This window comes from Bos indicus x Bos taurus, chromosome 27 (assembly GCF_003369695.1).
Source record: "Bos indicus x Bos taurus breed Angus x Brahman F1 hybrid chromosome 27, Bos_hybrid_MaternalHap_v2.0, whole genome shotgun sequence".
Classification (NCBI taxonomy): Eukaryota; Metazoa; Chordata; class Mammalia; order Artiodactyla; family Bovidae; genus Bos; species Bos indicus x Bos taurus.
In genome coordinates this window covers 24,521,606-24,593,694 of record NC_040102.1, presented here as the reverse complement: position 1 = coordinate 24,593,694, position 72,089 = coordinate 24,521,606, and the positions used below count along the sequence as shown (strand labels likewise).

Genomic DNA, 72,089 nt, shown 5'->3' with positions numbered 1-72,089 from the left:
TTTAAATGCTGAGTAAAACCATTATTAGTGTCCTCTGCACTCCCATCTTGAGTATAACAAATCGTTATGATTGCATAATTTGGTTATACTCCTTAAAATGTTGTCAAACATGTTTGATCTTCATAACTGAGAGAAGCTATATAGTAATATTTAATTTACTCAGCATTCCCAGGGAAGATTAAATGAATTTTCTTGACCACTAAAGTTTATCCCTTTATATTACCATAATCAAGAAAAAAAAGCATAACCAGTTTGAACAAAAATCTCTCTAAAACACATTGAAACAAACAAATATAAACTAAAATGAGAATAATAAGAATTCTTTTTTAGTTTTTTGTCTAGGATATCATCAAGAGTTTTCCACTGAGTTACAAAACCCAAGTTCTGACAGGTTACAAGGAAAAGGATCCTACTGAACATCACTGATGAGTTGTGAACTTTGACATTTTAGGGGAGGTTATATGACAATATGGATCCAAATCTTGTGAATGTTCAACTCACTGACCCCACAATCCCTTTAGTCTTTTAATAATATTTGCTGCTGCTGCTAAGTCACTTCAGTCGTGTCCGACTCTGTGAGACCCCAGAGATGGCAGCCCACCAGGTTCCCCCTTCCCTGGGATTCTCCAGGCAAGGACACTGGAGTGGATTGCCATTTCCTTCTCCAATGCATGAAAGTGAAAAGTAAAAGTGAAGTCGCTCAGTCGTGTCCAACTCTTAGCAACCCCATGGACTGCAGCCCACCAGGCTCCTCCGTCCATGGGATTTTCCAAGCAAGAGTACTGGAGTGGGGTGCCATTGCCTTCTCCAATAATATTTGAGTGAATATTAAATACAACACAATTGAGGTACACTGATGACCAACATAGGTGAGCTCCCTGCTCTCAGGAAGCTTACATGTTCATGAAGAGAGAGCGAGACAATTTATAAGCACACAGATGGACAGAGGAAATAAATTCAGACTCTGGTAACTCCTGGCAAGAGAAGGATAAGCAAGGGAGGAACTTGCTTCTGTCGGTGCCAAGAAAGACCCTGCAGCAGAAGGACTGGTGTCCTGGCGATGCCCAGCCGCCCTCTCACCGTGAAGAAGACAGCCTTGGCACTTCCCTGGTAGTCCAGGGGTTAACACCCTGTGTTTCCAATGCAAGGGGTTCAGGGAGCTGAGATCCCACACGCTGCATGGCAATACATAAATAAATAAATCATCATCGCAGATCACAGAAAGCAAGGAAGGAAAAGAAAAAAGAAGAAGAGAGCCCTAACTCAAAAAGAAAACGTAAAACTAGACCCACATTTCCTGGCCATCCTGAAGAGCAGGCTGGCATGCGAGATGTAATGGAAGTCGTTTGCTGGAACTTCTAGAAATCCTTCTTCATAAGTAAGACAATGTCAGGTCAATCATGTAAAAAAAGACTTCAGAGATATCGGGGGTGGGGGTGGGGAGGGGGTTGGAAAACTGGATTTGGAAAGAAATACATGGATGGAAAGAGAAAAGCAATTTTGATTTCACTCCAGCTCTGAAAATACATGCCCTCTGCTTCTCCTCCTTATTTAGCTGTAAAGCTTTAAGTGAAATAGTTCAAGGTTTGGTAGAAAGTTCTTGCTTGGGGGAGGGATGTTATATCATGTAGAGGTGGTGTAACGCTGTGTGGTAACACATGTAGAAACATTACACAATACAGGAGAGAAGTAGACTGAGATGGAAAGAACACTGGACCAGGAGTCCATTGACCTGGCTTCCAGTCCTGGTTCTGCTCTAATAAGCTGTGTGATCTTGGCGATCAACCACAGCCAGCTTCCTCAACTGAAAATGAGGAAACTGGACTCACTCATCTATAAGGCCTGTGTAAGGCCTTGTCCACATATCTTTTTCACTTCCTTCTACTATTAATGTCACACCCACCCACCCACACACCCACACGTACATAAACACATAGGTTAAAGGTTAAATCTTACTATGATCTTTATCATGAATGGATCAACAGAGAGGAAAAATTACAATCACGAGGGAATTCTCTGGTGGTTCAGTGACAGGATTCTGTCCTTTCACTGCTGAGGCCCCAGGCTCAATCCTTGGCTGGGGAACTAATATATCACAAGCCATGAGATACGGCCAAAAAAAAAAAAAATTATAATCATGAAATGATGGTTACTTATGTCCAGAAAACTTAATTTAGATCTTAGGATGATGAAAAAATGTGTCCATGCTCTCTGATATAAATCATAGCAAGATCCTCTATGACCCACCTCCCAGAGTAATGGAAATAAAAGCAAAAATAAACAAATGGAAACTAATTAAACTTAAAAGTTTTTGCACAATGAAGGAAACTATAAGCAAGGTGAAAAGACAGCTTTCAGAATGGGAGAAAATAATAGCAAACGAAGCACTCACAAAGAGTTAATCTCAAAAATATACAAGCAGATCATGCAGCTCAATATCAGAAAAATAAACAACCCAATCAAAAAATGAGCCAAAGAAGTAGAGACATTTCTCCAAAGAAGACATACAGATGGCTAACAAGCACATGAAAAGATGCGCAACATCACTCATTATCAGAGAAATGCAAATCAAAACCACTATGAGGTACCATTTCACGCCAGTCAGAATGGCTGCTATCCAAAAGTCTACAAACAATAAATGCTGGAGAGAGTGTGGAGAAAAAGGAACCCTCTTACACTGTTGGTGGGAATGCAAACTAGTACAGCCAGGATGGAGAACAGTGTAGAGATTCCTTAGAAAACTGGAAATAGAACTGTCATACCACCCAGCAATCCCAATGCTGGGCATACACACCAAGGAAATCAGAATTGAAAGAGACACATATACCGTAATGTTCATCATAGCACTGTTTATAATAGCCAGGACATGGAAGCAACCTAGATGTCCATCAGCAGATGAATGGATAAGAAAGCTGTGGTACATATACACAATGAAATATTACTCAGCTACTAAAAAAAACACTTTTGAGTCAGTTCTAATGAGGTGGATGAAACTGGAGCCTATTATACAGAGTGAAGTAAGTCAGAAAGAAAAATGCCAATACAGTATATTAACGCATATATATGGAATTTAGAAAGATGGTAATGATGACCCTATATGTGAGACAGCGAAAGAGACACAGATATAAAGAACAGACTTTTGGACTCTGTGGGAGAAGCTGAGGGTGGGATGATTTGAGAGAATAGCATTGAAACATGTATATTACCATATGTGAAATAGATCACGTGTCCGAGTTCGATGTGTGAAACAGGGCACTCAAAGCCAGTGCACTGGGACAACTCAGAGGGATGGGGTGGGGAGGGAGGTGGGAGGGGGGTTTGGGACAGGGGGACACATGTACACCTGTGGCTGATTCATGTCAATGTATGGCAAAAACCACCACAATATTGTAAAGTAGTTAGCCTCCAATTATAATAATAAATTAATTTTTAAAATGTGTCCATGATCATTAGGTTAAACACGTCTCCTATGTACGAATGACACACCTTGGTGCTTGGTCAATAGTAGAAGCTTACATTTATTTGTACAATTAGTGTTTACAAAGCAATTTCGTGTAATATGTCCACTTTTGAACTTCAGAACTAATTTAAGAAATAGGAAGGAAATCCAAATTGTTTATTTTTTTACAAATAGACTAAGATGTGCACCTGTTAAATGATTTGCTTGAGTTTACACCACAAGGGGTCAACCTCAGGCCTTCTCCCAATTCACCAGCACTGATCTGTGCTGCCAGGCAGTTACGATGCCAAAGCCTGGTACTTCCCTTGCCTCCCACTTTGTCTTTTCTGTTCTGCCTCTTCTCATAACTCAGTGCTTGCCAATCCCTGATTCAACACTACTGGCCTCATTCTGTAATGAGAAGTTATGAAGGAAGAATGGTCTAGAGCTGGGCCAAATATATGAAAGAAATAAGTGGCTAAACCCACATGAGGAAAGAGTGTTTAACTTCAAGACTAATTGAAGAAATCTATATCAAAGCAATAAGTCCAATTTTCAACTATTGTGTTAACAAAGGTTTTGAAATATTATAATAATACTGACAAAGGAACAGAAAAAAATACACTTTAGACACCACCTTTTAGAAAATAGAGACGTTTGGGAACATTATTTGACTAATGTGTCTAAAGTCTTAAAATATTCAGGGATTAATTTGTACAGTTTTATCCTAAATGTGGAAAAAGCTTTATTGGGCAAAGATTTTTATCACAGCTGTATTTATGAAAGCCAAATTCGGGAGCCACCTAAATGTCCCACTATAAGAAAATGATAAAGCAAACTCTACATGGCTCATCAACTCCATTCCATTTTTAATGACTCATTAATAGCTTATCAGTGTGGGATAGTCCTAATGTGATGCTGTATAACCTCCACCCAAAAGATTAGGGGGAAAAGGTGGGAAGGAGGTTGGTCGGATGTAAACAGAGGTGACCCAGGATAGAGCAGGGCTTCTGGGGTCCAGGCTATTTGACCTCAACCAGCTTATCCCAAATCCCCAGACAGCATCTTCTGCTCTTTTGCACCTGAAGATGCCAATGAAGCTTACTGTGTCCAAACTCTTGGTCACCATCTCTCCTTGGGGCTCCAGGAACCCTAAGTACGTGGGCTCCCAGTGATCAGCTCTGAGATTGTTGTACTGTCCCCTCACATGGTTGCCAAATTACAGTGACCTCACTCCAAATACATGAAAATAAGTACGAACAAAAATGTAAGAACAGAGGTGTTCAATACACAACAAATTTATCTGTAGAAACGTAACACTGAATCCTTTAAAAGAGTGAATCAGAAAATCAGGACTAACTGGACACAGAATGGTATATTTTGTCCTCGGAAGTGTTTTCTCATGGGAGTCTGCCAGGCAGATAAGTTCCATCCCAGATACTTCTAAAATGCCATTATCTCTACAATTTATATTACCTTTGATGCATCTAATTACACGGCATTGTTTTTACACAGTAAGATAATTGGATTCACTCTGAAGAGCTTCAGCAGAAAAAAATCACAAATTGGATAAACTACATATATGAACATGGGCCTAGGCGGAAGTTCATTATCACACCAGATAGCATACAGAGTCTTAGAACTTGGTACGATGTTTATTCAGCTATCTTGGAAACATTTCTTTAGCTTCAAATGGATCTGCTGAATACTTTGCTCTATCTTTTAAGTGTTTAAATGTGCTCTCCTGGAGGCAACGGAGGAATGAGTGCTTGGCTGCTTTTCAGAAGAGAGTTCCTATAGGCCAGTTCCTCCAAAGTTCTTACCTGGTTCCAATAGTGAGTCACTGACACCAACCGGGGGTCCTACAATTCAATCCCGTTCTGACACTCACCACCCGGAGTAGGCATTAGACCCCCAAAATGAAGAATTCAGTCTCAGGAGATTGCCTGCCCTTCAGATGCCAGTGCAAGTGGACTTGTTAAGCAGATAAGGTGGAGGGTCCCTGGAGAAAGAGAACCAGGCATAATTTTCTTGACGTAAGAGAAGCCATTTTGGGCCTAAGCCATTTTGTGATCTAAACGCTTATCCTTGAACAGTTCTCCATAATTAATGATCTTAAGGTAACAAATGACCTTAAGGGAACAAAAGAATGCAGAAGCAGAGGAGAATCAGTCAAAAAACAACAGCTCAGCCAGTGAAACAGACTCCCAGTTCCTCCTCAAGGGATATACATTACAATTTGATACATATCTTTGAGTTCTGCAGGAACTAAGGCCCCCACCCGGGTGGAGGGTGGTACCTGCCTGTTGAGAGCCCAGACTGGTCTGAACCTTTCCCAACCCTCTGTATTCAACCATGGACAGAAAACCAAGGAGCTTCTGGGACTCCAGACGTGGGAATCCTGTCTCCAAAAGCATTCAGTCTCTGACTCTCAAGGTCTGCTTCTGTTTCTGTCTTTTTCCCCTCTCTCTGGTCTCCTCCTTTTAAATATTGCTTTTTTTGGTATGCTTTTTTTAATTTTAATTTTTGTTATCTTTTCTCCTTCTGCTGATTAGCTTCTTCCCTGATACAGCAGCAGCCACAGCTTTTGAACTAGAGGGCAAAAGAGTCTTCCTGCCATCCCATCTTAAGAATTTAGTTAGAAATAGCCAAGCCTTGCGCTCCAGGATTTTACTCCTTGATCAATCACTGTAGTTGGGGGATGGTGGGGAGGGGGATTGCATAAGGGGAAAATAATTAAAATATCTGACACATTGAAATTTACTGTATGGCAGGCATCATTCTAATCTTTAGTTGTTGTTGAGTCACTAAGTCATGTCCAACTCTTTTGTGACCCCATGGATTCTAGCCCGGCAGGCTCCTCTGTCCTTGGTATTTTCCAGACAAGAATACTGGAATGGGTTGCCATTTCCTTCTCCAGGGGATCTTCCCGACCCATGGATTGAATCCATGTCTCCTGCATTGTCAGGCAGATTCTTTACCACTGAGCCACCAGGGAAACCCCAATCTTTAGTTAGCAGACACTTATAAAGCACTCAGTAAATTAACTAATCCTCACAACAACCTTTAGGCAGGTGCTATATTATTCCTACTTTACAGGTGAGCCAACTGAGACATGAAGAGCTAAAAAACTTGTCCAAGTCCACATGGCTAGTAAAGGATAGAGCTGGGATGTGAACCCGGCAGTCTGGTTCCTAAGTTTATGCTTTCAACCGCAATGCTACACCATCTCCCCACCCTTCCTGTTTTAAACTACCTGTGAGGTAGATAGCCTAATTGTCTCCATTTTACAGAGGAAGAAGTGAGAGACAAACTTCGTCCATAAAGTGGTAGGGTCAGGATTTAAATGCACAGAATCTGAATCCAAAGCCTATGCTTTCACTGATTCTGCTGTGCTGCAGAGTCGGGGGCTGGGAGGCACAGTGCCTTGGAAAATGGGGCATCATAAGCAGGCACTGCATCTTTTGCATATATGGAGAGTGCAGAGCCAGTCACTCTTAGGAATTCTTAGCAGCCCCAACCCTAAGCTGGGGACTCAGACATGCTCAGCAGTAGAGGACCTGTAGTCAAGACCAAGTCAAGGTCAAGAAAGAGAGAGCCAAGAGAGCCTTGGGAGAAAACCATAGCTAGGATAAGGGTCGAGGAAACCCTCCACAGAGTGATTGACCTGGGATGCTGATGCATACAGCCAACTCTCTGTGAGTGTACATGCAAGAGTCCCTAAAGTTGCAGTAAAAAAAATTACTACTATTCTTTCTGAGCTCCTAGTGCACTGGTCTTCCCTTGCTCCAGAAAACCACAGGACTGGGTCAACTCAGAGTCCCTGAGAAATGCTTTCCCTGAGTTATAGCTGGATGTCATGCTCTCAGTTTCCATCAATAATTCACATAAGTAATGACCATTTAAGGAACAGCTTGTGTTCTTCAGAAAATATGCCACTGAATTCATTCTTTTTACTTCTTATACCATGAGCTTAATACCCCACCCTCAGTTTAGAGCAGAGAAATATTAATCTCTCCAGGCAAATGTGTGCTAATCAGACAATGTGAATGGCATGGTACATGTTTTCCTCTCTGCACTGGCCCCTGTGAACCGTAAGTTAAATTCAGTGCTGAATTGTTCACATATCATCCTAGGTTCTTGGATGTCTCCTAATAAATTTTGATTTTCCTTTTTGTCTTGAACCATCCTAGTGTTTTCTGGCTTCATTTTTGTTTAACTTTTTAATTGTAAGGGGAAACACTGACTGTTTCTGACTGACTGCCTATGCTGGCCAGATGAGATAGTAGCCACTTGCATGAGTAATCTTGGAACAGGAGGTCCTGGTAAGGAACTTGGAATTAACAAGCTACCACCAACCAGAAGAATTTAGGAAAAGTCAAAAGGATAGAGAAGTCCATATGCCCTACCAACCTCCCAGAATCCTTTTTGCTGGAATCCATTTTGGCTGAGTGATGCGTGCTCCACGAGGAAGAACCCTGAGTCAGAATGATCAGCCAGAGACAACTCAGAAACTAATCCCATCACCATAAAACTTGAGAGTGCAAACCACTTGGCAGAGAAGTCCTCCCAGGTCCCCTTACCCTCGTGCTCTCCACCTGAGTGCCCCTTCTCAATAAAGTCTCTTGCTTTGTCAACATGTGCGTCTCCTCAGACAATTCATTTCTGAATGTTAGACAAGAGCCCACTCTCGGGCCCTAGAAGGGGTCTCCCTTTCTGCAATAGAACATACATCCAAAGGAGTGTACAAAACAAAAGCATTCTGTACAATGGTTATCTCAAGATAAACACCCATACAACCACCAGCCAGGTCAATACTCAGGAATTGCCAGCACCCCAAAAGCCCTTTCTTTCTCCTCTTAAACACCACCTATCCCTGACACAGAGCAGGACCCTGTGGCACAAAAGCCTTTCTGTATCCTCTGGTTTTTGTTTGTAGGAGATGGGTTTCATCCAGCCTCCATGACCTTCCTTGAGTTCCAACCGGCGTTTAAACACTTACTAATCAGGGAAGAGAGGGGATGCAGAGACAAGGGAAGAGCAGTCAAGAAACAATATTGTAGCCCTGGGAAAGGGTTCTGGTTCCCCTTCAAAAGATACACACAACAATATCTTTGAGCTGCTTTGGGCAGATACTGAAACCCTCACCAGGTGGGAGAAGCTAACTGTTTGCCCACGAGCACATAGACACCAGACCAGCTGGAACCAGAAGGTTGATGATGCTGACTCCCATTTATCTCACCACCAACTGATTAGAAGAAAGTCCACGAGCTGATCATGCCCTCCTCTTTGAACCATTAGTCAAACTTTTCACCACCCCCTCCAGGTCAGGATGCCCAGTTCTGAGGGCATTGGCCCACTGTGGCCCACTTTGCCTGGAAAAGCAATAAAACTATTCTTTTCTACTTCACCCAAAACTCTGTCTCTGAGATTCAATTAGGCACTGGTGCACAGAGGCTGGTTTCAGCATCATCTTCTCTCCCCAGTATCCCTCCCTTATCATTCTGACTGCTTTGCTTGAATTTAGCCCCGTGAGGCCCATTTTGAAGTTCTGACCTCCAGAACTGAGAATTTATGTTGTTTTTAGCCGCTAAGTTGTAGTAATTTGTTATAGCAGCAACAGGAGGGAGAAAGACCTCCTGGAATCAGTCTTTCTATATAATCCTTCCCATTGCTACTGTGAAGAGAAGAAGAAAGCAAAGGAATAAAGACAAAACATTGCCACGAAGTGTAATAGGGAGCAGTAGTTGTAATTCGTAGCAACTGCCCCATAGAACAAGATTCAAGCTTCAGAATTGTGCAGACCAGTGTAATAGCGAACACAGCTAGGGTCAATACAATAATGGTTAACGTTTATTGAATGGTTGCTATTCACTAGACACTTTATGAACATCCACTCTGACATTTCTCACTGTAGTCCTATGAGACCAAGTCTACCATGCCCCATTTAACAGAGAAAGGCCCTTTGCTCGGTGGCACCACATAGCATCAGAGCCCAGCTCTCGATCAACACCCTGCACTCATTCTCTAATGATGGTTGGAAGGTGACTCTGCCATTCAAGTTCGAGTTTGAATTATGAGCACTTAGTGTCCAAATCACTGAAAATTCTCATGAATTAGTGCATGAGCTTTGGGAAAAAGAAGTGACCCTTCAAACACATTCACACAAAGAATATGTAACTACATGGGACATTTAAGGAGATCAAAATATACAGTCAGGACAACACAAGTGGCTGTACTTCTCAGGACTAGGAGGAAGGCACTTCCCCAGTTCCCTATGGAAAGTAACATGGTTAAGGCCAGAACTAATGTCTATTCTCTCAGAGAAAGAGTTGGGTAAGTAACATGTAGCTCATTCTAGAGTTCAAATTTTGTTACTCTCAATTAAACTTTTCTGCTATCATTTTAAAGTCCTGAATAAAGAATCTACTTCTAAGGATTATTGAAGTTCAGTGTCAGATCTGGGTGAGTCAGTCCAAAGAAATGAGCCCACTTCAAGAACTACAACTGTGAGTTACTTCTCCACCCTTTTTTCTTTGACCCCACAAGAGGAAAACAACAGGAAAGATACTAATATTTATATCTTCACTTCATAAAGCAGAAATAAAGAGGCCCAGAGATGTGAAGGGATATAGCTAAGCCTAGAATCCAGGCTTCTCCATCCCTTTTCTAATCCTGGTCCATTTTAGTGATAAATTCCCAGACTTATTTATAAGCAACAAAATTGACTGGTTTGGCCCACCCTCTGGTGAGTGATCAGTAAGCAGTGAGATGTTCCCCAAGTAGACTGAGATTAGGAAGGTAGAGCTTCTAGAACAGACTTAGAAATGGAACCGTCAGATGATAATAAATGCCATGTTTTTAGCGCTTAGAATATACCAGGCAGTGTGTGAAGTGATTTACATATATGATGTCACCTCTCCTTAAAACATCCCCATGAGGAATGTATATTATTGGCTCTTATCCTACAGATAAGGAGTGCTGAGGTTAACTTACCAAGGGAAAAGTCAGGAGCCTGTATGATGGACGTTGTGTTCAGGTCCTAAATACATCCCTACCTCAAGTTATCAGCAGACAGGACTCCAAGGCTGCCCCTAGTGACATGGACTGGTCCGGCACACAGCTCACCCTCTCCTTACCCTCTCTCTTTCTCACCTGCTGGTAATTTTTCTGTTGAAGTGTTCACTCTGAGGCAGGAAATTGCATCAGGTCCCTGGGAGGTTAATGTTGGAAGGCTTTTGTGATATTCCCATCACTTAATTCAGAAGGATCTGAACAAGCCATAAAGAAGTTATCTACTCCCCTTGAGTAAACGATGGGGCACAACATTTAAGAAAAATAATACTTTTAAAAATCAAAATTAACATCAAAAAAATCTATTTTAAATAAATATGGGAGATCAAAGCCTACACTTGCACCTCTCACCCCACTGCCCTCATCCCAGCCCCAACCCTGTCAGATTCAGTCTATAGTTAATGACATTTTGTTCACTGTGAGTCTTTTTTGCATTAAATTTGTATTTTTAAATATAGTACTAGTATTTATCTTGATGACTGAGTTTTAGGGGTTTTTTTTTGAGTCCCCTTAAATTCATCCCTGGGGTGAGCACCTCTCTTGCCAGTTGCAGTGGGTACATAGAAGACGGAATCCCAGACGCTGGACCCCAATCCCCAGTTTATAATTTTCCCATGTCCTTGCCGTCTCCTCTAGATGTCAGCTATTCTCCATGCAGCCTCACCAAATTAGTGACCGTCCCATGATCTCAAGTTAGTTCATGGCTGAGCCATGGGAGAGAAAGAGAGCAGCAAAAGTCTTGCAGCAGAGTTACAGGGAAAGTCTGTTGTGTTTCTCTTTCTTAAAGGACATTTTTTACACCGTCAGTTGAGTAATTTGCCATGAGGGAAATTCCTATCTTTGACACCCTCAAATCAGTGTTGACGTGTAATTTTAATTATTGAATTCCTATCACAGTTTCTCTAATGTAGTGGCTCTCAACCTTGAAAAAACAAATCCCTAAGCCTGGGCTGCTCCCTAGATCCAGGAAATCAGTATCTCCAGAGGCGTGAGCCTGGAGTCTGTAATCTTTAAAGCTTCCCAGAGGATTCCAACGGGCAGGCAAGGCTGACTTTCTGTTTTCCTCCCTCCTTTCTGTTTTTCCCCTTGTGGTTCTTTCTGGAGGCCATTAAGAGCCAGCATCCAGAGTCAGAAGGAGCAGCACCCAATTCCTGGCTTTCCCATACACTAGCTTTATGACCTTGGATAAGACAGGTGACTTCTGTTTTCTCAGTTGTGCTATGGAGACAATCAGAGAATTGTCTGAAGGCACAAGCTAAGGCATCTAAAGCACGGAGCACAGTGTCTGGTGTGCATGTGCCTGCATGCCCTCACATATCCACACATCCAGCATGAGCTATTAGTCTTTATCAGTTAGGAGTCCATTCATCCAACCCAATGATAGGAAGCCCAATGAGTAAATAGATGAAGGCCGGACTGCTTTTGGAAACCAGGGGTTAGGAGAGATTCAGATCCCACTCTCCTCTTCCAGGGGTCTGGAAACCTTCTGGGGTTCTGGGAAATAATTTGAAAACCACCAGAAGGGACATAATGACATTCCAGACTCAATTTACCCTGTTTGGGGTGGCCTTCCCAGTCTTAGAACTGGTGGGGTCCATTTCCAGTCTCTCCTCTTGAGGCAGGGTCTGGCTGGATGGATTCAGGATGGTTCTACGGCCACAGGAGCCAGCAGAGTAGAACTGATTGGCCAGAGTGGCCTCTGTAGCCTCAAACTCATTAGGGGAGTAAGCAGCCAATAAGTTAGACCACTGACCCACTCAAGAAACACGGCTTTAAACCCCCCCACCCCCTGACTGGCTTGATGTCTCTGGGTTTTAGGCGTGTGGTGGTGGCTTAGGAGGCTTGAACTTTTTCCTGTTCAAGAGTAGAAGAGTACTGAAGTGCTCTGTGCAGGAAGACCCTGCGGACATCCTGGCTTGGCAAGGATGCTCCCTTTGAAAAGAGTGGCTTGCCTGTTTTCCCATCTGAGAACAGCTGTGCTCTATTTGTTTCTTGGACGGTGTTGATTGTTTTCAACCCACCAGGGCAAACATGCCGGCCCGGTTCAGAGACCTCTGCCAGCCTCGGGCTGACTCAGAGAGGGCGAGGCAGAAGGAACAGATTGGGATCAGTATAACGGAGGCTGGCTCAGCCTCAGACATCATCTGAACCACAAAACCAGCTATAGTTCCTTTTCCCTTCTGGAGGCCCATCTGGGCCCCGTCAGTTCATGCGTGGCTTCCATCTCTTCCTGTCATCTTTCGTATAGATATAGCTAGATACAGCATCTTTTTTTTCTTTTTCCTTTTTTCAAAAAGGATTACTAAATAAATGACTCAATAGTTAGAATGATTTGGTTTTTTCCTCCCCTGAGCCCATTTCCAGACTTGTTTGAAAGAAAGTTATGTTGTACCAGAGCGTGTTCACAGTGTATGCCTGGGGGAGGGATAAAGTAGGAGTTTGAGATTAACAGATACTCACTACTATACATAAAACAGACAAACAAGGACCTACCTGCCATAGAGCATGAAAGAAGTGAAAGTGAAGTCACTCAGTCGTGTCCCAGTCTTTGCGACCCCATGGACTGTAGCCTACCAGGCTTCTCCATCCATGAGATTTTCCAGGCAAGAGCACTGGAGTGGGTTGCCATTTCCTTCTCCAGGGGATCTTCCCAACCCAGGGATTGAACTCAGGTATCTCACATTGTAGGCAGACGCTTTACCCTCTGAGCCACCAGGGGAAGCCCAACTATATTCAATGCCTTATAATAACCTATAATGGAAAAGAATCTGAAAAAGAATATATATATAGCTAAATAATATATAAATGGCTTTCCTGATGGCTCACGTAGTAAAGAATCTTTCTGCTGGAAAAGAGAATGATAACCCACTCCAGTCTTCTTGCCTGGAGAATTCCATGGACAGAGGAGCCTGGCGGACTACAATCCATGGGGTCACAAAGAGTCAGACACAACTGAGCAACTAGCACACACACACACATGTACATAACTGAATCATACTGTATACACCTGAAACTAACACAACATTGTAAATTCACTAAATACCAATAAAAATATATCCCTCAACTGTTCTTTAGAGAAACGATTTTAGTCAGACTCCTAGTCATTGGGCTCTTTAATTGTAACAAAAATGACTCATGTGGGCTTTAGCCACTGAGAATAATTTATTATAAGGATAAAGGAACATCTCCGGGAAGACAAGAAAGGAGTGTGGCCATGCTTCAGGAGGGGACGGGGGACTGGAAGGCTGCCAGGACACGCCTGCAATGTCTCGTCTGCAGAGCTCTGCATGTGAGTTGCTTCTGTATGTCTCTGCTCACTGGCTTTTCTTGCCTCTGCCTACAAGGAGAAACACTGCTACCACTCAGATGGCTGTACCTCCACTTCCAGACCAGAGCATGACTGGTATCTTTTGGTATCTCCTCTCAGGAAGCAGAACCTGACTGGTGAGATTCCATCAGCAGTGGTCAGTGAACAGACAGCCCAGTGACCCTCTCCTCAACCGAGGTTCCCTGATCTGGCTGATGATCGCAGTCACTTGTGGGAGACTCTTTTTTTTTCTTTAATACAGACCCAGGCTACATCCTAGAATCTCTGAGTAAGAGCTGGGACTCTGCATTAAAAATTCCTCAAGCAATTCTGATGATAAATTAGATTTGAGAGCCACTGAAATGCAAGACCTTGGTATCCATTAATCTTTCTACTGAGGTCTAACGAGAGACTGCCTTTTAAGCTGTCTACTCTTCATGGAGGCTATTACTGTAGGGCTTGAGTGAGCAATTCATTTCAGTGCAAATATACGTGAGTGGGCTGGGGAACTCCCTGAGCCACAGAACACTTGCTGTAGAACCAGTCTAGTGGAAATCTGAGACGCTGGCTCAGAGCTGAATCTAACGTCACTATTGTTGAAGAGTTCATGGTCAGGGCTTTCGGACAAGATGTCAAGAGCACTTCTTACCAAGTGAAATCTCCCTTAATGTTAGCCAAGGACATGAGGCAGGTAGTGTGGGTCAGTGTAAGAGACCAGAACCAAACCTAGGCTTAGAATCTAGGTCTTCGTAGTAAAGAAAAATGGAGCTCCACTGGGAAAATATCATCTTAAAGAATCAAACTGTGTTTTCTGTCCCCACGCTTTTCTTTCTTACACATGCCATTTGTGCTGCTTGGGGATATTACCTCTGCTAATGCCTAATGATTTGTTTTGTAAGACTTCACTTGTGTTCCACTTAGGGGAAGCGTTCTCTGAGTCCCTCATCTGGGAATCTCTGCTTCTGCTCTTACACTACTCTCTCTGCACCTCCACCACGTGGCTTGTAATCATTTTACGTCTCCATCACCTCCACTTGATGATGGGTAGTTGGCGCTTCAGTAAATGCTCTTATATGGGGGTTGGTGTGAACTGTCCTTCTACTGAATTGATGTATGATCTATCTGCTCATCTGGCCCCTGGCCTCCCTTCCGTCTTTCACAGCACCCTTATTCCCACAGTCTGAGCCATTTTGCTTTTGCCAACCATCTTGTGGGAGTTTTTTTTTTTTTTTTTTGCCCCAGGTTCTGGGATCATTCATCCTTGAATCATGAAAAATAAGGTGACCTGTAAGCCCTGCAACCCATTATGCCAGGCCAATTAGGACACCCTTTAACACCATGATGAATTTTGCAGATGTTTTATTTCTGTTTTACTGTACAATATTCCAGCTACCTCGGCCATCATTCACTAGGTATGATTCAGATATTACCTCATTTAACTCCTACAACAGGCCTACAAAGAAAGCTTTATAGGGAAAACTGGGAGTCAGAAAGCCTCAGTAACCTGCCTCAGTTACACCACCAGCAAGTGTCAGGACAAAGATCAAAACTCCAGATCCTTATGCTTTCAAATACCAGCTGCACTTGAGGCCCCTTGAGAAACCTCCTTTACAGTCAGCTACCTTTCCCTGTGTCTGTCTTATTTTTGGATGAATATAAGCAATTATGGATCTGAATGTCATTGATCTGAACAACAACAAAAATGTCTAGCCTGTTATTGGTTACCAAGCACAGAATGACTCTGAAAGTGTCTGTTTAAAAGTCTCCAACAGAATGGGAACCTAGGTGTACATGCATCCCAGCTGTGTACTATGGCTGATTTCTCCATGGCTGTCTTCACTTTTCGTAGACATTCCTAAACTCCAAGGAAGCCCTACTTTCATGGTGCTGTTTGTTTCAAGTGGGGCACCGCACAGTAGAGTCTGAAAGCACCTACGTGCTCTATGATGAATAGAGCACCTACGTGCTCAGATGAATCCTCTGAGATTCATCACTGAGTCACACAAGTGTCCCACATTCAGAAGGTCTGGAATTGGGCGTTAGGGGAAGGCACTACACTCACAGGTTTCCCAAATACACCATCTACATATCTGACAGCCCACACAAGAAAGCATTGACCACGTGTCTGAAAGGACAGATTTTTAAGAAGTTCTCAGGGATATCAGAAATGACTGTCATCAATTATAAATGAAGGACAAAGACAATTTAAAAAATACACTGGAATTATGCACCCCCTTCATGCCCAAGCATGGTTAAGGGTGAGAAACTTAAAGAGATGCACTTGGATGTAAAAGCAGAGTCAAACCCCACTTAATCCAACAGAAGAGATGAAAAGTAATCTGCAAAGGGGCAGGAGCCCAGCTGTTTCTTTGCAGGGACCACAGAGGCACCAGGCAGATACTCAGCACCACACGTTGAAGCAATGGAGGGAGTGTTGATTGGAGCAGGCTCAGGCATTGCCTCCTGAAAGCTCAGCACTGAAGCCTCTAGCTCATCAGCAAACTTTTTATTCTAGATGTAAAGGGTGAACACATCTAGGCTTCCTCCAAGAGCAGAGAGCCATGGCGTGCCTGCACTGCGATGAATTAAGCACCTCCTAAGCCCAAAGAACAGGCAACTGGCAGCTTTGCCACACATTCTGAAAGAGTGATGAGCAGGTGGCAGAAGTGGGTGGGGGCGGGGTGGGGAATAACCCTGCCTTTGTTTTTTAATGTATTACATTTAAGGTGCTGGTGATGCTCACAAAATATCCAGTAAGCTGGTAGAGAACTTCTAGAATTCATGAGAGGTCAGGGCACTAGATTTTAGGAATCTTTTGCAGAAAGGTGATAAAACCTTGTGCATCCAAGGCAGAAAATAAAGCAAATCGAGGACCAAGGATACAAGTTTAGGGAGACATACCCTGGGTGAGGCAGACTGGTTACCAGGTCCCAAGTCCTTTCTCTTCTTCGTACAAAGATTCCTCTTAGCCTTGGGAAATTCCTAACGCTTATCTTATTCTGTTTCCTTCTACCCTGAACAGAAGTTAAAATTTTCATCCCAAACCTGACAGTCACATAGAGCCTTGGAATAAATGACTTTATTCAGTAAGCCCATAAAAAACCTTGTAGTAGCATGCAGTCTTTGAATGGATAAATAACCTTTCTCAAAAAAAAAAAACAAAAAAACTATGGTATCTAAAACAGCATACTGCACACCATTATATTCATATATTGTGCAAAAAAATCCCTTATTTTTGAAACTGTAAGTCGGGTTTTTAATAGATCTGTTTTGTAAAGGTTCCCCCACCTATTCTCCTCCCCAGACACTACTGGTAGAACACAAGGAAGGTGACTATATAAAGAATGTAGGATTTAATGCAAGTTTTATGACTTAAGGTTTACTTATTTTCTTTTACCTGTCTTTCCTGAATTTCCTGAATCATCATTAGTTTACTATTTGCAGTTCCCACATTTTTCTCACTATACACACAAAATGAACAAAAGTCATGCTCATTGTTCCCAGCGGTGCTCTTTACACATTTTAAGCAAGCAAGTAAAGTGCGGTGCAATCACCACAACACTCAGCAGAGTGAGTGATTGGGTTTCAGCTGTCTGCACTGAAAACTGTTTCTTAACATTATACCTGGTATGTATGCAGTTTCAACACAGCTCAGGGCTGAATAAGCACTAGACGGAGGTGGAAAGAATGCTATAACCCAGGTGTTCCTGACATTATCTGATAAAGGGAACTCAAAGGCTTGGTGTTGGTTGGTTGACGGATAAGCTTCATGACATTAACGAGTCAGGGGCAGGTTAGTTTGTTTTACACTCCCCTACAAAAGAGTAACCCAGTTTTCTCTAGTGCTCACTAAGAAAGTCCTAAATAAGAACTTTAATCAAATGGGAACTTAAAAAAAAAAGTTCAAGGTCACTGATGAAAACGTTTCACAAACACATGAAAATGACAGAAATCTTCAACGCTCTGGAGAAGAGTGAGATGGGGTGTATCTAGCCCTAATGTGGGTGACCTCAAAACCTTTCAAGGGGTTCTTGAGAAAGGGTTATTTTATTTTTTTAATATTTATTTATTTGGCTGCACTGGGTCTTAGTTATGGCATGTGGGATCCAGTTCCTCGACCAGGAATCAAACCCAGGCCCCCTGCATTGAAAGCGTGAAGTCTTAGCCACTGGACCAACAGGAAATCCTTAAGGGGTAATTTTAAAGGAAATTTCCTCTACATCCTCACCTTTCATATATTAATATAACCTTCCCTCAAACTGAGCAATCAAAAAACAACAGAATACTGTATAGACAATAATTCTTGTCTTGTCCAAGATAAATTGTCTTGGACAATTCTTCCATTCTATAAATTGAAGGCACACTACTCCCCTACAAATCATGCTAGGCTGTACTTCCTTGAAGCATTCAAGTCTCCAGAGTCCTTGGGGCTGCCTGAAGCTCCCTGTTCTATAGTTCTGTTCAGGGAGATTTAGAGACAAGGTGTTTGGGGAATTGTTAAGATGTTTAAAATCTGAATATGTGGTAAAGTGGGATACAGTGGAAGTAATGCTGATTTTTATTTAACAAATAGGCTACTTCCATCTTCAGATTCATGCCCAGGAAGAAATAGATCACTCTTGATGGAAACCCTACCACCAGCAAAGCAGGAAGTACCTGAAAGAAATGTTGAATACTACAAACAGCTTTTCTCATGAGTACTTTTTATATTATTTAAAATATTCATCCTCAGAACAATCACTGAATCCTCATAAAAGTACCTTTGAACAGTTAAATAAGAATAGTTTAGTAGTGCTGATTATTTTAATTACTTTTCAGTGAATTATTTAAATTATTACCAGAATTTTCATGATGCATTGAATAAAACCTACATTAAAAAACTTTTCATGATATCATGAAATATTTATTTCAAATACAGTCAAATCTCAAATTTTATGAAATGATATTTCCCATCAGCTAGTAACAGAAAATTAGATTAGATTTTAGTTGCCACACCAGTTAGTTTTTAGCACCCTACAGAATATTCTACAGAAAAATCTGATCCTGATAATGTTATTGATTCCTAATTCTGCTGTTGCTAAGTCACTTCAGTCGTGTCCGATTCTGTGTGACCCCACAGACAGCAGCCCACCAGGCTCCCCCGTCCCTGGCATTCTCCAGGCAAGAACACTGGAGTGGGTTGCCATTTCCTTCTCCAATGCATGAAAGTGAAAAGTGAAAGTGAAGTTGCTCAGTCGTGTCCGACTCTCAGCGACCCCGTGGACTGCAGCACACCAGCCTCCTCCGTCCATGGGATTTTCCAGGCAAGAGTACTGGAGTGGGGTGCCATTGCCTTCTCTGGATTCCTAATTCTACTAAGCGTCAAATACACTAGTTCAATGTATGCCCACATGTTTAGTGAAAGATTACTTCTTGTTTTATCAACCTACATGCTTCCTAATAACTTACAATTTTAGCTTACAGAGACTGTGACTTATTAAAAGTTAAATACTGGGAAATTGTATATTGACTCATATTGTTTTTAAAAAATATACATTAAGTCTATGAATTTTATACTTTGAGTGCTTTTAGTAATCTCTTAAAAAATATTCTGTAATTTTAAAATAAATTTTATTCTTTAAAATTCATTACCACAATATTTGAATGGTCAGGTCAGACTTTCTGACAGAAAGGAAATATGATCTGGTTATCTGATTTAATGAGGAGATGGTGGATATCTGACTTGATTTCATTATATGGTAGACATTTACCATAAATTGAATGATTAAATCTGCAGCTCAAAGTTTTTGAATGAGTTATATATTTAATGAAATATATATTGTGATAAAAATATATACAAAGCACTAATTTTATCAAAAAATATCTGAAAAAATGTTTTTGAAAGTAACTGGTTGGATTTTCCAGCTGGATTAAATGAAGTTTTTCTAAGTGAAAGAGTGACGGGTACAGTTAATAACCATTTGATAGTCTTGGTAAAGCCATTTGGGTTTATATCCCCAAATTTGAGAATGAATCACTAAGTAACAAATATTTCTAAAAGTGAGAGCTACCAATTCTCTGTTTTCAACAACAAAAAGAACAATAAACTAATCATATTTTCAGTTGAAGGATGATATACAATCTTGGCATGGGATTTTAAAAATTGAGTAAAATTTTTTAATAAAATTACTTCCAAACCCATCTCTTTATTTAGGAGCTGTTCTTCAGCATTTACATAGATAGAAATGAAAGGCAGAAACAGAACTGACATTGAGACCTCTTTCATTCTAGCTGGCCACATTTATCCAGGGATAAACTAATTAGAAAATTACTCTCATTAAAAGAGGACTTTCAACAATTTCACATTTCATTTAACGTGTCAAAATCTTAAATGTATTTTGATTAGGTAAAATAAAAGATTTTCATTATGCTAAATAGAAATTTAGCACAATGCATAAATTTTAAAATGTTAATTTATATATTTTTGGCAAAGATGTATGATAGTGTAATCAATATTACTTTTGGACATAAAGATATCTAGTAAACTTTATGACAACAAGCTCCAAGAATATAAGAATCTGATCTAACAGAATTGGACCCTCCCTCCAGTCCAGCCCCTTATTCCCAAATGTGCAGGCTTCTCTGGGGAAGCCATGTGGTGGGGCCTTTCTCAGTTCAGTGAATGGTCAGTCTGTACAACAAATGTCACTACATTTACTTTTGTCCCTTGTGTGATAATACAAACTAAAATATCCTTTTTTCTTTCATTATAATAGCAATAACATGACCCTACATTTTCACAATTTGATTTTTTGGATTCTATCTAGGGATTATTGTAGTAATCTATAGGATAAAATCCTGTGGGGAAATTGGAATGAAATACAAATTCAAAGAGAGAATCACCAGTCCAGGTTCGATGCATGATACAGGATGCTTGGGGCTGGTGCACTGGGATGACCCAGAGGGATGGTACGGGGAGGGAGGTGGGAGGAGGGTTCAGGATGGGGAACACATGTACACCCGTGGTGGATTCATGTTGATGTATGGCAAAACCAATACAATATTGTAAAGTAATTAGCCTACAATTAAAATAAATAAATTTATATTAAAAAAAAACAAAGAATAAACAAAGATGTAAAATTTTCAATATCTTTATCTTTTATATGGCTGATGGCATTAAATTTCTAAGATATTTTGCCTGCATTGGATATATTTGAAAGAGCAATGTTTTGTTTTAAAATGTCAATATTTATACTATGCTGGAAATTCTATCTTTTGCCAATATTTATACTTAGGAACAGCTTTAAATGTAGAAAAGAACAATTTCCTTTTAAGATGATTTCTAAGAAACTATTAGGGAGTATTTGGGCAAATGAAGTTTGCAAATCACTGTTCTAGACAGAAGAAAGGTTAGCGATGACATTTTCAAGGCCAAGGGTGGTTGGAGCAAATGTTTATCAGCAGTGCGCAGACTCAGAAACTTTGCATTTGCTTGCTTTTCCTGGCACCTAGAGGGAAAGTCATGCATAGACAGGAATTAAACATTTCTTCTCTAAAAGCTGATTTATGGAACACTGTAAGAGGAACTCTGTAACTCTGCCCAAGCAATAACTCCTTTTTGATCAGAGACTAGTCAAGACAGGGAGGCCTGGCATGCAGCAGTCCAGGGGGTCGCAAAGAGTCGGACACGACTGAGTGACTGAACTGAACCGAGTTAAGACTTAAGCTCTTTACTCTGCAGTTTTAGGAAAAGGTACTCATTATCACCATTAATTATTTTTAATTGAGCATCCCTTATGAAACAGAAAAACACTGAGATAAATATGGATCCATGTAGCACAAATTAAGGATCCAGTGACTATGACAAAACTAAAGTGAACAAATAGAAGGAGTTATTGCCAAAGGTCAGGGTGGTCTGGGAAGAAAACTGAAATCAAATTGGGTCTTTAAAAAAACAAAACAAAAACAGAATCAAGAGAACAAAACTGATGGGTTAAGTTGTGGGGACAGAAATAGGATGCTGCTGGTGTGATGCAGCTATGACAGTGAGTGGCAGAATGATTAGCCCAGAGCAGGTAGCTACTATAAAAGCTGCAAGGTAGCTAAAAACCAGACTGTGGAGTGTCTTAAATGCCAACCAATAGCTAGCTCTTGCACCATGAGAAACGTGAAGGTTTCTGAGGTTAGTGAGAGACATTTTTTAATGACAGTAGAATGTAGGAAGAGAGAAGAGTCAGTTCAATTTTAGCAAAAGTCTGAGGAGCTAGGATGGAAATGGAGACTGCAGTAAGGATACTGTGACTGGAAAATAATCAAAGGACAATTTGATAAAAGGGGAGAGGGAACCACAAGTAATTCCAAAGTTTTAAGCCTATGTGACTGTGATAATCATGGTCCTACTGACAAAAACAATCCAAAGGGAAAGTAGGCTGATATTGGAAGGAGCAGGGTCAGCAAGAATGGACACATGCAGGAGAAGGTCCAACCTCTAACCCATCTGCCATCACCACCTAGATGGGAAATCAAATGCTTTCTCCTACGCCTTCTTATTCAACGTGGGGAGAAAGGATTGGCATCCTCCACTTGATCATACTACATGACACCCTAAAAAATCATACTGCATGACTTAATGACCCTAAAGAATCATACTATATGATATAAGGATTTACTAGTATTCACTCTAAAGAAATCTAAGGAAATTTTCCTTGAGAATACTCACTCAGAAGTCCAGAAGCAGATCTAGCTTAAAGCCTCAGAATCATCAGCCTTTTACGCAAGTCTTGATACAGAATCCATAAAACAACCACCTCCACCTTCAGTCCCCTCATCAGCCAAGCTTAAGCCCTTTAACCATTATGTCTCATTACAGACTCATCATACACTCTGCCTTGAGAACAAAAGGAAAAATGGTCAACATAAATCTTTACCCTTCCTCACTGACCCCCGTCCCTGACAAGCCTTGAAAGCTGTCATCTGTGAGATTGACAATATTTTGTATGTTTGTTCCATCCAAAGAATGAACATCAAATGCTTTCCTGATATGTAATATTTAGTACAATCAGATACTGGAAATATCTAATTTAAACTGCAGCAGGGGGATTTCCCCAGGGGTCCAGTGGTTAAGACTGCACTTCTCCTACAGGGCACATAGGTTCCATCCCTGGTTGGGGAACTAAGATTCCACATGCCCACACAGTACAGCCAAAAAAGAAGAAAAACTGTAACAGGAAGATGTTCGTGCAATGTAGGACAACCTAGTTGTTCTCAGAACATCAAAGGAGCTGAAATATGTAAGGGGAGGTGGCATAGCAAAAGGGTACAGTGCAAAGGCTCAAGGCAGACTCCCCAAGTCTGAAACTCTTACTATCTAAACTTTGGCAGGTCAACCTCTCTGAACCTCAATTTTTCCATCTGTAAAATGGAGGTGATACTGTGCAGCCTATAGGCTTCATGCTGAACAATGGATTAACATGCTTTCAGTGTTCAAAATCAGGATTCTTATTATATCTGAACACTCAGCTCTAGGCTATCATTCAGCACAGCTGACTCCTCATTTATTGATGGAGCTTACATATTGCTCCAGATCAAGGGGTAGGAGTAAGTAAACTTTTTCTGCAAAGGGCTAGACAGTAATAGTCTCATTCTGGCTGGTCAGGTGGTCTCTGCTGCAACTACTCAATCCCACTATTGTAGGACAAAAGGAGTTGCAGGTAATATGTAACAAATGAGCATTGTAGCTGAGTTCCAATAAACCAATAAAGCTTTAAAGAAACTGAAACCTAATTCCATATAATTTGGGGCTACCAAACACTCTTATCCTTTTGATTTTTTTCAACCATTTAAAAATGTAAAAACCACGATTAGTTTGAAGGCCGTGGGCCACATTTGTCCCAGGGATTGGTAGTTTGCTGACACCTGCTCCATAATACACTTTACAAGTTTATGGGCTTTGGAAATTTGTAGGAGCAGGGAAGTCTGAAATACAGGTTCAGTTTGTGGTGCAGAAGAAAGAGGAAGCTTCTACATATTATGGGAAAAAGCTTATTTAATGCTATCATTCACTTATTAACACTGGACTCAGTTATATGTGGAACATTTCTTAACTCACACACTGTTGTAGATGTCACTGTGCAATTAAAGATGTGGAAATCATAGTCCCTCTTCTCAAGGAGCTTATACTCCTTCACTGTAACTTAGAAACTGAAAGGCTTCCTTCAAAATACAGTACATCCTATCAGGCTTTCCCAGCACACACAGGCACGCTTATACAAGAGGCCTGGAGTTTCTCTGGTGACCCTACCCACAGCCCATGCCAAACACACATTTTATCGTGACCACCTGTTTCTTTCTCTCCTCAGTAATTTTATGACCAGTTCTCTCGTGTGCCTTTATATTATTGTGTTTTGCATGATCATTTTGGATGTAATATTTATGAACATGTACTAAAGACAGCAGGTCAACTGGTCCGAGCTTTAAAAAAAAATGACCATTTAAACTAGTCTTCAAAGATACCGTCTCCCTTCTAATAGGTAGCAGTTTAGTGATTCCCATAGTTTTTCACTTCAACCCACGTAGAAACGTGCCCCTGGGAGGCAGGTTAAACAGGTCTATCTTTTAACTTCAGAAAACAGACTTTTTCCACAGCAACTGTTTTGAAGTATTTTATCTAAAGAACACAAAACAAACACAGGCAAAATACAGTGCTCCCTTATTCACCTCAGTTGGTTCTGAAGGTTTTGGATTTAAAGTAATATAGCATACAGATGGTATGGGGAGGGAGGAGGGAGGAGGGTTCAGGATGGGGAACACATGTATACCTGTGGTGGATTCATTTTGATATTTGGCAAAACTAATACAATTATGTAAAGTTTAAAAATAAAATAAAATAAAGTAATACAGCAGAAACCCAGTAAGTCAATATGTCACAATAAGTGAAAAATGGAGAGCAAGGCAATCAATGTAGCTAATGATTAGGAAAAAAGTGTTTGTAAATAATAAATATTAATATTGTAGTATATAGTATAATAATATCAGTAACAGAAAACAAAAACTGATAATAAAATATTCCCAATATTGTTGACTTTCTGGAATACTAAAGAGCAAAACTGCTTAAGAGTAAGCTTTTTCCTTGCAAGAATTAGCAGTACTGAGTATTTTAAAAACAGGAGACCACAACAAAAATTCAAAACCTGTACTCTTGATGTTTAAGATCCTCTCATCAGAACAATTAGTCTCAACCCCTACCCCCAAAAAGTCCATCTGATACAGGGAATATCACACAGGAGGAAGGGGTGGAGATGCAACAGAGCACTTAAAAATGAGTGAGGAGAGGGCACTAGCGAGGTGGAGGGCTAAGAGGCACTAACACTTCTCTCCACGAAAACAGCAAATCAATAAAAATAGGGGAAGCTATGTGTCCTTAAAACACAGAAAGCTCTGGACTACAACAAAGCAGCAGCAAAACCTGTGCAGAGCTCAAAAAGCAGGGACAGCCGCACAGTGAAGGGAACTGTGAAGGAAACATTTCAGCTGCGTCCCCTCATTTCCCAGTCCAGAGCAGCTCGGCTCCAGGAAGGATGCCCTCAGAGGAATCACTTGATGGGGGAAGGAGAGAAGGAGAACCCCAGTGAGCCTCCCTGCTGTGGACCTCTGCAGCCTTTGCTGTCGAGGACCGCACAGTCTTCAGCAGGGCTATCTGGAGTGCCCCCACTGCATCTGCTCCTGGGACCGCACTACGGTGAGGCCTGCCCCCAGGGGCCCCAGAGGCAGCGGTGCCCCACTCTCCATGGGTGGATGCCACACGCCTTGCCATATACTGAACCAGGGCTGCCAGTGCTCTGTGCCCGACTCCCAGGCCTCAGTCACAACTCTGTCCCACCATTTCTGGGACATCGGTTGCTGATAAAAATCCAAAGCATACCACTAAAAAAAATCATCAACTCACAAGGATAAACATAAAGAGAGGAACAAAGGGCTCACAAAATAATCAGAAAGCAAAGAACAATACGGAGGTAAGTTGTTATCTATCAATAGTTACTCTAAATGTAAATGATTTTTTACCACTAAAAAGAGTAGCTGAATAGATATAAAAACAAGACTGAATTATATGCTCACTACAAGAGACTCATTTGCGCTATAAGGACACTCATAGGCTGAAAGTAAAGGGATGGGAAAAGATATTCTATTAAAATAGAAAACAAGTCAGGAGTAGCCACAATTACATCAAACAAAACAGACTGACTCAAAAGCTGTAACAAAAGACAAAGGTCACCATACAATGATAAACAGGTCTGAATTAATTTAAGCAGAATATAACAATTGTAAATATGTACATACCCAATACTCGAGCACCCAAATATATTAAACAATTATTAACAGATCTGAAGGCAAAAATACACAGCAATGCAATAATAGTAGAGGACTTCAATATCCCACTTTCAACAAAGTATAGATCATTCAGACAGAAAATCAATAAAACAATAATGGACTTGAATGATACTTTAGATCAAACAGACCCAGCATGTACACACACACACATATATATAAAACATTCCATCCAACAGAATACAGGCATACCTCATTTTTGGATTTTGCTTTATTGTGCCTCACAGACACTACAGTTTTTACAAACTGAAGGTTCGTAGCAACCCTGTGTTAAGCAAATCTATCGGTGCTATCTTGCCAACAGCATTTGCTCATTTTGTGTGTCATATTTTGGTTATTCTTGCAATACTTCAAACCTTTTCACTGTTATTATATTTGTTTTGGTGACCTGTGATCAATGATCTTTGATATTAATATAGTAGTTGTTACAGCAAACTTAGTAAATGTTTGTTCTGACTGCTCCACTGACCAGCTGTTTCCATCTCTCTCCCTCTCCTGTGTCTCTGAGACACAGCAATATTGAAATTAGGCCAATTAAGAAGCCTATAATGGCTTCTAAGTGTTCAAAGTGACAGGAATAGTCCTGCATCTCTCATTTTAAATCAAAAGCTAGAAATGATTAAGCTTGGTGAGAAAGGCATGACAAAGGCAGAGATAGGCCGAAAGCTAGGGCTCTTGCACCAAACGGTCAAGTTGTGAATGCAAATGAAAAGTTCTTAAGGGAAATTAAAAGTGCTACTCCAGTGAACACATGAATTTTAAGAAAGTGAAAGTCTTATTGCTGATGAAGTTTTAGTGGTATGGATAGATCAAACAAGCCACAATATCCCCTTAAGCCGCAACATAATTTAAAGGCCCCTACTCTCTTCAATTCTGTGAAGGCTGAGAGAGATGAGGACAAGTGTGAGGAAAAGTGTGAAGCCAGCAGAGCTTGGTTCGTGAGGTTTAAGGAAAGAAGCAGTCTCCGTAATATAAAAGTGTAAGGTAAAGCAACAAGTGCTGATGTAGAAGCTGCAGCAAGTCACCCAGAGGATCTAGCTAATTAATCCAGGTGGCTACACTGAAAACAGATTTTCAGTGTAGACAAAACTATCTTCTGTTGGAAGATGCTGCTGTCCAGGACTTTGATAGCCAGAGAGGAGAAGTCAATGCCTGGCTTCAAAGCTTCAAAGGGCAGGCTGACTCTCTCGTTAGGGGCTCATGCAGCTGGTGACTTAATGTTGAAGCCAATGCTCATTTACAGTCCCCCAAATCCCATGGCCCTCAAGAATGATAATCTACTCTGCCTGTGCTCCATAAATGGAACAACAAAGTCTAGATGACAACACGCTTACAGCATGGTTTCCTGAATATTTTAAACCCACTGTTGAAACCTACTGCTCAGAAAAAGATTCAAGATATTACTCCTCATTGGCAATGCAGTAATAGCAACATTATTCAACATTGTTTTCATGTCTACCAACATAACATTCATTCTGCAGCTCATGAATCAAGGAATACTTCAACTTTCAAGTCTTATTCTTTAGTCCAGTAGTCATGTATGGATGTGAGAGTTGGACTATAAAGAAAGCTGAGTACCAAAGAATCGATGTTTTTGAACTGTGGTGTTGGAGAAGAGAGTCCCTTGGACTGCAAGGAGATCCAACCAGTCCATTCTGAAGATCAGTGCTGGGTGTTCTTTGGAAGGAATGATGCTAAAGCTGAAACTCCAGTACTTTGGCCACGTCATGTGAAGAGTTGACTCATTGGAAAAGACTCTGATGCTGGGAGGGATTGTGGGCAGGAGGAGAAGGGGATGACAGAAGATGAGATGATTGGATAGCATCACTGACTCAATGGACATGAGTTTGGGTGAACTCTGGGAGTTGGTGATGGACAGGGAGGCCTGGCGTGCTGCAGTTCATGGGGTCACAAAGAGTCGGACACGACTGAGCGACTGAAATGAACTGAACTGAAGGCTACAGTTGTGATAGACGGGGGACTCCCCTGATGGATCTGGGCAGGGTCAATGGAAAACCTTCTGGAAAGGAGTCACCATTCTAGATGCCACTAAGAACATTTGTGAGTTATGGGAACAGGTCAAAGTATCAACATTCACAGGAGTTTGTAAGAAGTTGATTCCAATTCCATCCAATCCCCTTGGATGACTTTGAGAGGTTTAAGACTTCAGTAGAGGAAGTAACTGCAGATGTGGTGGAAATAATAAGAGAACTAGTGTTAAGAGTGAAGCCTGAAGATGTGAATTGCTGAAATTTCATGATAAAACCAGTGGGGAAGAAGTTGCTTCTTATGGATGAGTGAAGAAAGTGGTTTCTTGAGACAGAATCTACTCCTGGTGAAGATGCTGTGAAGACTGTTGAAATGACAACAAAGGATTAAGAATATTACATAATAGTTGATAAAGCAGTTTCAGGGTTTGAGAGGACTGACTCCAGTTTTGAAAGGTGGATAAAATGCTGTCAAACAGCACTGCACGCTACAGATAAATAATTTGTGAGTCAACTGATGTGGCAAACTTTCATTACTGTCTCTTATTAAGAGACTGTCACAGCCACCTCAACCTTCAATAGATACCAGCCTGGTCAGTCAGCAATCAGCATCAACCTAAGATCCTCCACCAACAAAATAACAAAACAAAGAGTCACTGAAGGCGCAGATGATGACTAGTATTTTTTAGCAATACCATGTTTAAATTGTTTTAGACATAATGTTGTTGCATACTTAGTAGACTACAGTGTAAACATACATAAAAAGTTCACATGACTCACTTTCTTGTGACAATTACTTTATTGTAGTGGTCTGGAACCAAACCTGCACTATCTCTGAAGTATTACCTGTACTTATTCTTCTCAAGCACACAAGGAACATTCTCAGGATAGACCATACGTTAAGTCACAAAATAAGTCTCAACAAACTTAAGATGACTAAAAATCATACCAAGTTATCTTTTCTGATTGCAACAGTATGAAACTAGAAATCAGTAACAGAAGGAAAGCTGGGAAGTTCACGTAAGTGAACTCACATGTAACTGTAAATTATACATATACTTCTGAGCAACTAATGGCTCAAAGAAGTCAAAAGGGAACTCAAAAGATACCGTGGGGGAAGAAAAAATGGTATACACACACGTATACTCACAGAGGAATATTACTGACCCATAAAAAAGAAGGAAATCCTACCATTTGAGACAATGTGGATCAACCTGGAAGTTTAACTGAAATAAGCCAGATGGAGAAAACAAACACTATGGAAGGCCAACTTCATAGAAACAGACAATAGAATGGTGGTTGCCAAGAGCTGAAGATGGCAGAAATGAGGCAACATAGGTCAAAGGATATACATTTTCAGTTACACAAACAATAATTTCCAAGGTATAATGTATAGTATTGTGACCATGCTTAATAATATGGTACTGAGTACTTGAAAGTTGGCAAGAGAAGACCTCAAGCATTCTCACCATCAAAAAAAGAAAAAAAAGCCAACTATATGAGGCAATGTACGTGCCAATTATCATGATATTGGTACCATTCCATAATGTGTATCAAATCACCATGTTTATACTTAAATATATTGGAAAAGACTCTGATGCTGGAAGGGATTGGGGGCAGGAGGAGAAGGGGATGACAGAGGATGAGATGGCTGGAGGGCATCACTGACTCGATGAACCTGAGTTTGAGTGAACTCCAGGAGTCGGTGATGGACAGGGAGGCCCAGCGTGCTGCGATTCATGGGGTCGCAAAGAGTCGGACACGATTGACTGATCTGATCTGATATACATATTTTTCAATTATTCCTCAATAAAGTTTTAAAAAGAGTCAGGACAGTAAAGAATCACCAGATAAAACATTCAGTTGAGCCAAAAGGATACTGAGAGCTTATATTGTTGAAGGTCTTAAAAAGAAATATATATATATATATATATATATATATATATAAGAAATATATATATATAAAATGAAATATAAAATGAGCTTGTTGACACTTGGCAAAAAGAAAAATAGATTAGCAGCTGGACTTGAAAACAAAAGAGGAAGGCAATTTAATATATTTCTTTGCTTTCCTCGGATTTCTCCCTTGCAAATTTCAGCTCTTGTGAGCAAATCTGGAAGTTGGTGAGAGAGGACTCCAGCTTTGCTGTGGCATGAATTTGAATTCTACAGTGAGGTGGTTATGTGGAAAAATTGCCTAGGGAGTGTGATTGGACATTCCAGCATCCACACCTTGCTGGTGACTTACTGTTTCCAAATATTAATACTTTGCCCTGGCATGGTCCCTCTGTAACCATTTGAAGGAAATTCTTTAAAATGTCCAGTAATACTTCATGGTATACTGTATGGTGCTATTTGTGTTAACAAAAATCTTAGCATATATCCCTTTCGCCCCAAGAATTTACTGTTTAAGCTGAAGATACCTAGATGTCCTTGTTTTACTATTATCTGTATGTCTAAGGGCATCACATACACTGTGCTTTCTGTTATCCTCTAATTATTCTTTATTATAGTGACTCTATAATTCCTCAGAGACAGGAATTCATTATTTTAAGTTAAAAACCTACAGCACTCTGTGGAGAATTCTTATACCAAGAAAAATGCCTACTTTCCTCCTATGCATCAGGGTTGGAAGACCTCTATAAAATTCATTTGATTATAATGTATAAACCATCAAAATAAAGTAGCATCACAATTACTATTAGGAAGTGAATGAAAAGAAGCAGTGCTAATGAAATTGTTTCAGGAAAGTTACAGTGGGAAATCCAATTCTGAAAATAAGTATTTCTAGATTAGGAGAATTTCACTTTCTCAACTATATACACACATTTTTGTTCTCAGAATTAGTTAAGAATGAACTTTTCAACATTTGGTGGTCACTCACTATGTAAAATCAGTTTTTAACAATAAAAACATAAGATATGGTAGAAAGTATTATTCGACTTTATTAACCTCACTCACAATGTTGAATACAAATGCAAAATTAAGTAGTGACCTTGAAAGTCTAATTCAAAGCATGGTTTCTTAGATTTAAGAAATAGGGCAGATATGTCACGAGAGGGAGAGGAACCAAAAAACCAAATCCAAGACCTCAATGATTTATCTATATATTATAAACTTCAAGCTGTAGCCCTTATATTCCTTTAAATGAGATTTTCTTTTGACTTTCCATTGACCTCATCAGTAACTGAATTTTTAACCAGATCTTATAACCTACCACGAGACTTCCAGTTATAAATTAAAGAAAAAACAAAAAACAAAACACAGACAGATATGTTTACTAAGTTCTTTATGAAATTTACCACTCACAGCTCATGTTCACAAATAAACTTCAAAAATCAAAAGGACTGTGATATTCTTAAAACCCAAAGGCTAGTAGATAAAGGCCCACCTTTCGGATCTCTTCTGCTTTTGAAGAAATGATCTGATCTAATGATGTTACTGTAGAAATACATCACATATTTTAACATCAGTAAGATATGACATTCAAGGGGAGAGCCAATAAACCTTTGCATTTTAAACCCAAAGGAACACATGTTGGACACCTTAAATTATAAAATTCAATTCTAAGCAGGAACTGTTACTGTGTAACAAATACTGCTCATATCAAAAGTGCTGGTGACAAGGAATTCAATATGCCCTCCCACGGAATCTGTTCACATATGTATGCGTATACCTATTATTGTAATAAGATTTTAAATGTTTAAGGTGCTTAAATTTTGCACTGCAGGACTAATTCAATAGGTATTCATCTGCTACCTCTTTGTAGCAGCTCCAGTTACAGTGAGTGATCCACAGGCAAAAGGGCAAAAATGCTGTTATTTTCTGGAATGTGGCATTTGTGGCGCTGGAGTGCCCTCTATTGGTAGTGAAGAGGACACACTCATTAGCTGCCCCGCATGCATCTTCTCGTTAACCCGGAGTTCACATCCATCCTGCAGCATTCGAACTGCTATTCGTGCAATGTTCTTAGAGTCATCAAGACCACTGTGGGGCCGCCCGTCGTAATCCATTCCGAGTTTTTCAAGCATTATTGTCAGCTTAGTTTGGCTTCGAGGAACCTGAAACACGAACAGCTCAGTGAATAATTCTTTAGTATTTTGTAAGTCTCAATGAAGTGGAAAATAAGAGGCCGAAAATTAACAGTAATAGGCAAAATAGTAAAAATTTAGGCAAAGGGCAAATACTCCTAGATCAAATGAAGCAAATAAAATTCTCAGACTTAGAAAAAAAATGATCTTAGAGTTTTAAATAAAAATATACATAAACAGATGGAGTCCATAAAACAAAAAGTTTGCAGCTTGGTAACTTAATTATTTATGAAAGGAAATACATTGTTCTGAACAGCTAAGTTGAAGCCCTACTGTTTTAACACAAACTGTTTTGCATGGTATTTTTCTGTAATGTATTATTTTAATTGACTGACAGTATTTATAATTTTTATATATCAAATGATACTATCACCACAGGGAAAAGGCAGCCCACAGAATGGAAGAAAATATTTACAAATCACATATATGAAAAGGGATTAACATCTAGAATGTATAAAGAATTCTTAAAATGCAACAACAAAAAAAGCAAACAATCTGATTGAAAGTTGTGAACACTCTCCACAGTCATTAGAAATGTAAACACTGAATAATGATTATAAAGCTAATGTGACTGGGTTAGAAAGATGCAGGGAGGGGAAGGATAGGCAGGAATGGTCGCTTTTTAATGGAGCTAAATCTTCGCTGTTCACTGCATGAACTCAACAGATAACTCAGACTGAAAACTCAAGAAATAGCATAAATATATAATTTAGAAATAGGAAGGTTAATATGAGAAGAAATAGCTTAAAAAACTGCAAGTGTTTGGGAGAAATGGAACCAGTACTGGTAAGAGCCATGGGGGAAGACTGCTATTTAAGACCTGCAGTATTATTTAGTATTTTAAAAAAATTCATACTGCACACACATATTAATTTTGCTAAAATTAAAAATCAGTATGAAGTGTTTGTTCCAGAAGCAAGCCATATATTTCAGTTTCAAATCTCTGTTACTAAAGATCATCAGTGGACATGGGCGTGTGCAGAATTTGGGAGATAATGAAGGAAAGGGAAGCTCAGACCATGGGGTCACAAAGTCACAAAGACTTAGCAACTGAACAACAACAATACGTATACATTTACCCTGTTTGAGTAACAGGTTGAGTGAGGAAGATAGCTTATTTTTCTAAACTCACATGAACATAACTATTTAGAATCTGATTAATAATTATATGATCTTTTTCTGTGAAAAGTCCCTAGTAAATTACAACTTTATGTACATGCAAAATATAATAAATTTATCAAGAGCAATATAATCAATATAGTAATCTTACCTTGTAAAAGTTTCCATATGACTTTCGAATATTGATCCACTTTTTGGCAAAAGGTGGATATTTGAGCCTGCTTAGCTGGCACTGAATGTTCAAGAACTTACTCATATCCCATGAACTTAAGTCGAAAGAGGAAAGAAAACTGAATTAAATACATGCCATACCATTCTTTAAAATGAGGATCTTAAGTCATTCTATTCGTTTTTATTTATACATCGTCCTTCTTATATTTTACACATAACATCAAGCTCAGAAAACTAACTTCTCTTTTCTCCACAATAACTCAAAAATAAACTTCCCCTCTATCCTCTTGAGCATTTTTTCACAACTCTAAAGAATTACCCAGCTTCCTTTTAATGCCAGGTTTATCACATTAGGAAGGTCTTTGAGGGTATGCTTTGAAATAAAACAAAAACTACAAACAAATGAACAAAATACTTGAGAGAAACACAGATGATGTCAAGTAGTTAGAACACAATTTGTTCTGCCACAGTACATGCTTCTTCAACACAAACCAAGAATCCTGACTGTATCATGTGGAAACTGTGCTGCTTCATACAGTTTTTCCTCAGCCAAAGGAGTCAGAATTGAACCAGTTGAAATCATACTCTTCAGTAAGAAAGAAAAAAGAAAACTTCTCAACTCAGCTGCTGTAATGGCAAGTGGAGTACTTTCAAGAAAATTAAAGACAAGTGCCTGCCCCCACGATCCTCTGGCTTCTGTGTACTTGTAACATCCTCTGAGGTGACTTCCATAGACCCCAGGCTGCTTGCCTGTACTGTCCAAATTATCTCTGGAGGTATATCAATTACTGTTTTTTTTAGTCCTCTGGTTACAAAATTGCATAGATTTTGAACAATTTGTCCCAGAATGCAAGGTTTTATAGAACTGCACACACCATGTTATAACAGAGATACCTGTGTAATTAAGCAGGGACACTACTCATTTATCCCAAAAATCAGTTAATAGATTTCTAAATAGGCTCATCAATGTTTTCACAAATTTCCATTTCTAATCCCTGTTTTAATCGCTCTGATGTCCATACTTGACTGTTCCTGTGACTAATGCTTAGGAAGCATAGTTTCAAGCTCAGCACTACAGTAAGCAATATGGAAGATTCTCACGTTGCAAAACCTCTTGCTCTGAAAGGATTGTTAATTTCCTTGCAAACATAAATCTTACACACATAAAGTTTAGATATCAGAATATTTAGTCAGATGCCAACATGAACGGTACCTATTGCAGAGGCTGTAAGACTTCAACAGAAACATCAACATGAGTTATAATGTCTGGAGTAAAACACAAGGTGGGCTTTGAGTAATGAAGTAAATAGTGAAGGAAGGGAACCTTCCAGCAGAGAGGAAAGTTGCATGCATACACAGAGGAAGGATAAACCCCTGTGATTCATGTGTCAGCCTGACTGGAGTGAAAAAGAGAAACAGCAGGAGGATTAGGCTACACAGGTAGGGTGGGATTAGATGAGAGCCTTGAAAGCCAGACTGAAGAGTTTGGACTTTTTTGAGCAAGAAGTGTTGTGATAAAAACAATAAAACCATTTAGATTTTGCATATTAATATTTAATCTTCTTCTAGTCCTGGATCAGACTGTTATTTCTTTCGCTCCTTTCTTTGACCCCTCAGTTCAGTTCAGTCACTCAATCGTGTCTGACTCTTTGCGACCCCATGAATTGCAGCACGCCAGGCCTCCCTGTCCATCACCAACTCCTGGAGTTCACCCAAACTCATGTCCATCGAGTCGGTGATGCCATCCAGCCATCTCATCCTCTGTCGTCCCCTTCTCCTACTGCCTGCAATCCCTCCCAGCATCAGGGTCTTTTCCAATGAGTCAACTCTTCGCATGACGTGGCCAAAGTACTGGAGTTTCAGCTTCAGTATCATTCCTTCCAAAGAACACCCAGGACTGATCTCCTTTAGGATGGACTGGTTGGATCTCCTTGCAGTCCAAGGGACTCTCAAGAGTCTTCAACACCACAGTTCAAAAGCATCAGTTCTTTGGTGCTCAGCTTTCTTCACAGTCCAACTCTCACATACATGACCACTGGTCTCACATACATGACCACTGGAAAAACCATAGCCTTGACTAGATGGACCTTTGTTGGCAAAGTAATGTCTCTGATTTTGAATATGCTATCTAGGTTGGTCATAACTTTCCTTCCAAGGAGTAAGTGTCTTTTAATTTCATGGCTGCAGTCACCATCTGTAGTGATTTTGGAGCCCAGAAAAATAAAGTCTGACACTGTTTCCACTGTTTCCCCATCTATTTCCCATGAACTGATGAGACCAGATGCCATGATCTTAGTTTTCTGAATGTTGAGCTAAACCAACTTTTTCACTCTCCTCTTTCACTTTCATCAAGAGGCTTTTTAGTTCCTCTTCACTTTCTGCCATAAGGGTGGTATCATCTGCATATCTGAGGTTATTGATATTTCTCCCAGCAATCTTGATTCCAGCTTGTGCTTCTTCCAGCCCAGCGTTTCTCATGATGTACTCTGCATATAAGTTAAACAAGCAGGGTGACAATATACAGCCTTGATGTACTCCTTTTCCTATTTGGGACCAATCTGTTCCATGTCCAGTTGTAATTGTTGCTTCCTGACCTGCATATAGGTTTCTCAAGAGGCAGGTCAGGTGGTCTGGTATTCCCATCTCTTTCAGAATTTTCCAGAGTTTATTGTGATCCACACAGTCAAATGCTTTGACCCCAAGGACTTAAAAATTTAACTAAGGATAAGGATATGAAAGGAAAACTACTGTCTGCTGTGGGGGCTCCTTCAGGAAATATTTTCTGTGGTTATTCTAAAAGTTAGATGAATAAGGACATCTTTAATCTTAAAAGCAGATTAAGATAAATTTCCTAAATACTTACCCATCTGTTAATATGGAATATTTATACTTTGTCCCTAATTCCTTCAATTTCATCCAGTCAATGACTTTTTTCAGTACCTGAGGGAAGGTATCAGCTTTGTCTACTTGATCCTGAGGATATGAAAGTAAAACACACAAAAATCACGGTAGTTACATGCAGTCCTCCAAAATACTCAGCACACAAACACTGGAGGGACATGAAAGAACAGGACACAGTCTTATCTATGATGTTTTGAACTCTATGGTTTCTTAGGCTAAGATTCACCCAAAATTCCAATTTTAAGACAATTAAAAATTGTTTATAGCCAAATATTAGGAACTGCTTTCAACTGAAGTATATAATCGTCCCCAAATGAAGATTTAAGATCATCGCAGGCATTCTCTTTTTTTCAGGCCTCAACCTAGTGGCTTCCCGATTCTCCAGAGGGGAGAAAAGGGGAATCTCTTCTTAGCTGAAAGCCCTGGCCCTCTACAGTGTCTCCACACCTCAAAGCTCACATCTTTCCAAAACATACTACATCCATCTTCCTAAGATGTAAATCATCCATCACATCACTTTCATACTTAAAATCCTCTAAACACTCCCCAAGGCTTTCCAGACAAAAAGACACATAAGACCCTTCATGATATAGCTCATCTCTATTACTTCAGTTTTATTTGTGACCATTTTCTCATCAGCCCATAAGACACCTGAACCATCCTGAAGCACTTAAAAGTGCTGCCCTTCACACCTGAAATGCCCAGTCATTCTTTTACATCTGTTTACCCATCGTGACTCTGTCCAAGCTCACCAACTTGAGTTTTGCCCAGGACAGTCCTCCGTTCCCTTTGTCAGAGAAAGGTCTTTCTACAGGGGCCCATGACACCCTGAGGAAACACTGACTATCAGTCTTCCTAACCATACTGTGACCACTGTTTCTTTGTGTCAGTTCCCCCAACCTACAATTGCTAAGCGAGCTGAGGAGAGACTATCCTGACTATTTCTGTATCTCTTGTAGCTCGGCAGATATTATAGCACACCCTCAAATATTTGCTGAACGAATGAATAAAGCAACTAAGTAAATGGACAAAGGGCCTGCCATATTAGAATACAACCAAAAATCAGAGACCTAAAAAAAATTACATTATATATAAAACCAGGTTGTAAACAGATATATTTTAAAACTTCATCCCCAAGTGCAGCATGGTAACTTAACTCTTTCTTCACTAATGCTCCAAACAAATGAAATGCTTAGATTCATCATTACAACACTTTAAAAGGAATGGCTGAAAAAAAATCTTATCAGGTATAAAATGTGCTTTCCTGTTTTCTAAGTATTACAAAGCAAAAGATCTTTACCAAGAAAGGAAAGTCTCACATTTAATTGTTTACAACAATAATTTTATGAAATAAATCCCTAATTTCAAAACTTCCTTCAAACTCTAGAAAAAGGAACACAGAATGATAACCTGAGTAATTCCAGTTAGATTGATGCAGAAGTCAGAAAGTTGGGTGTTAATCTCTGGTCTCACATACTGCTGAAACGTATCTTCCTATAAGGGAAGGACAGCAAATTGAAGTATTTCTATGACTTAAGATACATGACATAATATATGACAACATCAGCCACACTGGGTTGTAACCTTACAGGTGGTTAAGGCAGAGACTACAGTTTTAACAATTTAAGGATAATGCCCTATTCCCAAATTACTCTGATTTTTTAATTAAAAAATTATGTTTCACACTTTACAAACGTTTAAGACAGAACAAGTATCTGAAGTCTTCAAACCAAAGTTTAACCAGAGGAGCAAAACACTGATGATTTTGCTTATAATATTTTGGAAATGTAAAGCCTATTAATGCAACCTCTAGTTGAAGATATTAAGAGCTTTTTAAATAACAGAAAGTATGCTGAAGAAATGCCAGTTTGCAGTTACAATAAATTAGTTCAGATTCCTGCTCTCATTCACTCCTAATTAGATCTTATTTTTATATTAAGATTTCATTAAACTGAATTCTGAGTAATCAAAATTTAACTATATGACATGAAGCAGTTTAAAGCGTAGTAACAGCACTGATTATTTTAGCAATGTTTAACCTCTTGAAGAAGCTTTCACGTTTGCATTCTTATTTTGTGCTCACAACAACTCTGTGAACTCAGTAAGGACAGAACTGTTATCATCAGGCTCAGATCTAAGTGCTTCTTCCTTTAGCCCAATGCTGCTTCCCTAAACCAGATCACACTAAGATACTTGTTCAAATTAAAGACAATTGGCAGCAATTATTAACACTAGGTAGCTATGAAGGAAAAGACAAAGAATATTCCTTATAATAGAAGATTAAAAATTTAAGAAAAAATAAGTGTTTACAAAATTCTTTTTACACACCTGTTTATTAAGCAGATGAATTATCAATAGTTAATAATTGTAAAAGAGTGAAAGAACAGCAAAGAACATCTGAACGTCTAAAGTTAAGAGATGTCCTTTACTTATCAGACATATTTCAAAAGAAAAAATTCTACCTCTTGGATTTCTTAGATAAATGAAGTCTATCCTTTTAAGTATCAGGATTTTATTTCATAATTTTATATGAAAATCTTAAAAAAAAAATCCAGTATCTCTTACCATTACAAGCTGGTATTATTTAACATTTGTAACAGAATGATGCCAGAGAACTAACTATGCATTCATTGACCAAATACTGAGTAATTACTTAAATAAATTACATAGTAAGTTAAAAGGTGATGAAGGTTCTTAAAAAATAAGAGTAGAAACGAAGGATCAGAAACACTGGTGTCTGGGGGTGTTCAGACTGAACAGAGAACCAGTTAGACTTTATTTAGAAGGCAAGAGTTAAGGAAGGCCTGGAAGGAAGGAAAGCCTGGAAGGATGGGTGGGAGGAAGGAAATGAGCAGCAAGATCTCTGGAGGAAAGGAATTTGAGCTAAAGCTCTGGGAGGTGAGGGGGTGGAGCATGCCTGGCATTTCTGAGAAGCAGCAAGCAGGTCAACACGCTGTAATCAGAGGTAACTAGAGGCCAGATTGTAAAAGGAATATCACTTTTATTCTGAGTTAAATGGGGACCCATAAAAGAGTTGTGAGCAAAGGAATGAAATTATATGACTTACATTTTATAAGGCGCACTCTGGTCACTAAAGGGGCTTCCCTCATAGCTCAGCTGGTAAAGAATACGCCTGCAATGCAGGAGACCCGGGTTTGATCCCTGGGTTGGGAAGACCCCCTGGAGAAGGGAAGAGCTACCCACTCCAGTATTCTGGCCTAGAGAATTCCAAGGACTGTATAGTCCATGGGGTTGCAAAGAGTCAGATACGACTGAGCAACTTTCACTGGTCACTAAATTGAGAATTGGCGGTAGGGAACAAGGACACAAGGGAAGCCCAAGAATACTGGAGTGGGTAGCCTATCCCTTCTGCAGCAGATCTTCCTGACCCAGGATTGAATCGGGGTCTCCTGCATTGCAGGCAGACTCTTTACGAACTGAGCTATCAAGGAAAGCCCTTAGACAGAAGCAGAGACTGGTTAAATGGTGAACAAATGCAGTAAACCCAGACAAGAAATCAATGGGGCTCAAACTACAGTCATAGCAATGCAGTTAAATGGCTGGTTCTGGAAACACTCTGAAAGCAGAACAAACAAGAGTCGCTGATAGCCTAGATGTGTGATGCAAAAGAATAGGAGTCAAAGATGATGCCAACGTTTCGTGACTGAGCAAGCAGAAAGACTGAGTTCCCAGCCCTCAAGCCCAGAAAGGCTGAAGATAAAACAAGTTGACAGTAAATTCAGTCTGGGACACGTTAGGATGGCTGTTTAGATGTCCAAGTAGAGATGTTAAGTGACAGCCTGGATTTTGGATAGAGGATGAGGTTGGAGATATATATTCAGAAGATACCAGTTTCTATGGAATTTCTAAAAGCTATGGAACTAGATGATAGGTGAGTTCATTAAGGGAGAAAGCATATACAGAGAAGAGGACCTGGGATTGAACCTATGGCATCCAATACTAGGAAGTTGGAAGAAGAGGAAACAGCAAAGGAAATTGTGAAAGGGAACCCAGTGAGGCTGGCAAAAATGTAGGACAATGAGGGGTACTGGCAGTCCCCTGAAGAAAGTGTTTCAAAGAGGGAGTGGTCAGTTCCACCAGGACTTAGGTAAAGGTCAAAGATGACACTGAGGAGTGATTTTAGTGGAGTGATGGGATGGAATACATAAGTTACATCTATAAGTGGTGGGGATTTAAGACAATGGGAGGAAACAGAGACAAACGTGTATATAACTTTTATAAAGAAATCTGCTATAGAGGAACAAAGACACAGGGTAGTTGTCAGGGAAGTGGCATCAAGCTAAGGCTTTTTATGGTGTGAAAAATGACGAGTTTGTATGTGATGGGATTGCAGCCATGAAATTAAAACACACTTGCTCCTTGGAAGAAAAGCTATGACAAACCTAGACAGCATATTAAAAACCAGAGGTATCACTTTGCCAACAAAGGTCCTTACAGTCAAAGCTATAGTTTTTCCAGTAGTGATGTACAGATGTGAGAGTTGGACCATAAAGAAGGCAGAGCACTGAAGAATCTATGCTTTTGAACTGTGGTGCTAGACAAGACTCCTGAGAGTCCCCTGGACTGCAAGGAGATCAAACCAGTCAATTCTAAAGGAAATCAATACTGAATATTCATTGGAAGAACTGATGCTGAAGCTGAAGCTCCAATACTCCAATACTTGACCACCTGATGCAAAGACAAACTAATTGGAAAAGACCCTGATGCTGGGAAAGATTGAAGGTGGGAGGAGAAGGGGATGACAGAGGATGAGATGGTTGGATGGCATCACTGAGTCTGAGCAAACTCCGGGAGATAGTGAAGGACAGGGAGCCTGGTGTGCTTCAGCCCACGGGGTCTCAGAGTTGGACACGACTGAGCGACTGAACAACAACGTGATGGGAACAACACAGTAGAAAGCAATGAATCATTCATGTCTAAATGTGGGAGGAGAGTAGCAAGCGCCTCATCCATCACTGAGAAAGTAAGACCTAGTGAATTATGCAAGATGATTTTTCATAACTGTTAAAATTTTTTCTTTTAATTATACCAGAATACTGGAGTAGGTAGCCATTCCCTTCTCCAGGGACTGAACCTGTAGAATTGATCCCTTCCCAACCTAGGGATTGAACCCAGGTCTCCTGCACTGCAGGCAGATTCTTTACCAGCTAAACCACTAGGGAAGCCCAAAAATACTAAAGTGGGTAGCCTCTCCCTTCTCCAGGGGATCTTCCCAACCCAGGAATCAAGCCAGGGTCTCCTGCATTACAGGTGGATTCTTTACCAGCTCAGCTACCAGGGAAGCCTTCTTTTAATTTATTGACCTTTAATCTGCTTTGGACAAGGAATTATTTAAATGGGCTGATTAAGACTATAACTAAAGAGGCTTCAAACGGCACAAAGGAAAAAATGCTGTGTATTTTAATGCACAAAGCCTCTTTATATTTATTCCCAGTGTGTGGCAACTGGGGATACCATAAAAGTGGTACCTCTGTACAGATAAGCAGTTACAATCCTTGGTCAGATTTTACAAGGCAAATGGCATTTATTTGGAGGGATCCTGTTGAACTCCTGAGCTAACAATGCATGTATGTCACATGGCTTAAAAGCCAAGGTTACAAGAGTTATTTCACCCATAAACTTTTCATCAGAAAGCTAACTGGTTTTAAGTTGAAAGGTAATTTCTGTACCTTAGCATTTTTATAGATCAGAGTATACAGTAGTCTACTGCAGTAGTTCTCAACCTGACTACATACCAACTGAGCTTTAAAGAAAAAAAAAAAAAAGCTGATGCTAGGGGCCCCACCATAGAACAACTAATCTTTGGGACAAGGGCCAGGCATCAGCGGGTTTTGTGTTTTTTTAAGCTACTGGAAAAGGAGAGCAGCAGACTCTGAAATTATTATAGCTCATCTATTAAGAATGAATCAAGAGCAAACACCCCCTCTTTAGAATTCTAACTAAAACAGCAAATGGAATCCTCCACCTTACTAGTCAACCCCAGAACAGCTGCTGGTAAAACAAAAATTAAAATATAACAATTCACTTACTATTTCTAAGGTATGAGTATTCAGTAAAACAACAGGAAATTCAATTATTTCATGTATGAACTCAGGTGGGTTTCCCTCTTCACAAGTGGCTTCAAAGTCAATAATACAAATGTAATCGTAGTAACTGTCAGCACAATTGCTCTCTTTCAACATCAGCTTCTGCTTCTTGTAATAGTTTTTCAGTCTCTTCTTTAGTACATCCTTTACACCTCTATTGAAAATAAGAATAAAATGAACTCTTAAGTAATTTTACAGACAAGAATGTGAACTCCTACTTGCTGGCACTGGTTGAACACTGATAGTCACAGCCTAACTTAGCAAATGTTAGCCAAAATGAAGGTAAAGAAAGCAGGAATCAGAGCTAAGTCAGCAACCAACCAACTAAAACAGAACATCTAATACGGCATCAATATTTTCCTTCACATGTAATTTTTCATTTTTCTTGTACAGTATACAAACTATATATTGGTCTTTCACACCAGAAGCTTTGCTGGCATATACCACCTACCTAGCCCTATTGCCTTATATAATAAGATAACATACAGGATACAAAAACTGAAATTAATACTGAATTATTCTACTGACCAAACACAAATTTCAGAGAATAAAAATTCAGGCAAATTAAATTTATTATGCTTTTTCCTTGCTTTGGCTTTTTTAAGTTAGATAACTTAAAAAAAAAAATCCATGTGACCTTAAAGGTATTATGAGCCTAGTATATAAAGTTGAATGCCCCTTAGCTATTTAACTAGGCAAATTCATTTAGGAGACATCCTAAAATAAACCATGTCCAGGAGAACACTGCCACAGTCACCAGATTCTTAACTCGAATAAGATTTCTAATTTACCATGGGTAAAATATGATTTAGGAGATTCAGTTTTACAGTTTTGTTTTTTTTTTTTGGCCATGCTGCGTGGCATGCAGGATAAAAGTTCCCCAACTAGAAACTGAACCTGCAGTGGAAGCTTAGAGTCTTAACCACTGGACTGCCAGGGAAGTCCCTACAGTTATTTTTAAAATATATGTTCTACAAACAGAAGGTGGGACAAGATTGTTCTAAACAGATAACTATGGTGGGTAAAGGCAGTCACACTGGTTCATCAAATAGTATGTGTTTCTTCAAAAAATCTAAAGTCCTTCATTGTTACTTGGTTGAGTCCTAGAGGGTCTAACAAATAGAAAATGGTAGTAAAAATAAGAGGATCTAAAAACTGTAACTAATGGGAAGTGACAAGGAAGACATTTTGGTCACATCACCAATTAGTGACTGTTAGAAATCTTTTGTTTTCCTTTTGAAATTACCACTGAAGAGGAATCTTACCCATGAAAAATCCTGATAACTAATCAGCTGATAACTAATCATTACAGATGATTTTTGTCAGTGTTTTCAAGCTTTTCTAGGATGAACGTGTACTACTTTTGCAATTTTAAAGTTATTTTTAGTTACCTGGTTTCAAGCTTGAATTCTGAAAGTTTGGCTCTGAGCTCTTCCTTACTCATTCTGTTAATGCAACCATTCGTAATTGCAATTTCTTTGTAAACTGGGTCACTGAAATCATTTGCACTGGAGGTAATCAACGTAGATGTTTTTGTTTCTTGGCCATCAAGTCTACACCGTTGCTTTTTCTACAAAAAAATAAAGTGTGGGTATATACAGAGTTTACAGTTAGTATAAGCATCTTAAAGATTAAGGCCTCTTTGTGCTATATGTTCAATAAAAGGGCATAGGAAGAATAAAGATGTGTTTCTGGAACAATTTACCCTGCTGTCTTCTGAGTCGTGAGGCTTCTTACAGGAAAAGAAGCTAAGTAAAAATATCCCTGGTGCTGGGAGTCAGAACAACCTCAGGACAGAGCCCCCGGCTGATTATTTACTAGTTGCATAACCTTGGGTAATTATTTATTAGCCTCTGATCTTCAAGATATAATAATAAGTATCTCAAATGGTATTTAGTATTGGTAATGATAAACAGTAGGTGGGAGACATCGTTATAAGGATTAAATGAAATCAAGTATATCAGGTTCCCAATGCCACACACACCATGTGCTTAGTTGCTCAGTGGTATCTGACACTTTGCAACCCCATGAACTGTAGCCTACCAGGCTCCTCTGTCCATGGAATGTTCCAGGCAAGAATACTGGAGTGGGTTACCATTCCCTTCTCCAGGCGATCTTCTTGACCCAGGGATTGAACCCACAACTCCTGCACTGGCAGGCAGATTCTTTACCACTGGCATCACCATAATGGACAAATCCATACCTACCATGGCTATCAATAAACATTACCATCACAGACTGAAGGTTAGACCTTTTCACAAACAATATTCTAAAATTTACAAATGAACCAATTTTTAAATAAACTTTCACAACATTCAACACGTATAAATGAGTGTCTTCCTGAGAATTTTTAGCCTGACTTCGTTTCACAAAGTTAACAGAAACTGGCCAATATAAAAATAAAATGGCCAGAAATCTAATCCAAAACATGTTATTACCCAAAGCAAAGATGAAAACACATTGTTTCAAAACACACAATTTCCAAAAGTTAAACACACGCACACACACACACACACTGAGAGAGAGAGAGAGAGATTATTCAGGAGAACTATAGTTACTACATTATAAATTGTTCTTCCTTTCTTAAATTAAAGTTGAGAAAGACATAATTCGACTCTAATCACACCACAGGTAACCCCCAAATTACTAAAATGTTAAGCTCCAAAGATTCATTTACAAGTTATTTTCCACATGCAATGTCATAAATATTAGGTATGTTCCAGAATTTTCAAAAATACTTTGGAGTTTACTAGCAATCTATACAAAACTTGTTAGTTATAGTTTACCATACTGTCCCCATGTGAACTTTAATTACACATTAAGGAAGGATAACCATGGAAAGGCCACAGTCTCCGAGTCAGAACCAATCCTGATGACTCAGGGACTATCTCTCACTCTTAGCTCTCCATTTACTGTAACACACGTTTAGCAGACAGTGCTAGAAATACTCCCATCTCCTCTGAGGAAGAGGTCAGGAATTCCAATGTATGAACTGTCTGTAAAGTGAAGAATAATTATATTGAAGTTACTTGATAATAAATGTTTTAGAAACCTTATTTCACAGATCTTTGACTTAAAGGTAAAGAAAATAATTTGCTTTCAATAATAAATTTACAATGCTGGGCTACTTTATCATTAGAATATAATCAGGATTCCTAATTCATCCTTTGTCTTTATACTTAGAGTGAATTTTAAACTCCATCTTCAATCAGGTTAAAATTTAGATTCTACACTGAACAACAGTTTGCCTACCAAAACAGATGTCTCAGTCAATTTAAGTGACTTTTCTCTTTGGTTAAGTCCTCTCTCCTACTCACATGCTTTATTTTTATCTAAACTGTAGTTACAAAAATTACCCACACGTAAGAGGCCTCTTCTAAATATGTTATAAATCATGATTTCAATAAAGAAAGTTCTGTCTCCTCCCCTGCGTCCAACTCTAGTCCTCCTCCTTCGGTGAAGTTCAGGACACGGTCAAGGTGCAGTTCTCACAAACTTCAGTCTACACAAACTTCCAAAGAAAGTCATTCAAGACAATCCACTAAGAAGCAGAAAGTATTTAAAACCCTATATGTATTATGAATCTACAAAAACACAAGGTTAGTTTACCACGTAATACACGGATTGACAACGGCACCCTCCCCAATGTCTCAGTCCATCTGTCCAATGTCATGAAGTATCAGCCATACAATGAGGAAAGTAAGCACAGACTCCACTGTATAGGAAGGAATATTCAACTTCATGCTACTTTGACATTTTGCAATTTTCACATGTCCCAGTAAATGGTTACATAGGTTATATTATCTCAAATGAGAGTATCTTTACAATATGGAAGCAACCATGATCAAAAGAAACCTTTTCTGTGGCAAGAACATTTAGGAAATAGATGTTTTGGAAACATTTCCATTATTTTATTGCCCAAAAACCCCCTGCACATTACCTATTTTTTAAAAAAGCCTCCGAATCTACACATTAAAGAAATTAAAGGCAGAATTAAACTTGATTAAAATCCTTCCCAAAGAAGAGTTCTGATGAAATCTGAACCTACTTCATTAAAAACATAAAAATGTAATACCTATTCATTTATGAGAACACTTTTGTTGATATAATGAAAATTTACTTAGCTGAAATCCAAACTTGCTTACTTAAGCCTGAAAACAAAAGGACTGTATCATCATTTATTAAAAGCATCCAACAACAGGTTTTTAACAAATATGACAGTCACTAAAACCAACCAGGAACACAGATTCAGGCCTTGAGTCACTATAGCTCAAAGTTTGTTTTTTTTTTTAGCTCAAAGTTTTAAGATATTTAAATAAAGTAAAGTGTATTCAATCACGCTACTCTCATTAAACATAAACTTTAAAAAATTATTTTTGTACCAACTCACATGATGATGTTATTGACAGTATCTTAAACTGAAGAAGGATGGTGGAGTAGAAATGGTTCTTTAGAGAGAAGAGATATGGAGCCCTCTTTGAAAGTAGCATCATAAGGTGAACCAGATAACTGTTCCAAGACTCAGGGCAAAGAAAGCACACAAAAGACCTTTAACAAGAAAGACCACCCACCATAACACCAAGGATGGTGGCCACTGAGAGCAAAAGGGAAGAGGTACAGCTAACAATGGAGGAAGGAGCCAAGTCCTGGGGCCAGCAAACTGAAGATTCAGGATGGGAGAAACCCAGTCAGATTCATGTTACTAAAGATTATTCCAGCTGCTATGTGGAGAATTGGCTGTAGGTGGAAAGAGCAGAAGTCTGGACGCCTCCTCCAACTACCCACACTACGAGGCACTCAGCATTTGTATATTAATAGAAAATGACCAGTTTTGGTATTATTTACAGTCTGCAGCTAGTCAACAATAATTATACCTATCAAAGAAGACGATTAAAGACGTTTTAAGACCGTCTTTACAACTTTGTCACTGTAGGATCTACTACTGAGCTGTCAAAATCATTAACATCATTCATACATTATGTTTATACGAAGCAGGAGTAAAATGGTCCAAAAACCAGAGACGAAGTTCCAGCCAACAGGCACAGTTACCTTCTGCCAAGGCTGGGAGATGGCCTTAAAGGTCTTAAGGAGTGATACACTTAGAGCTGGGGTGAGATTTCTAAAAACATAAACTACCAATTACAGACTAGGGCTACCCGGAATGACGACAGCAACCGTGTAACCGATTGTTAACTCAGCAAGTTTAGAGCAGAATTCCCACCCAGAACGTCTAAAACCTCAGTTCGCACACTCAGTTCGTCTGGGCTGTTGACTTACTTCCAGACGGTACCTGGGACTAGAAAGGGCTCAATGACAACTATCCCCAGAGAACGGCTCCCGGAGTTGAGGCCAGGGAAGGCGGCCGGGGCTAGGGTCCCAGGGCGCACAGGCTGCGGTTCCCGCGGGAAACCCTCTTAATTCAGGGGCACGCGGGCGGATTCTCACCTCAGGATTCGGACGCTGGGCTTCGTCCCCGCACTCCGACCCGGGAGACGCGCGCCGCGCGGGAGCCACGGCCTCGTCGCCAGGCTGGAGGGTCTGCTCATCCTCCATGTCGCGTGTCACGTCAGAAGGGAGCTGCTGGAGCCTCCACTCGCTCAGTCTCACCCGGCCAACCTCGAAAGCCTCGACTTTCTCGGTTGAAAAATTACCGGGCTCGCGTTCCCGCGGCGGCGTCCACACAAACTCGAGCGGGGACCTCCCACTTCCGGGAACGTGAAGCGTCCAGACGCCGCGCAGGCGCAGTGAGCCGGCGCACGGAACGCGAGGGCTTCCGTTGACGGGGGCTGGAGAAGCGAGGAGGGAGGGGCAAAAAGAAAGATGGGAGGAGCCAAGCGGGAGGGAGGCGCGCGCGCGGGAGAAACAGAACGCTGCCGGCGCGGAGTGGAGGCTACGCCAGGTTCCGGACTCTGGTGCCTGGAGGAGACCACCAAAGGAAATGATCCATCACCATCTCCTGAGAAGTAAGCGAGGATTGCCCTTGAGAGAGGTGAATTTTAACCACAGAGAATAATCTTTATAAAGCAATCTGCGTTTTCCGTAAGGCATTTAAGACGCCCACTACTGGACAAGAAGAAATAGGTCTGAAACTATTAAGAAACTGAGCAAAGTATGTGAAAATAACTGTTTTCAGACATCGGACGGCAGGCAGTTCCAGTCCTTTTACATGAAAGAAGAGAAACAAATGAGATGAGCCAGGGATGAGCCGGGTTGACCCTGGCTCTCTGTCCAGAGGCAGTTTCCAGTTTGCAAGTACAAGGGGAACTTAAGCAGAGCCTAGGGTCTCCCTGAGAAGACAGGTCTTACCAAATGAAGTAGACGGGGATTGGATTTTGGGGAGACCAAATTGGTTGGAATTTATAAGGCCGAGTTCATGGAGAAAAAGCTTCAGAAATCTGCATCTTTAACTGAATAAAAATCAGTGAATATGTTCTGTGACTATTTCACAAGGCCAGGAAAGATCATGGGGAAGCAGTAAGCCAAACAATTTTCACAACTCACAGGACAAGGAATCATTTGAGTTCCCTGGAGCTAGAGTGGGGAGACTGTTGAATATAGTTGTTGAATGGAATATGCAATAGAGACCCCCGAAGTGTCATGCCTTAGTAGTGACTAGCCCTAGACTCTGGGGTCTAAAGGAAAAGCTATTTAGACCCTTCAAAAGCTTAAAGAGAAAAATCTTAAAAGTAGCTGGTGAAAAAAGGCACATTATGCACAGAGAAATAATAGTAAGTTTTCATAGACTTCTCATTAGAAACTGTGCAAGCCAAAAGAAAATGAAATGACAACTTAAAAATGCAAAACAAATATGTCAGCTTGGAATTCTATACTCCACAGGATGAAACAAAGACTTTTTCAGACAAACAAGTCCAGGAAGGCCACATCCTGAAGCAGCACCATCCCAGCTGACCTGCAGACAATGGGAAAAGAATTAAATGCTTATTGTAAGCCAATGGGGTGGTTTGTTATTCTGCATTATTATAAAAATAATTAATGAGTATAGGATCACTTCTAGGCACATGGCAGTGGGTGAGGACATATAATTCCCTAACGGCAAAAGGGACACAATTGGAAATCTACCACTGATTTTTTACTTTTGGAATCACCTGCTTCTTTCTAAGTGGACTGTATTTTTTCTCTTGTAACTGCAGACTCACCTTTGTGTTTATAAACAAAGGTTTATAGACTTAAAAATCACAAAGATTTCTAAGGCACAACTCTGATCATTTCTTTTTCCTAGGGTTTATTTGTTTTCTTTTCAGATAATTATTGTGAGTCTTGACATGCAACTATAGAAAATTAATAAGAATTGCTGATTGCATCTCTCTCCAAGAAAAAATGATCCAGTAAACACTTACCAGGATTCATATTATGTGAACATTAGTAAGTGCTAACTACAAATTGTCTGCTTGAACTTTTTGATTTGATTATTGTATCTCAGTTGTTAAGATTCACTATAAGGATTGATTGATATTTATCAATAAATTTATCAATCAATAAATCAATTGATCATTTATCTACACTTCAGATGATGAGCTATACCTTAGTACTGTTGCCAGTATCTATGGGAACGCTAAGATACAATAACCATTCATTCATTCAACAAAGATGTATGGAGCACCTTCTACCTGCCAGGAATGAGCACTGAACAAAATGACAAAAATTCTGCATGAGTTTATGTTCAGGAAGTGGAATAAAGACAACAAACAAAAGAAATAAGCAAAACATTTACATATGGAGGAAAATTAAGCAGGTAAGAGGAAGGTGGGGATGATTCTGTGGGAAAGGGTCTTGCAATTGTAAATAGAATGGTTATGGGAGGTCTCTTTGATGATGTGCTACTTGGGCAAAGGCCTGAAGGAGGGAAGGAGCCAACTTTGAGGCTCTCTGAGGGAAGAGAATTGCAGGCAGTGCAAACAACAAATGAAAAGGCCCAGAGCTGACAAAGTGCCTGGAATGTTCAAGAAATACCACCATATCTCACGCTTTCCTTTCACTGTATGGTATCAGCATGCAGGAGACCCATGTTTTGTAAATGGTGATTTTGCTGTTACTCTCCAGGTACACCTAGGGAAAAGTCCCAATGATTCCAGTGCCTTCCACCTAAGAAAATGACTTCCCCAAGTTGGACAGCTCAAGGAGGAGAGCCTCCCTAAATGTTTCAGGTATGGCCCAAGCCTAAAAGGGGTTTTAGAATCAGTTATTCTCTTACTAACCCCAGTGAAAAACATACCTGCTTTCATTTAGTGTTAAAGTCCCGGGATGAAACCACTGTCTATGATAGATCTGTATGTTGAATACCAGGTTTTGTAAATTGTTCTAGACTGAACTAAATATGTGATCTTTGGCAGAGTAGAATGCCATTTGTTTCTGAGTGGTTTACCCATGGCTGCCTGGTGCCAATATATGTTTAGTTCTATATGTTTGGGTTTGTATCTGAGCTCTGTCCTGTTAGTCCGTGGTGTCTGTTCTTACACCCTTCCCACACTATTTTTATTGCTTGACTCTGCAATATGTATTAATATCTGATAAAACAAATTCTCCCTCTTTTTCAAGACTAGCTTGACTCTTTTATGTTTTTGGTCTTTCATGTACATTTGAGGATAAATTCATTGGTACTTAAAATCCAATAAAGCTTCTCATTAAAATTGAATTCACTAGATTAACCTGAAGAGAACTGACATAATAAATCTTTCTGTTGAAACATATGACTGTTTATTCAGACCATGTTGTATGCTTTAAAATTTTTATAGTTTTCTCCATAGAAGTCTTGTCTGTTCTTGGTTAATTTCCTAGCCACATTATGGCTTTTGTTATTGTTATGAATGGTATATTATCTTACATTATACTTATTTAGGTTGGTTATTTGTGGTAAGAAAAAATACTATTGATTTTTATAATGCCTAAACTCCCTTATGAATTTTAATATTTTTTTATTCTGTTGATTTTTTCCTAAGATGGCTGGTCGTATTTTTATAAATGTTTTAGCTTTATTTTTCCTACTTTTATACACCTTTATCTTTTTCTTTTCTTACTGCATTTTCCAGAAGTCTTGGTAATTTGTTAATAGTAATGATACTGATGCTGAACTCATGGGAATCGCATATAGAATCTCTCTGTTTAATGTAACAATTTCTGCAGGTTCCAAGGTCTTTTCCTTTATTACTTTAAAATATTACTTTATTTTTTTCTTGAATCTAGTATTGTTTCAAAAGTCTGATACCAATGTGATTCCTGATCTTTTTAGGTATCTGTTCCCTTTTCCTGAGAATTCTACATCATTTATTTTTGTTGATGATATTCTTAAATTTCACTAATAATGGATCTAGTTAGGGATCTCTTTTTAAAATCTGTTTGAATTTTTTTTATTTCTTTCAATCTGGGATCCTTCATTTTTCTTTCATTTAGGAAAATTTACCTTCTTTATCTCTTTAAATATATCTTTTCCAACCCCCCCCCCCCATTTTGAATCCATAAAATCTAGATACTGGCATTATGCTTCTACCTTCAATACCCTCCATATCACATATCATTCCTTTTATGTTTTCCATATCTTTATTTTTTCCTGTAGCTGCCTGGGAAAGTTCCTCAATCTGATTTTACAGTTTCTAACTCACTTTTTAGCTGTATCCTCTGTGCCATTTTACCTATTTGTTGCATTTTCCCTCTAATTATTTTATTTAGTCAAAGGATAACCCAGGGACCTTTAGTTAATTTGCTTCAGCCATTTAGTCACATGAGGAAGGCAGTCATTACACTATTGTTAAGAAACAAAGGCAAAAACAGGATTTAAAACACAAAAGAGAACAGAAAAAGGCCACAGTCTGGAAACAGGGATCGGTGTGTACATATTTGTGGTATAGTGGTTAACCAGCAACTTGAACAAGCCCACAGGTATCAAAGAAAATTATTTCAGTAGTTTGTGGATTTTTGGAAAATGGTGAGTGTTTAACAAGGAAGCCTCATATTTCCACTTTTTCATGATTTCTTAGTTCAGATTGCTAATATCTTCGTTTATCTTCTGAAGCATCTTTGACATTCTTGGCTCATCTGTTCTAATGATTCTGATTCATTTGGTATGTGTGATTCAACTTGTCTGCATTTTATGGTCTCTTTGCTCCTCCACAAGTGCCGGGTTATTTTGAGCTCATGTGAGCTCTTGTGCCCATAGGAATGTCTGGTAATGTAAAGGCGGGAGGAGGCATGTGTGTGACCCTCCAGACGAATTTAAGAAGGAATCCAGGGAGCCCGCATCACCACGGAATTTGTTTTAATCACCCTAGTTTGTTGTCACTCCATTCAATAAAGACAACTCTGTTCAGAGTTATACCATTAATCTCTAAGGAAGAAGTAGCTTTGAGAGACCCACTCCCCAGTCCATTATCCATCAGCCCTGGGGTTTGGAGGGGGAGGGGAAAAAGAAATTAGTGTCAGAAGTTAGCTGGTCAGCCTGTTGTTTTCATCAACCTGTCTCCCCAGCCAAGTGTGCTGATGCTTCTATTCTGATACATCCTGGGCAGACTGGGGATGTTGCTGTTCCTTTCTGCTTTCCTTCAGGCCTTCTCAAGGCTGCTTCTGGTTGCCCACCACCCCCTGGCAGAGCCCTGTCCCCTGCAGATAAACATGTCTACCTCCCACACCGTTTCAAAACTGCCTTCAGGCTCCCAAGGAGTTTCTTGTTCTGTTGTTGTTTTTAATATTCATTTCTCAACTCCTTGTGTTTTCTTAATTCTAGAATTTTTCCAGAGTTCTTGGGAGAAAGGGGTTAATCAGTTATGAAGCGACATTATTCTTTCTGCAATATTGATATATGTGTTATATTAGTTTACTAGGGCTGTCATAACAAATTACCCACAGACTGGATATTTAAGATTTTGATATTTTATTCATCATACATTCTTTGCATTAATTTTGATCTATATAGAGATTGCACTAAAATAGTGTTTATCTTAATTACTGAGGACTTCTTTTTGGTGCTTCCCTAAATTTTGTGCCCAAGTTGAGTGCCTTATTGCTTTACTCTAGTCCCAGCCCTGCTCCATCTCCCCATGCTTCCTTCCCTCTTTCATTTTCTGCTGACGGTCACCATATGCTCTGAATTCTACACTTCTCACCTTTTCAGGAACCTTGAATTTTGTGCTCTCCATTCTGTCTTCTGTACTTTCAATCTTTTCCTTGCACAGGGACCTTTCCCTTTTGTATTTAAATGTGCTGTGCTTAGTCGTGGACTGTTGCCCACCAGGATCCTCTGTGCAGTTTTTCCAGGCAAGAATACAGGAGTGGGTTACCATGCCCTCCTTGAGGACATCTTCCCAACCCAGGAATCAAACCCAGGCCTCCCGGATTGCAGGTGGATTCTTTACCGTCTGAGCCACCGGGGAAGCCCAAGAATACTGGAGTGGGTAGCTTATCCCTTCTCCAGAGGATCTTCCCAACCCAGGAATCGAACCAGGGTCTCTTGCATTGTAGGCAGAGTTTTACCAGCTGAGCTGCCTGGAAAGCCCGTATTTAAATGAACTCAACTAAAAAGTTTCCAACTTAAAAAGCCAAAGCAAACCAAACATCTTCAACCTCAGTACCCCTGCAGTTGCTGCTTGCTCACTCGTGCGTGCTCTCTCTCTCTCTTGCCCTTTGGAGCTAAACTTCTAGAAAGTACTGTCTCTTTTCCTACACCATCTGCTCCGGATGTAGGCTAACCCTAATTTGGATTCCATCCCCACAGCCCAAGGCCTTTCCTTCTCCATTGAGGTCATCAACTATCTGCATATGGTAGAGCCCTGTGGGCTCCTATTAGAGCTCATTCTACATGACCCTGAAAAAACAGCAGCCAGCGTTGTTGGTCATAATTTATTTACTGAAACAGTTTCTTTCTTTGGTCTCCTTGACAACGAACTTGTCTGGTTTCCCTCCTATCTCTCTGGCCATTCCTTCTCAGTCTTCCTGGTTAGTCCCCACTCACATTCAATCATTGAATGCGGGAATTCTTTCAGGGCAGGATTTTAGACTTTCTTATCTTCTCTTATTTTCTCAGTTTAGACTTTGATAGGTGCTCCTATCCATTCCTCTAGTTTTGTTTACCATCTGCTTGCCAATGACTCGTCCTAAACATTTTTCATCCAGGATGTTAATTCTTAGCACCAGAGACGCATGACCAATTGCCTACTCACGAACACCTCCAAGTCCACATATCCAAAAGTGAACTCCTCTTTCCCCTAAAACCTACTGTCATTTCTTTTCTCAGTAATGGTTCTAAAAACCCCATAGTTGGTTTTACTTTTGATTTTTAATCTTCTTCACCTTCCTTAATCAAGAGGCTACAAAGTTAGAATGATGTGGATTGTGCTGACCTCTGCAGGTTTAGCAGGAAATACCTTCTGTCTCCTTCCAGACTTCTTTCTGTACTTCGACACCCCATGCTTGTTCTTATCTGAAAGTTTTTCCAGCCTGGTTTCTCTCGTTCTTTATATATATATATATATATATATACACACACACACATACATATCAGATCAGATCAGATCAGTCGCTCAGTCGTGTCCGTCTCTTTGCGACCCCATGAATCACAGCACGCCAGGCCTCCCTGTCCATCACCAATATATCTATGTATTTATTTATTTATTTGGCTGCACCATGTCTTAGTTGTGGCACACAGGATCTTTAGTTACAGCCTGTGAATATTTTTTAGTTGAGGCATGTGGGATCTAGTTCCCTGATCAGGTATCGAACGCTGGCCCCCTGCATTAGGAGGATAGAGTCCCACCCACTGGACCACCAGAGAAATCCCCCTCACATTCTTTAGATCAGAGATTAAACTTTTCTCCAGAATGTTTCCCTCAAATCTCCAAATTTGGTTAGATTTTACACTTAATGAGATCTGCTTCCTTCTTGGGCATGGCTTTTTTTTTTTTTCCCAATAAAGATTTGACTGTGTAAGAAAAGACCTTGAAGAGCAGTGGCTTAGATGACATAGAGGTTTATCTGGGAGGTTAAAGCTTGGCCTGTAACACAAAGATGTCTGGGGCCTGGGGTCCTTCTATCTTGTCCCCCCACCATTCTAGTATCCCTTCCTTAGCCCCGTGTTCCAGACAGCTCAGCACTCTGAGTGCCTTCCAGCCAGCAGAAAGAGGAAAAAATTGGAAGGAAGAATGTGCTTTTAAGGTCACACCCAGAAGCCATACACATTATTCATGCTTCTATCCCATCTGGAACTTAGTTGGTACTTAATCACATAACCACACACTCATTGCAGAAGAGGCTGAGCAGAATGTTCTTTTTGGTTCTGTGAACAGTTACCTATGAACAGTTGAAAGTCCCTTGTAGAGAGAGGGGAAATCGAATATCTGGACAACTAACAGTCTCTGCCACAGTCATGGTAAAACACACATATCCATGCACACCCTCTGTCTGCACAGAAGGCACACTCATCCATCCCTTCCCAAGTGGAGACCACCCCAATCCTGTTCAGCTGGTGCCTCCAGCTCTGTGTCTAGGCTCTGTAAGGGAGGCTCAGATGGGGCTCCTCTTGGTCCAGCCACTTATAAACCAAATGACAAGTTATCTGCTCTGATCATACCCAGTATGAAGTAGTAAGAGCAGGATAACTGGAATAAGAATGCTGATTTGGGGGGAAAAAAGGAGGAGGAAGAAATGGAAAATGCAGGCTGTCACTAGTTCACAGAAATGACCAATTGTGCTGAGCAGGAACTAGAAAGACTCAGCTCAGAATGTTGAACTCCTGTGGCCCGGCACTGCTTCTGCTTTCAGAGGGATGGGGAAGGATAGGGGTGTATCTCTCATCTTTATCTTCTGTGGTTTTCATCTGATAATACACATTTCTCTTATATTTGCTTGGCATGAACTTCTTTGCTATGTAAAACATTTGAAAATTTAAATAATTTTATTCAGGTTAGATACATATGTATGCGTGCCATATATAAATGCATATATATAAATACACATGTGATTTGTGAGTTAAATAATGCTTTTTTCTGGTAGTTTCTCTTCTTGTGTGGTGTTATGCAATTGCTTAAAACATTTCTGAGAACTGTACAAATCATGTCCTATCTCATTTTGAACCCAAACAGGGGCGTCTGCTCTGCCTCCTGCATTTCCATGTGTAGCCTTGTTGACAAGCACAGACCAGCATGATGACCCCGTGATGAGGGAGGTGTGTGCAAATTTTGATCCTCTCCTTAAATATATCATCCAAGAAAGTTTACCTTGTACATTTTATATGTCTATGTTTAAATAAACATGATTAAACCTACATATTAAAGATTTTAGGTTGATTTTTAATTTGAGCAGAAACAGCTCAGTTCAGGGTTTTGGTATATAAAATAAAACATTTTCTGTTGTAAAGAACATCAGATATTTACTTACCGTTTGAATTATAAATAATTCATTTGAAGGCTATTGTAATTCAACTCAGTCAGACTGAGAAATAAGGAAAGCAAAGTAAACATTACAAATAGGTTGTATTTTTAAAACATATAATTTGTATTGGAACTTTCGTATAGCTTCCTAATGTAATTATATTATAAAAGAAACTCATTGAATGATTTTGAAAATTGTAGCTTTCTTTGATTATAAAAGCTATGCATATTCAATTAGGAAAAATTTTTTAAATAGAGCAATGCATTCCTTTGAGAATTTAATGTCAATAATATCAGATATTTTCTCTTTAAAGACAACCCATAGGCTGTACCTGAAGTTAGTTTCTTGAAATGCCACTAGAGGGCGATAAATTCAAAAATTGATTTGTGATGTATAAATAGGCTTCTGTGCTGCGGAGGTGCTGATTTTCAGTTTTAATGTGGAAAGACAGCAAAAAAAGAAGAAGAATTAAAAATGTAGTTGGTAGAAAATATATCCAAATAATTGTGGTGCTGGAGAAGACTCTTGAGAGTCCCTTGCACAGCAAGGAGATCAAACCAGTAAATCCTAAAGGAAGTCAACCCTGAATATTCATTGGAAGGACTGATACTGAAGCTGAAGCTCCAATACCCTGGCCACCTGATGCAAAGAGCCGACTCATTGGAAAAGACCGGGATGCTGGGAAAGATTGAAGGCGAAAGGAGAAGAGGGTAGCAGAGGATGAGATGGTTAGATAGCATCACTGACTCAATGGACATGAATTCGAATAAACTCTGGTATATATTGAAGGATAGGGAAGCCTGGCATACTGTAGTCCCTGAGGTTGCAAAGAGTCAGACATGACTTAGCGACTGAACGACAACAACATATCAAAATAAGTGTTTGATTTTTTAGAAGGTTCACCACTACTCTTTTGGGAATCTAATTATTGTACTAAAAATTATTGAATGCTTTGAAGGACAAGATTAATTCTGCCAAAGGCAAATAAGTCAGAAGAATGCCTCTTGAAGAATTGAACCTTGCAGAATGAATAGACTCTTTTGAACTTGCAGGTTAAAGTAGTGGGTTGAACATATGTGTTTAATTTTCCTCCCGTTTGAACAGAAAAAAATAAGTGTTTTAGGACCTAAGCTCACACAGATTAGGAAAATAGGAGAGGAGACAATAGCAACAAATTTATGGAAGCTGAAAAACTTACAGATCAATGGTAAGTGATTTAACAGACCTGAGAAAATGAAACTTCAATCCATCAGTGGGAAAGCTGAGAAATATATACCCATAAAGGGAAAGATATACCCATTTGATGCAGAGTTCTTCCCTGGTGGCTCAGGTGGTAAAGCGTCTGTCTACAATGAGGGAGACCTGGGTTCAATCCCTGGGTCGGGAAGATTCCCCTGGAGAAGGAAATGGCAATCCACTCCAGTACTATTGCCTGGAAAATCCCATGGACAGAGGAGCATGGTAGGCTACAGTCCATGGGGTCTCAAAGAGTCAGGCACGACTGAGCAACTTCACTTTCCTTTCCTTTCCTTTCCAAAGAATAGCAAGGGGAAATAAGGACGCCTTCCTCAGTGATTAATACAAAGAAATAGAGGAAAACAATAGAATGGGAAGTCTAAAGATCTCTTCAAGAAAATTAGAGATATCAAGGGAACATTTCATGCAAAGATGGGCACAATAAAGGACAGAAATGGTATGTATCTAATAGAAGCAGAAGATATTAAGAAGAGGTGGCAAGAATACACAGAACTATACAGAAAAGATCTTCACGACCCAGATAATCACGATGGTATGATCACCAACCTAGAGCCAGACATTCTGGAATGCAAAGTCATGTGGGCCTTAGGGAGCATCATTATGAACAAGAACTATACAGAAAAGATCTTCACGACCCAGATAATCACGATGGTATGATCACCAACCTAGAGCCAGACATTCTGGAATGCAAAGTCATGTGGGCCTTAGGGAGCATCATTATGAACAAAGCTAGTGGAGGTTATGGAATTCCAGTTGAACTATTTCAAATCCTAAAAGATGATGTTGTGAAAGTGCTGCATTCAATATGCCAGCAAATCTGAAAAACTCAGCAGTGGCCACAGGACTGGAAAAGGTCAGTTTTCATTCCAATCCCAAAGAAAGGCAGTGCCAAAGAATGCTCAAGCTACTACACAATTGCACTCATCTCACATGCTAGTAAAGTAATGTTCAACATTCTCCAAGCCAGGCTTCAACAGTATGTGAACTGTGAACTTCCAGATGTTCAAGCTGGATTTAGAAAAGGCAGAGGAACCAGAGAACAAATTGCCAACATCTGTTTGATCATTGAAAAAGCAAAAGAGTTCCAGAAAAACATCTTTATTGAGTACGCCAAAGCCTTTGACTGTGTGTACCACAACAAACTGCAAAATTCTTCAACAGATGGGAATACCAGACCACATGACCTGCCTCTTGAGAAATCTGTATGCAGGTCAGGAAGCGACAGTTAGAACTGGACATGGAACAACAGACTGGTTCCAAATAGGGAAAGGAGTACATCAAGGCTGTATACTGTCACCTGCTTATTTAACTTATATGCAGTGTACATCATGAGAAACGCTGGGCTGGATGAAGCACAAGTTGGAACCAAGATTACTGGGAGAAATCTCAGTAACCTCAGATATGCAGATGACACCACCCTTATGGCAGAAAGTGAAGAGGAACTAAAAAGCCTCTTGATGAAAGTGAAAGTGGAGAGTGAAAAAGTTGGCTTAAAGCTCAACATTCAGAAAACGAAGATCATGGCATCCGGTCCCACCACTTCATGGGAAATAGCTGGGGAAACAGTGGAAACAGTGTCAGACTTTATTTTTCTGGGCTCCAAAATCACAACAGATGGTGATTGCAGCCATGAAATTAAAAGACGCTTACTCCTTGGAAGGAAAGTATGACCAACCTAGATAGCATATTGAAAAGCAGAGACATTACTTTGCTAACAAAGGTCCGTCTAGTCAAGGCTATGGTTTTTCCTGTGATCATGTATGGATGTGAGAGTTGGACTGTGAAGAAGGCTGAGCGCTGAAGAATTGATGCTTTTGAACTGTGGTGTTGGAGAAGACTCTTGAGAGTCCCTTGGACTGCAAGGAGATCCAACCAGTCCATTCTGAAGGAGATCAGCCCTGGGATTTCTTTGGAAGGGATGATGCTAAAGCTGAAACTCCAGTACTTTGGCCACCTCATGTGTAGAGTTGATTCATTAGAAAAGACCCTGATGCTGGGAGGGACTGGGGGCAGGAGGAGGAGGGGACGACAGAGGATGAGATGGCTGGATGGCATCACTGACTCGATGGACGTGAGTCTCAGTGAACTCCGAGAGTTGGTGATGGACAGGGAGGCCTGGCATGCTGCGATTCATGGGGTCGCAGAGAGTCGGACGTGACTGATCTGATCTGATCTAATCTGATTGATTAAAATCAGGCTTCTCAAGATAATCCATAGGAGGCTTTCCTGGTGGCTTAGTGGTGAAGAATCCCCCTGCCAATGCAGGAGACACAGGTTCAGTCCCTGGTTCGGGAAGATCGAGCATGCTGTGGAGCAGCTAAGCCCGTGCACCGCAACTATTGAGCCTGTGCTCTAGAAGCTGGGAGGCGTGACTGCTAAAGCCCTAGAGCCGTGCTCCGCAGCAGCAGAAGCCTCTGCAGTGAGAAGCCCATGCATCGCAACTAGAGAAAAGCCTGCACAACAGTGAAGACCCAGCACAGCCAAAAATAAGTAAATAAAACTATTTCTAAAAGAATCCATAGGATATTTAACTGTTAAGAATTTAGCTGTCTTTCAGTCATCAGGAATGTGACTTTCAGTCACAGAATAAGTCACGGAATAAGATAACCACACTGTTATAAAAACACTGAATTAATTTTTTGTTCCGTAGATTATGCTGATTGAAGAAATTGGAATTTGCCCACCATAGTAAATGAACTCGCTCAGTTTGTGTTAACTGACTTCTTATATTCTTATGTAGGTGCTTCTATTAGAAAGGTCCAGGCACTGAGGCTTCGTTTTCTGTTTCAGCCTGTTCCGTATAGAATGTATCTTTAGCAAACAAATCCAAACACAACAGAAAAGCTGGTTCCTTTGATGTACTTTGCAAGTACTTTCATTAATAATGAAATAATCTTATTGCTATATTTACACATATTTGCCAATCGAATCCTGAAAAACAGCTACGTGAGTTACTCAGGACAGTTCTGTGCTCCCCCAGTTAATGGAGTTGCTGCCAAGAGATTCAGAGAGCGTTCTTCCCAGTCTCTCAAAGCTGGGACTTGACTGGTCCAGTCAGCCTCAACTAAAGATCCTGCATGTCAAAACCGAAGATCGAGGATCCAGTGTGCTGCAGCTGAGACCCGGTGCAGCCAAACAAATAAAATATTTTTTAAAAAGAATTATCTTCTAAATCAAGCGAAAAATACATCTTCCTTTGAAAAAGAAAGCATAAGAGGATACTGCAGTTACATAACAACAACAAAATCACGTCTTTCCCAATCTATGAAAATATTTGTTTTTAAAAAACAAGCCTTTTTCCCTAGAAAAGTCATCCATAGGGGAACTCATTCCAAGAGTGTGGACAGCAGCCCTCCTCCCGGCCCTTTCCCACTGCATCTCCCAGGGGCTGGGATGCTCATATGTCGATATCACACACAGGGGTGTTTACTTTCACCGCCACAGGACCAGAGTGTATGTTTTGAGATTCAGTCCTTTGGGGAATTGCTTTCTCTTCCCCAGCCTGACCTAGCCTGCTTGTCTTTTGGAGGGCTGCATCTCTTCAGGGCTTCCCTGGTGCCTCAGATGGTAAAGAATCTGTCTGCAATGCAGGAGACCTGGGTTCAATCCCTGGGTTGGGAAGATCTTCTGGAGGAGGGCATGGCAACCCACTCCAGTATCTTTGCCTGGAAAATCTGACTGACAGAGGAGCCTGGCAGGCTACAGTCGATGGGGTGGCAAAGAGTCGGACACAACCGAGCGACTAAGCACAGCGCAGCACCTCTTCAAGAAGCAGGTGAAGAAAGCACCGACAGGTGGGGGGGTGGGCTGCTGGAGGAGCAACGTCAAGTTCCCAAAGGCAGGGGCAGTAATGCCCACAGCAGTGCCCACTACCTCGTGCCAGCATCAGTGGTGGACAGGCTGCAGGGGCGGGGGCGTGTCTCATGTCCGCGACAGCAGCAGTGGTGTCCTCGTTGGACTGGCTGGTGGTTCTGGCAGCTGCCCAGCCTCCTTCGACACTGTCTCTAAGCCTGATCCTCCAGCGTCCTCACAGAAGTGGGAGCTCCCGAATAGCCTTCAAATGCTATTCTTCCTTCTTCAGGTATTGGAGTTGGATTCTGTCCTTTGCAAATAAGATCCTTCCAGGTACAGTTTGCTGGATTAGAGGGATTTTGATCTAGCTCTCAGGAAGGAGTGCAATCCCTTCTTCTTCCTTGGATTGCTCATCTGTTTGGGCTGCTCTGGAGGTTGTGATTTGAACTGAGTTTAGAGGAAGGAGGCCCCTAGAGGCCGCTCATCCCGCTCTTAGGGTGAAGCCCCTTGGATCTGCCTCTAGCCTTGGCCAGGTGAATCCTGCCCATCACTTAGCCCAGCTCACCACTCTACAGCCTGGGAGCTAAACCCTCTCTCCCTCTATGTTCCTGGTGGTAGCAAAGGAGTGAAGTGAGTAATAGCTTGACTCTCCCACCCTGTTCTTTCAGTCTCAATACCACAGATCACCTTACACTTTCTGGGTAGACTGTACATTATAATGAAGATGCTAGTCCATTTGGTGGAGCCCTAAGGTCCAGAAAAGTGCTGGTTTCACAAGTCTGGGGTTGGTATTTATAGAACATCAGTTCAGTTCAGTTCAGTTCAGTTGCTCAGTCGTGTATGACTCTTTGCGACCCCATGGACTGCAGCATGTCAGGCTTCCCTGTCCATCACCAACTCCCAAAGCTTGCTCAAACTCATGTCCATTGAGTTGGTGATGCCATCCAACTATCTCATCCTCTGTCGTCCCCTTCTCCCACCTTCAATCTTTCCCAGCATCATGGTCTTTTCCAATGAGTCAGTTCTTCACATCAGGTTTCTAGAACATAAATTTCTATCCATTTATAGAACATAAATGGATAGAAATTAAAATACAAGATATTTTTAGAGGAAAATGAATGAAGCCTAGTATGTGCTTTTGTGGAAAAGAATTAACAAGTCCTATTGCATAGGCTGATTGCTAAATGGGCTTGGCAATGGGCATCCCCTTTGTCTCCATCCTGAGTTCCCTCAGGGTTCATCATCGACTATAATATCCTTTGTTTACTGATAAGGCAAGCAATGCTTTAGTTCATATACTAGAAAAAATGAATACCAAAGGGAAGGGCCTAGCCACCCTTATTTTTTTAATGTTTTCCTAAATGATCTCAGTGTGCAGCCAAAGTTGAAAATTTTTGCCTCATCTCCTTCCTCTTAGTATAGGCTTCTTTGTTTGGACAACTCCATGTCTATTTGGTAGATAGCATATAGAATCTTCTTGGGATTTATGTTATTTCCAGACAAGCAAATGACACTTAGCCCTGCAGAAGGGACGCTGTGCTCAAGCAGGCTTGACATGGTTCTTACAGACAGGCAGCTGTTTGGAGATGGAGAAGCTGAGAATTCTGTATCTCATGCCCTCGTTTCATTGAGCTCATCACTGGCCTCATTTTGGGCTGCCGTGTTATTCTCCATGGCTGAGCTGCTAAGGCATCACCTGGCCTTAGGACAAGCTGCTCTTATCTAAAATGCTTAGAAAAGCTTTTGGAGACCTAGCTTTTTTTGATTTGTGAATAAATAAGTCATTTCAGCCTAATCTCAAAGTGCCAAGTTCTCAGAAGCTATTCCTTTTATTATGATCATTTTACCACCCAGCCTGTGGTCTTCCCTGGCAGTCCAGTGGTTAGGACTCTGCACTTCCTTGCAGGGGGTATGGATTCGATCACTGGTCAGGGAACTAAGATGCTGCATGCTTCATGGCATGGCCATAATAATAACAACAGTAAAATTAAAAGAATAACAGTGTTCCATCTATTTAAAAAAAGAAAAGTCTGGTTTTCAGCAACTTCGCCTTCCATTCTTTGATTCAAATCTCAAAACAGTGAATAAAATATGCCAACACTGTGTTCTTGTTGGAGTCAGAATTCTATCTAGAACAGTGGTTTAAAAGGTAAGGCTTTCCTTGTGGCTTAGCTGGTAAAGAATCTGCAATGTGGGAGCCCTGGGTTCGATTCCTGGGTTGGGAAGATCCCCTGGAGAAGAGAATGGCTACCCACTCCAGTATTCTGGCCTGAAGAACTCCATGGACTGTATACTCCAGGGGATTGAAAAGAGTCGGACACGACTGAGTGACTTTCACTTCACTTTAAAAGGTAAGATGGTTTGGAATTACCCTGAGGAGATGTTCTGGAAACCTGTGTGGGAGAGAGGATTAGTTGTCACAATATTTGGGTAGTGTTGTTGGCATGGGACACTTTCATCAACTTTTGAATACCCCATCAGATCTTTGTGTACGAAAACCAAATAAACCAAACACTGTATTTACGATTACCAGAGCCTGGAACCCAACTCATTTTACCTATAAACACAAAATATTTTTGCATGGCTTTCATATACACTGAATTTCATGAATGTAATTATAAAGTAGAAAGGGGAAGATCACACTTTGTTTTACTTGCTTTACTAAGAGTTATTTGTCATTTCAAAAAATACTAATAGTATCACCAATTTGGGATATTTTACTTGTCAATATGAGACACTTGTATAAGCCTTCACTTGCGGCTGTCACTTTCATATGTGACTCTACATGTAAGGGATGCTACATCGTGTCCCTGTGTCGTATTAGTATTAATGTCTTCCTTTTTATCTCCTTTATATTTTACTTGGAGCATTGTATTGATTTTTTTAAATTAAGTTGTAGGTAAATGATATCAACTATAAATTTCATTTCAAGATAGTTAAGGAGGTATTACAAAATTTCCATGATAAAAAAGTGAGCACAGTGTCTAATAGGATCAAGAACTCTTCTGTTAGAAGGAAATGGAACCTTGCTTTTCAAGTTGGAGCCAGAGGAATCTTGAACCTCAACTCTATTTAATATAAGAGTGTTATATTAAGTGCTAAAAGTGTTTTCCAAACAATATCTGCTCAGAAGTACAAGGTTTCTAAATAAGTGGAGCATTATGTAATTATAGGCAATCAGTTCAGTCAATCATATCCAGTTCTTTGGGATCCCATGGACTGGTAGCACGCCAGGCTTCCCTCTCCATCACCAACTCCCAAAGCTTGCTCAAACTCATGTCCATTGAGTTGGTGATGCCTTCCAACCATCTCATACTCTTTCATCCCCTTCTCCTGTCTTCATCTTTCCAGCAACAGGGTCTTTTCTAATGAGTCAGATCTTTGCATCAGGTGGCCAAAGTATTGGAGCTTCAGCTTCAGCATCAGTCCTTCCAATGAATATTCAGGACTGAATTCCTTTAGGATTGACTGGTTTGATCGCCTTGCAGTCCAGGGGACTCTCAAGAGTCTTTTCCAATACCACAGTTCAAAAGCATCAATTCTTCGGGGCTCAGCTTTCTTTATAGTCCACCTTTCACATCCATACATGACTACCGGGAAAACCGTAGCTTTGACTGTACAGACCTTTGTCGGCAAAGTAATGTCTCTAGTTTTCAATGTGCTATAACTATATATTTTATATGCAATAGCTATATATAATCATATATGCATGTTGTATGCACTGTATATATATATATATCTCCATCTATATCTTGCCATATCTATCCATGTCACATCTATATATTTACAATTATCTAGAACAGTGCATGCAATTATATAAATGTGAACTAAGGTGCAATACTTGCCCCTCGTGTAACTGTTCGAAATAAGCATTAACTCTTTTTTTAAAAGACTTTTTATTTTATATTTGGAGTATAGCTAATTAACAGTATTGTAATAGTTTCAAGTGGGCAGCAAAGGGACTCAGGCATACATATACATGTGTCCATTCTTCCCCAAACTCTCCTCCCATCCAGGCTGCCACATAACATTGAAATAAGCATTAACCAAAGGGAAGGGCTTACTTAAAAATTTTTTTTCAGTTGAGTTAGCACCATGCAGGACTTCATGAATACATCCTTGCCATGCTGGTCTTAAAGGCCTGCTCACCAGGCCCTCCCTTCCTGTGTGTGTGTGTTAGTCGCTCAGTCATGTCCGACTCTTTGTGACCCCCACGGACTGTAGCCCTCCAGGCTCCTCTGTCCATGGAATTCTCCAGGCAAGAATACTGGAGTGGTTAGTCATTCCCATCTCCGGGGGATCTTCCTGACCCAGGGATCGAACCCAGGTCTTCTGCATTGCAGGCAGATTCTTTAAAAGGGAGAGTCACACCTGTGGAAGAAAGCAGGGCTTGTCTTTCTTTGGAGGCTTCATGTTCCCCAGCAGGGTGGAAGCCTCATCTTGTTTTGCCATAGGAGCGGTAAGCCTGTGTTGCAAGGGTGACTCCATCACTGAAACAAATACAGGCAAAGAGCTGAGAAGATTTCAGTTTTCAGAAAGTGCTTCAGACCCCGAGGAACGAAAACAATCTGTGCAATTTAAATAGGATAAATCTCAATGCCCCCAAGGGAAGTGGGGGTTTATTTTTAGGCTGCAAGCACTGCCACCCAGACTTTTGGAATGACAGACTGAAAGTCCAGAGCAGTGTGGAAGTGCGTCTGTGGCCTTGCAGGGTTAGGACCCTGAGCCGGACGGAGAGATGGAAACAAACCAGCATGGGGGCTTTCCTTCCCAACCACCACCTCCAGGCTGCCTGCTCCTGCACCCTGTTAGCCAAGACCCCATTTCTCAGAGGGGGACTCACAGCAGACCCATTCGCTCCACATCTTTACCATGCCTGGGAGCCAGGTGGCGGCAGGAGGGGCTCGTCTGGCAGGTGAAGCCGGTGCTGTGGGATGCATGGACCCGGTGGCACGGCTGTGGCCATGGTCCACAGTGATCACCAACCAATGTGAGAGGCACTTGCCAGCCCAGGGGGGCTGCCTCTAGTGCCTGACAGCCTGGAGGGAACAAGAGGGATCCCGGAGATAGAGGCCGTGCGAGACGAGCTTTTGCCAAAGTCGTGCCAGTGGACAAGGGCACACCAGGTCCACACCAGCTCCACCTGAGGCAGGACCTGGACGGGTCCCAGATGGCTAAACAAACTAGAGAGGGAAGAAGAGCATATGTCACCTTATAAAACACGATTAGAGCATCATAGTCCTGGTTTGGTTTTGAAATGCCTATTAGGCCAATGTTATTATTGGCCTTTTATTGTTACACATGAATATTAAAAGCCCACATTAAGTTAGTTTAAAATTAATAGACTTCTTACAACCCCACTCCAGTACTCGTGCCTGGAAAATCCCATGGATGGAGGAGCCTGGGAGGCTGCAGTCCATGGGGTCGCAAAGAGTCGGACATGACTGAGCGACTTCACTTTCACTTTTCACTTTCATGCATTGGAGAAGGAAATGGCAACCCACTCCAGTGTTCTTGCCTGGAGAATCCCAGGGATGGCGGAACCGGTGGGCTGCCATCTATGGGATCACACAGAGTCGGACACGACTGAAGTGACTTAGCAGTAGCAGCAGCAGACTTCTTACAAGAGCAGCTTCAGTTTTACAGAAAAATTTAGCAGAAAGTGTAGAGAATTCCATGTGCCCCTACTCCCCTCCCCAGTTTCCCTCTTAACATCTTGCATTAGTGTAGTACATTTGTGACAACTGATCAATCAACATAGTGAAAGTGAAACATGAAAGCGAAAGTCACTCAATCATGTCCAACTCTTTGCAACCCCATAGACTATACAGTCCATGGAATTCACCAGGCCAGAATACTGGAGTGGGTAGCCTTTCCCTTCTCCAGGAGATCTTTCCAACCCAGGGATGGAACCCAGATCTCCCGCATTGCAGGCAGATTCTTTACCAGCTGAGCCACAAGGGAAGCCCAAGAACACAGCTGCATTATTACCGACTCCATAGTTTACCTTAGGGGTCACTGTTGTTATTGCCTTGTTCTATGGGTTTTGATGAATGAATGTCATGAATGGATCATTACAGTAGCACACAGAATAGTTCCATTGTCCTAAAAGTCCCCTGTGCTCCACCTGTTCATCCCTCTCTCCTCACTCCTTTCCCAACCGCTGGCAGTTGCTGATCTTTCATGTCACTGTAGTCTGGCCTTTTCCAGAATGGCATACAGTGGGAATTACACAGAATGTAGCCTTCTCAGATTGGCTTCTTTCAAGCAATATGCTTCTTTCTTAACAATGTGCATTTAAGGTTCCTCCGTGTCTTTCACGGCTTAATAGTTCTTTTTAAATCACTGAATAATATTCCATTGTATGGATATTCTATGGTTTGTTTATCCATTCACCTATTGAGGGTCATCTTGGTTGCTTCCGATTTTCGACAATTTGTCATCGGCCCTTTTTGGTATCTGCAATTAAGAGATTATAGATCAGAAGTAATCTGAATACCAGTATTTATTAGCCAAACATGATTATCAGTGACATTCTGCATCCAAACGCATTTGGGCACTGTGATGTCACTCTTACATTGCTCTAACACCTCTTATGCCTTCTTTTCCTTGCATAGATCAGGTGCACAAAGAAATTTTCTAAAAATATTTATTTATTTACTTGGCTGCGTGGGGTCTGAGTTGCTACATGCAGGATCTTCCATCTTCGGTCTTCTTTGCAGCATGTGGGGTCTTTAGTTGAAGAATGTAAACTCTTAGTTGCAGCATGTGGAGACTAGTTCCCTGACCGGGGATTAAACCCAAGACCTCTGCATTGGGGGTGCAGTGTCTTAGCTCCTGGACTGCCAGGGAAATCCCCACAAAAATACTTTTAAAAGTTTAATTGTTATAAAATGATACCTTTGGTAATCCACTATACTTCAATTTTTAAAAGGTCCAAGCACAAGAAAAAAAGCAAAAAGGAAAAAGTATTAAAAAAAATGATACCCACTCAGGTCAACTTTTTTTTCAAAGATGGCGTATAAAGTGGGAAGCAAAAACTCACTCCCTCAGCCGTCTCCAGCCCCATCACCTCCCCAAAGGTAGCCACACTTAACATTTTTATACATGTCTGTCTAACTACTTTTTCTTCATATACAAGCATTCATGTATAGCTTTCTTTGGTAACAAAATACATATGCTTTTCATAATATACGTGTGTAAATAATTTCTAAAGACGATGTCCTGCTTTTGTTTATAGGAAAGTGCATTTGAAAATATAGTCAAATGGAACAGTTATTTTTTAATTTGTATTTATTTTATTACATGTTTATTTATTTATTTTTGGCTGTGCTGGGTCTTTGCTGCAGTGCAGGGCTTTTCTCTAGTTGCAGCGAGCGGGGGCTATGCTCTAGTTGCAGCGCATGGCTTCTCGTTGCAGTGGCTTCTCTTGTTGCAGGCTCTCGGCATGCAGCCTCAGTCGTTGTGGCACATGAACTTATTGCTGCTTGGCAAGTAGAATCTTCTCGAACCAGGGATTGAACCTGTGTGCCCTGCATTGACAGGTGGATTCTTAACCACTGGACCACCAGGGAAGTCCTGGAACACTTATTCTAAATCCTCCTTCTGGCATCTTCAGTGGGAGAGAGCCTTTTGATTTCTTTTCTCCAAAATGCTACCTTGTTCCATGGTCCCTAGAGCTACAATCAGTGAGAATACACTGGTATTACTCCAAGCAGGAGGGAGTTTGGAAGATGGGTTATGTATCCCACTCCCATGGCAGATTCTTCAATCAGCCATAATTTATCTTCTCCTACTCTCACCACATTCTTGGTGATGTCACCCTTTTCCTGGGAAGCGACTTGTCCCTTCCCTGATAACCAAAGTTCCATTCAGAATTTCTCATATGGTTTTCGCACAGTAAACTCTTTTTTGGGGAGGTACCCTTCTATTTCCCCATGTACTTATACCACAAAAGCTGTTTTTGTTGTATTTTAAGCGTAGGTACTTCCCTCAGGTATCTGTCCTGCCAAAGATATCTGCAATTCTTTGGAAAAAGAAAATAATTCAAGTTCCTAAACTCCCATAAGGGGAATAATAACCATAGGAGAAGCTATGGATAACCTAATAATAGAAGCTAATAATAACCAAAGGATAACCAAACATTCATCTCATTTCCATGGGCTTCCTTGGTGGCTTTCCTTCTTTACCCCAGTGGTAAAGAATCCACCTGCCAGTGTAGGAGATGCACTTTGATTCCGGGGTCGGAAAGATTCCCTAGAGAAGGAAATGGCAATCCTCCCCAGTATCCTTGCTTGGGAAATCCCATGGACAGAGGAGCCTGACAGGCTATAGTCCATTGGGTCACAAAAGAGTGGGATGCGACTTAGTGACTCAGCAACAACAACAGAAGACCCAGTTGCAAAAGCCACTCCCTTTTACAAACTGTTGCTTTTCCAGTGATCATTTACAATCAAAACATCTTTTTATAGGATAAAGTATGGCTGCAGTCCATGGGGTCGCTAAGAGTCGGACATGACTGAGCGACTTCACTTTCACTTTTCACTTTCATGCATTGGAGAAGGAAATGGCAATCCACTCCAGTGTTCTTGCCTGGAGAATCCCAGGCACGGGGGAGCCTAGTGGGCTGCCGTCTATGGGGTCACACAGAGTCGGACACGACTGAAGTGACTTAGCATAGCATAGCATAGCATGAGTGTTTTTACACTGGATCTTTGGACCTCTCAGAGGATGTTTTATTCTTTTGAAAGCTGTCTTGAGTACTCAACTTTGAACATCACTGTCTTATTAAACTGCCTTGGGAAGAGGCTCTCATCTCAGCAGGGGTGCTCAGTACATGATGAGCCCCTACACTAGCCCTTTGGTTGGTTCCACTGACAGAACCTTTGCACAGAGTCAGCTGCACTCTGTAAGTCTGGTGTGTGAGCAAAACCATAGTTCAGTGAGAGACCACTGTATATAAGAAATCCCTGCCTAAGAGATTCCATTCGGTTCTTGTGTGTCCATTTCAGTAGGCTCTTGAACATCAACTAAATAAAAAAGTAGAAAATGGAGTGGAAAGAAACCAAAGAATGGGCATTAGGAAATATAAACTATCTAAGGAGTTAACAGTAAGGGAAGGATGATGGGTTTTATCTGATGCATATGAAATATTAATATTTAATTTATCTAGATTGTGTAGATAAATGTGTATAGTTAGGAGAGATTAGAGGTTGTCTTTTTTTAAAAAAGTCATCTAGCACTATTACCAGCAAATGGTCATATTTGTTCTATTTGTAACCACTATATGTATAATATAAGGAACTGAGGTAGAAGAGGGTTTCCCCAGTAGCTCAGCTGGTAAAGAATATGCCTGCAATGCAGGAGACCCCAGTTCAATTCCTGGGTCGGAAAGATCCCCTGGATAAGGGATAGGCTACTCACTCCAGTGTTCTTGGGTTTCCCTAGTGGTTCTGCTGGTAAAGAATCTGCCTGCAATGTGGGAGACCAGAGTTTGATCCCTGGGTTGGGAAGATGCCCTGGAGAAGGGAACTATTTCTACTTGTAAAATCCCTAAGCCCAAGTATGCAACAAAAGCTAGGGTATATGGAAATGTTGGGATGACAGAACAGTGAAGTCATCCAAATGGTCTTGTTATATTCCTAAACTCCTAAAACCAAGTAGGTTAGAGGGGACTATTTCCTAGAGCTGAGTCTCCAGTAGATAAATTACTAAACACTATGAATTACTTGGCCAAATGCTGCATTACTGTTTCGATTATGCTTTGATACAATAATTAAACAATTCGGCCACTGAACAGGTCATTTATAAGTACATGCAGGCTACTCATTGGTAAAAAAGGTACTCTGTGACCCTGAGATTCTAGGATAGTTTTGAACTTTTCCAGCACGTGCACCCACTTGGTGCAGACTGTCCGAAGGGGACAGCTAGCCAACTGTTCTGCCAGTGAGCTCAGAGTACCTCAGCAGTTCAATGTAACAACCGTGAGTAACCTGAAAATTTGTTTCTCTTTCTTGTTTTGAAATATCTTCAGGTTCAAGAACTCTAGCACTTCTGCATTCACAAATGTCACACAAACAAAATCAAATACCCCTTAGTTTAACAGGT

At 40.5% G+C, this 72,089-nt stretch overlaps 1 protein-coding gene and 1 long non-coding RNA gene across 6 annotated transcripts; one reads left to right on the top strand and one right to left on the bottom strand.

Annotated features, from left to right (window-relative positions):
* Nucleotides 1–31,098: 31,098 nt before the first annotated feature.
* ERI1 (exoribonuclease 1) lies at nucleotides 31,099–48,364 on the bottom strand. 2 transcript variants are annotated; one of them, XM_027529914.1, is made up of 7 exons: nucleotides 48,006–48,364; nucleotides 43,952–44,130; nucleotides 42,504–42,714; nucleotides 37,864–37,947; nucleotides 36,416–36,525; nucleotides 33,533–33,647; nucleotides 31,099–32,232 (listed from the first exon to the last, which is right to left on the bottom strand). In XM_027529914.1, exons 1-7 carry the CDS (start codon nucleotides 48,111–48,113, stop codon nucleotides 31,990–31,992), a joined length of 1,050 nt encoding a protein of 349 aa, XP_027385715.1. In that variant the 5' UTR covers nucleotides 48,114–48,364; the 3' UTR covers nucleotides 31,099–31,989. The 2 variants fall into 2 exon arrangements, with proteins under 2 accessions (XP_027385715.1, XP_027385716.1); XM_027529915.1 differs by lacking the exon at nucleotides 37,864–37,947.
* Nucleotides 48,365–48,395: 31 nt separating this feature from the next.
* Nucleotides 48,396–56,835, top strand: LOC113884856. Of its 4 annotated transcripts, none has more exons than XR_003509032.1 (6): nucleotides 48,396–48,523; nucleotides 49,398–49,504; nucleotides 49,823–49,943; nucleotides 50,169–50,313; nucleotides 50,622–50,725; nucleotides 56,645–56,835. It is a non-coding gene; the product is annotated as an uncharacterized LOC113884856 (long non-coding RNA). The 4 variants fall into 4 exon arrangements; XR_003509030.1 differs by having other exon boundaries at nucleotides 50,089–50,313; XR_003509029.1 differs by having other exon boundaries at nucleotides 49,823–50,313.
* Nucleotides 56,836–72,089: the final 15,254 nt, after the last annotated feature.

Bases quoted from the DNA above. Each gene is read 5' to 3' on its own strand.
- ERI1 (XM_027529914.1), bottom strand. From the start codon at position 48,113: ATGGAGGATGAGCAGACCCTCCAGCCTGGCGACGAGGCCGTGGCTCCC. The intron at 44,131-48,005 runs GTGAGAATCCGC...ATTTTTTTGTAG, and splicing joins CCCAGCGTCCGAATCCTGAG to AAAAAGCAACGGTGTAGACT. The intron at 42,715-43,951 runs GTAACTAAAAAT...TATTTTCAATAG, and splicing joins GAATTCAAGCTTGAAACCAG to AGGTGTAAAGGATGTACTAA.